Genomic DNA, 72,089 nt, shown 5'->3' on the forward strand with positions numbered 1-72,089 from the left:
TACATGGGTCAAGGAGAAAAGGATTCCATGCCAGATTGAAAGGTTCAGAGGGTCCCTGAAGACCCAACCATTAGGAAGTAAGTGAAAAAAAAAACGAAGAAAGTGGCAATAAGACAAGTGTTTCAGAGGAAACTGGAAAAGGAATAGTTGTGGGGGTTTTTTAATTTATCTGTCTTAAAATCCTTCCAGTTAAATGAATTTGGTAAGGATTGCCATGGAACAAGGGTAAATCTGTCCCACATCCACAGCCAACAATTAAAGCAAGTCAATTCATGGCACATGTCATATAAACTCAAATCTGTGAGTAAACAGTTTTCTGCTGAAGTGTCTCACTGTGATGGCGTAGCCTCAGACTTTCCGGTCCCTACAAAGAGAAACCTAACCATCCACAGATCACTCAGTCGCAAAATGCCACTGAGGAGAGTTGCCTGCAGGTAAAATCAATCCTGTGATAAACTGACAGTCAGGGAGGAGATATTATAGCAGTCTGGGGCTATTCAGGTGAGATTTTGCCAATAGTTGAGCAGCTGGACACTGGAAGAAGTGAACAGGAAGATGTTTAACATCTCCACAAACAGCATTACTGTAGTCAGTAGTCTGTCAGGGAAGAGACAGAGATCAAATACATCTGCATCCTTAGAAATGAGAGATGACCCTGGAAACGTTTTATGTAAGTATAAAATAAATTTAAATAATATTAACTCCTGAATACATGCTGAAATTTATATTCCCAGTACACAGCAAGAGCACTAATTATTTATCTTATAGTAGTACAGTGTAACTTGATATAGAAACAAGAACTTGGAGACACTCAGAATTTCCATTTCTTCTCTGCTTTTTAATGCTTTTATTTTGAATATTAGATTTTTTGTATATCTCAGTGCTGTCACACATCTGACCAGTTCCCAGTTGAATCAATATGAAGTGACTGAGAAATCAGAGTTTCGTCAGCCTATCAATGAATGTTCATCAAATGTTTGTGAATTGTCTTGTCCAGTGGCAACATGTAAATTGGAACTAGTGAATAGGCCAGAGGATGTGGAAAAGTCTCCTGCTGACATAAAATTACATCTGTTAGCTAGGTAAGAGCAGAGGTAATGCAATCAGAGTGCTGCCAGCATGGCACTTACATTCAGCTCAATCTAGTATGATATGATGATCAGTTATACCACTCGGAGGTGGTTCTAAAAGCTTTTTTCTACCCTGAAGATACATCTCCATAAAATTGGAGTTTCATATTTATTGTCTCTAAATGACTGCAGGTCAAAATTGCACATTATATGGGATTTCTCCTCCTTTCTGCCCATAGCTCCCCATGTTATGTATCAAACACTAGGATCTGAAAATGAAGTTGAGATTTTTTTCATTTATTTATTTTTTTAATAGCAGGTGACTACTATTTTTAGGTAAAAGAGCCTTGGAAGGCCTCATCTAAAAGATTTTAGCTCTGGTTGTTTCTTTTTTGAAATAGGTGTTTGTCATGTGTGTATATAATTCCTGGACAGTGAGTGGGAGAGTGGAAATGGATTGAGAAACAGTATAATCTGTGATTTTAAACAAAACAAAACAGCTAAACTAAACTAAACTAAAAGAAAACAAAACAAAAACCTTTTTCTGCATAGCACTGTTTATTGCTATGGTCATGTATCTAAAAGTTGACTTCAAAATTACATTTGTCATGTTAAAAAGAAAAAACAACACAAAAACCCCCCACAAAATGAAAAAAAAGCTCAACTCAGCAAAACAAAACACAAAGAGATCCCCCAAAAAACAAACAAACAAAAAAACCCCAACCCAAAACAAAACAAGAAACTAAAACACGCAGATGTGGTCTGAAATGAGATCTGAACACATGCTCTGTGTTGTGTTTTACGTCCCCTTTAGATTGTGATGAAAATAGTTGAAGACAGATTTTGGCCATGTGTTACTTGCCATTTCTTGTGTTCTTCAGCAGGTTGAAGAGGTTAGAGAGACAATGCACAAACAGCTAAAACCACACAGATAGAGGACGTGGTTACTTTTGGAAAAGGAGTGAGGAGGACACACCACCACCACGGAACACTCCTGGCTGGAGCAGAGGGGCTGGAAAGCTGGAAAAGGCCCTGGGGGTGGTGATGACAGCAGCTGGACATGAATCCAGGTGTGCCCAGGTGGGCAAGAGGCCAATGGTCCCTCCTGTGCTGTCCCAGCCATGGTGTGTCACAGGCCCAGGGCAGTGCCCGTCCCTGTGCTGGGCACTGCTGGGGCCACACCTCGAGTGATGGGGGCAGTTCTGGGCCTCTCAGACAAGAAACACATTGAGGGGTTGGAGCGTGTCCAGGGAAGAGAACAGAGCTGGGGAAGGGTCTGGAGCACCAGGAGCAGGTGAGGGATCTGGGGAAAATCAGCCTGGAGAAAAGGAGGCTCAGGGGGGACCTTCCCACTCTCTGTAACTCCTTGACAGGAGGGTGGAGCCAGGGAGAGGTTGGGCTCTGCTTCCCAGGAACAAGGGGCAGGACAAGGGGAAACGGTCTCAAGTTGTGCCAGGGGAGGGTCAGGTTGGACATCAGGAGGAATTTCTTGATGGAAAGGTGGTCAGGCATTGGAAGGGGCTGCTCAGAGAGGGGTTGGAGTCCCCATCCCTGGAGGTGTCCAATGAACAACTGGATATGGCTCTCAGTGCTCTGGGCTGGTTGACAAGGTGGGGATCAGGCACAGGGTGAACTCCATAACCTGGGAGGTCTTTTCCAGCCTCAATGATTCTGGGATTTTGTGAGTACAATTTAAGATACAAAAATGCCCATGGAGGGGTATGTGCAAACACACTCCTGTGCATGTGCTACTGACATTCACTTAGTCCTTTCTGAGGGCTGTAGCTGATATTTATCAAAATTCTTTGCATCAAGGAGGGTAGAATGGGTTGGCATACCACATCTCTGCTTTTCTATTTTAAAATTAGGAACACTGTGATATTTTGTGGGCAACAGTTCTTTTTGTGTTTCAGGACCACAGTGGGACTGAAAAAATTCCAGAAGACTTTATTCTGGCACCTGCAGAGGCTCCAAGGTCTTTATAACACTTACAGAGACATCCTACAGCACCAAAACATTTGCTTTCTTGTATTTAAGGAATTTTTGATTCTCCTTTTTTTCCATGTATTTTTTTCTGATAAAATACATTTTAAAGTCTAAATCTTTCACTCTCATCAGACAAATCTTTTACTCTAATGGCATTAAGACAAATGAAAAATTGTTTAGAAGACTAATTAGTTCAACAAATGTGCATAAAGTGTAATTGGCCTTCAGTGTCTTCAAATTGCAGGTAACTCACTAGTTTAACACTCAGACTATTTGCAGAGTCTCTGAGACTAGCAGTTAGTAGTCAGATCTATTCTTTTGTTAAAAGTGAAAATGAATTGCTAAGAGCAACAAATGAAAATATACAAGCCCCAGATGCTGTGTTTGCTGTCTCTTAATAGGTAAAAATGGGCTATAAAGCTGAGGCAGTTCAAACCTGACTGTAATGGAACAATAATTAGCAAAAATTTTCTTACCTTTCCAGAGAATAAAATTTGCTTTCGAGGAGCATTTCAACAAAAATATGAAGTGTATTAAATAATTTAATCTAAGCGACAACTGTGGAAAAACTAGATTTTAACCAATTCAGAATAGAGGTACTTCTTTATGTTTTTTCAACTTGTCTGATTTTAGCGTGCAGAGGACAATGGGTGATGTACTGGAGGGATGAGGGAAATTCTGTATTTAGAGAAAATAAATAGTTTTATGGAAGATCTTGGGTTGAATATTATATTTTGCTTAGAGAATTAAAATTTAAAATTGCTGTGGATTTTCTTTAAACTCATATATTTATGCTCGTTCTTCTATGTTGCTGCCTTTTGTTTCAAATGATGAAAAACTGAATTTTTTTGTCACTGCATCTGCTTAACTGATTCAATATTTCTAGCAGCAAAGCCATACTGTAGTCTTGGAAAACAAAGAAGCCAGTATTTCACCCTATTTTAATGTTCAATTAGATACAAATCAGGTTGTTATAACTACTGAAAGGAAACAGCCTTTAAGTATTAGGTATTAGAATCTCAGATATTTAACCTGATTTCATAACACAAAAGTTCCTGGAAAGACACGGCATTAAAAAAACTTATTAGCATATTTATATTTGCTTCTGCTATTATGAAATCAGCTGGGTAAAGGATAAGAGTTGACACTTCAGCATGATGTGCTTTTAATTTGAAGTTAGCATATTGATTATAAGTAAACTCTGTCCTCAGTAGTAGTAGGTATATCAAAAATACGGTTGACTGAGAAAAGGGAAACAAATTATGCCATCAACCAAAATTAGCATAAAACCATCTATCTATGTGAGCAACTGCTTCTGCATGCAAAATTATATACAAAAAATCTGAATTTATATACACGTTTGACAATATTTTCATACATTAAATATAGGTATAGTCTTAAGATGTAATTCAGATAATTAATGCAATTTGTTTTTTAATTGTTAGTATTCTAAAACACCAAAAAATAATATTCAGTTTTGGATATCACTTTCCAACCATGCCATTCAATTTCTTTGATATCCTTTTTGTTAAAGAGATCCCTTAAAAGACATAAAGACATTTGTTTACTGTTTAACAGAGCATAAAGATTTAATCATAGTCCAGCTAAGTGCAGAAAAGTAGTTATAGGTTCAGAAACCTCCTGCATTTTGTATTGAAGAAATAAGTTTTCAATATCAGCTTGTTAGGATAAGGATCAGGGACAGAGTCTCACAGAGAATTACGTATTCAAATAATTTCTAGAATTCAATGATTAAACTTGTGATATGATAGTTCAATTTCCTGTTCTCTGCCATAGTTATTTTATATGATATTACTCACATATTTCACAGAGTAAACCTGACTTTCAATTCATCATGTGCTGTTCAAGGGAGGAAGACGAAAATGTAATTTTTTTTTTTATGCCTTTATCTATTCTTCTCTTGAGGGCTTCCCTTCTGTTATTTTTTATGAGACCTAGGAGGCTGCAGGTGAATGTTCTGGGGCTGGAAATGTGGTATGCTTTGTCTGTTTTCATATAGCAAACTGGTAGCAATGTACTATTGTAGTAGGCGAGTGCTGTATTCCCAGTGCACTATCTATTAGCCCAAGCTTTGACCTGTAAAGAGTTGGTTAACTCCCGATTTCTTCAAGAGCAGCTGTGTGGAAAAGCAGTTTCTCCGTCCAAATTGATTCTGAGTTATGTGTGGATTGTTCTGGCTTTTGAAAGGGAGAGGATGTGCAACCTTTCTGAGTAAACCTGTGAAGCTCATTTGACTAGTTTTATGTTACTGGTTTTGAATTTCTTTGGAGTCATTTTTCCAGAAATTAATATCTGAAAGTGTTTTCCTTCTGCCAGCAGAAGTTGAACTTATCGTTTCAAAGACTGAAATTATTAGATTCCTCAGAAGTGAAAACTAAGAGAAATAGGACTTTCTCAGAAACACACAGCCATGATTTGGAAGGAGACTGTTGTAGAAAACTGCAGAATACACTTCCATTTTCTGAGTGCTCACCTCTGTTTTTGTGCATTGTGTCTAGAGTAGACTACCACCCTTGAAAGTTTACCCAGAAACACTGAGAAAGTTAAACTGAGTTCCTCTTTATAAAAACAACATAGTAAAGACACCAAATCTGATGAATACAGACCAAGAAAATCTGATGAAGATGGATCAAGACCCTACTTGTCAGTGTAAGGGTTTTTTCCTGCAATGCCTCCTCTCACACTCTATGCATCCATGCCCACAGTTTCTTGGGAAGGCTGACATTTAAGCACCCTCATAAACCATTTATAGGAATTGCAGACTGCTGCTCAAGGTAAGATTTATGAAGTTCAGACTGCAAAGTACAATAGCAAGCAGCCTAAAACCCAAAGGCTCAATTTAGGCAATGCCCTCTTCTTTGACGAAAATTTGGCATCAGAGATATGGTTAAGCTCTCTGACTCATTAGATGAATTCTCTGTAAAACTTGACTACGAAAAAACCCAAATACCTATGATTCAGTTTAATGTCCTTCACTTCAGTCCCACAGAACATTATACTGGTTATATGGAAACAACAAAACACACCAAACTGTAAATACAAATTCTGCTCATTTGACTTATAATCTTAGTTTAATCCTATGATGGGACTAACTCTTTCTTCACTTCAAGCACTTCTGTTTGAAATTCAGTCATGCCATGCCTTTATAACAATACACCTTCAATATGGTACAATGTTTTTATAGATGGAATTAAATAATATTTTTCCTATAGATTAAATAACTGTGATCATATTTTTTTAATATCTGCATTTTTTTATATATTTTTCCCCTCTTGACAGTTGCTATTCATACTTTATTCAGTCCATGTGAATCAGTGCAAAATACGAACTCCAACTATTTTATTGCAATACTTAATTTTCCCTAATTAGGAAGATGAGCATGACAATGCAGTTGCTTGAAATGTATGCTGAATTTTATTTATACATTTCTACCTATGACTTATGTGTATTTACTTTCCACATGTATTGCACTTTTTTCTACTTTTGGTATTTCACTCTAGAATTATTTTTTTTTTTGGAGTTCATACCCTTTTCTTCTCTAGGTTTTGCATCTGCTGTACTCTGGAAGTGCTACAGAATTATTATACTGGCTACTAACTGCAAAATAAAAAAAAATCATGAGATGTAGGTGTTTGAATTAAAAAAATTTAAACTGCCACAGTCATTTCTCAAGAACCAGAGTGTAATACAACCCCTCAGATTGCAGAGCCAAAGAATAGTCCATTACTGAGCATGTAAAGTATCACAATTTGGCTGAGAGACTCTGAACTGCATGTTCAAATGGATTTACCTTGGCCTCTAACTCTGGCAGATATCCAAGCAATTTGTGTTTTATTGTCATTTAGTCATAAGTCTTTAGAAAAGGGAAGTGATTTAGCCATTTCCATCTTTTTTTCTGCTGTCCTGGCTACTCCCTCACAGAGTGCAACTGTTGTTGCATTGATATTCTTCCTCTTTTGCTGGGGACAGCAATCACTTTAATGAAAAAAAAGGCACCCTGAAATTCACTAGAATTCCAGAAGTGTGCGTTTCTGTTTCTTACTTGTATATTGTTCTTGATTTCCATATGTCAGTGGCAATGGGACAGTAGTCACCTCTGCATAAATACAGGCCCACAGGAGCAGTCATGAAAATATTTGTTTAGTTATTTCTGTTTCAATCCCAGTGACTGACATTTTGAAGAAGCCTTGAGGGGGGAGAGAACGGGAGAAATAAGGAAAAGAACAACCTTAAACTCAAGAAAGTAATGTGAAGGAACTGACGTCAATGTTGGTAAACCCGAACAGTGACAAAGAACAAATTATAAGTATTTGTTATTAATGACTAATTATTAGCATTATTATTAATTATAAGTAATAAGATTATTATGAAAGATGATCTTCAGCTCTAGAGAAGGGAAACAATTTTCTGAAGACCTTCTCAATTTAACTTACAGACCACTGTATGACCTGCTTCAAATGTTGTGATTAACACCGATGAAAGCCAGGATTTTTTTTCCTTTTCTCATTTCTTTTAGCATTATTTGAGCAGCACTTTTTTGAGATTGAGGAGGAACAACAACTACTCACCAAAATGTTAATGACACAAGGACACATTCCCACCACATGGCCACAATGTAGTGACTCATATTACAAAAGTCTTTGTCATGGTCAAAGTATTTTCACAGTGAATTACAGATTAGTTTAATTAAAAAAATAAAAATAAATATAAGTAAACCTTCTCTTAGTAGAGGATGTTCATATTACTCAGAGATAAATCCCTAAATAAGACTGAAAGTTATACTACAAAATGATGCTGAGAACTCTGGTCCAGTCACTATAGAGGTATTTAAGATTTTATGTATGAGGTGTTACTATTCAAGACAGTGATAGCATTTCAGAGAAGTCTACCATCTGACTGCATCTGAATACCTAACTACATATTTGGGAGAAGTCTACAAATATTTCTCAACTTTTGTTGGGCCTGTAATTGTCTTTTTTTCATCTCCCATTTTTTCATCAGCCTGTGCTAACAAATTAAAAGCAAACTTTTGATTTTCAAATGGCACATTAGTAGGCTGAATACATTTAGAAGTTCCTCTGTGGTTGGTAATAACTGAAAAAGTAATAAAAATAAAATATTGAATAATAATTGAAAAATAAGTAAAAAGGGTACAGAAATTATATATTTCAATAAGGAGTATCTAACATCCTTGAATTCAGTGAAACTGTAGCTGTAGACAAAGGCTTGTGTGTCTGCACTATAACAATAAAATTCTAAAGCTGAGAACAATACAGTAGAAAAAAGTTCTTCTGTGGTATAAGATGTGATTGAAATTCTCTTGTGCTCTGCTCTCTAACTAGGAAACTTGACTGAAAGAAGAGATCAGTAGATCAGAAATAATCGTATCATAGTGTTGTGTTCACAAGACCTAACTTAGACTTATAAATTATTTCCTACATTGCAAAATAAATAAATGAAATTCTCTATAATCTAAAGGGTTGGATGGGTCTTGGAGCAACCTGGTCTAGAGGAAAGTGTCCTTGCCAATGGCAGGGGGTGGGAATGAAGTGAGCTTTAAGGTCCCTTCCAACCCAAAACTTTCTGGGATTCTGTGATTTTTTGGTCTTGTTTTCTCTTATGTAAGAGATATAATTCTCTGTTAGTACACCTGTACAAGGACACTTCTACTTCACTATGCTAAAATGATAATTTCTAAAGCATTTAGTTGTCTGTAATTATTAACACTTCTAGAGAATAAAAAAGAAAAGCTTTAAGGATTCTTGTTCAAACAAAATGTCATATTTCTCAGTTTAAATATAACTGGTCATTATTACTAATTGACTTGAAAAAAATACCACACTAAATTAAAGGTCAACCACTTAGAAATTATTCTTGAAAATGTTTTTAGAGGAATGTGCTATTTTTTTTTGTCAATTAAATTAATTTGAAAATGACAACTCCTCAAAGACTGAAAATAGTATGCAATCTACACCACTGACTTTTATTCTGTGAAGACTTTCTCACAGAAATTTGTTCTGAACCACTTTTTGATAAAATGCTTTGTGTCCTAGTCCTGACACTGTGTCATTGACAGTTACTCTGTGCTCAGATCATAATTATGTGACAAAGGGATTATGACCATACCACAAAACAACAGCATGCATACAACTTCATCAATCACATTTTGTTACCACTGAGAGTCTGTGATGACATTAAGACTAAAAGTACTTTGAAAATATACTGAATTAATGGTTTGGATTTTTGAAAATTATTTACTTTAAATTAATGACACCTGGGTGAATTACCAAGAGAAAGGAGTTTTAATAGCTAAGAGCCATAACACATTTTGAACTACAGAACCATTAAATTTTAGCCCCTAATACAGTAAAAATCAGAGAATTACAGAATGGAAGGGCTCTCTGAAAGTCATTTTGCCCATCTTGCTCAGGCAGTGTGACCTGTGGAAGGTTAGGTCCTGACCAGGACCACAACCCAACAGTTTTTGAATAACTCCAAGGATGAAGGATCCACAGTACTCTGGGCAACATATGCCGATGCTCAGAACATTAATGTTCTTTGTTGTCTGACCTCTCACTTCAGTGATGCAAGATATACTTCTGTTCTCTGATGAAAAATGAGTTTTAACAAAATTCTGATGGGAAAGTAATTTGAATAATAAAGGAATCTAAACAGAATGTTTCTGTCCTGTGTTTTCTTGTTCCTATACATGTAATTTCACCTCTTCTGAGCTGATGAGAGTTTTCCTGATTAACCTTAACTTCAGGAAAAATGAGGTTATATCTCATTTGCACTCTCAAAAATGTAACTGATCATCAAATCATGTACTGTTAGTCATATCTCAAAGTTCTGACTGACAGTAAGAAGAGGAATGGCAGAATCAAAATGCAAACAGGTGCTAAATCAGCATTCTAATCTGATAAATTTTCCAAAAAACCTTGTTGAAAGAAAGAGACAGAAGCATGGTTTTCATGATTCGTTATTTATATTGAACTGAAGTCTCCCTCAGCAGGTTTGTAGGTGACACCAAGCTGAGGGTGCAGTGACACACCTGAAGGACAGGGCCATCCAGAGGGACCTGGACAAGCTCCAGAAGCGGTCCTTGGGAGTCTTCTGAGGTTTAACAAGGCCAAGGGCTGGTGCTGCACCTGGGTCAGGGCAACCCCTGGGATCAATCCAGGCTGGGGATGAGCAGATGAAGCAGCTGTGGGGAGAAGGACTTGGAGGTGCTGGTGGGGGAGGGGCTGGACCTGGCCCAGCACAGAAATCCCCTGTGCCCTGGGCTGATCCCACAGCATGGGCAACAGGGCAGGGGGGAATTCTGCCCCTCTGTCCCCTCAGGTGAGACCCTACCTGCAGAGCTGCCTCCAGTCCTGGGGGCCCAGCACAGCAAGGACATGGAGCTGCTGGAGTGAATCCAGAGGAGGCACCAAGATGATGAGAGGGATGGAGCAACTCTGCTGTGAGGAAAGGCTGAGAGAGTGGGTAATATTCAATCTAGAGAGGAGATGCTTTAGGATGACCTGATTGTGGCCTTCCAGGACCTGAAGGGGCTACAGGAACGATGAAGAGAGTCTATTTGCAAGGGCCTGGAGTGAGAGGACAAGGGGGAATGGCTTCACACTGACAGAGAGTAGGTTTAGCTTGGATATTAGGAAGAAATTCTTGTCTGTGGGGGTGGTGAGGCCCTTAGGTTGCCCAGAGAAGCTGTGGCTGCCTCATTCCTGGAAGTGTCCAAGGCCAGGTTGGATGGGGCTTGCAGCAACCTGGGCTAGTGGAAGGTGTCCCTGTCCATGGCAGGGGGTGGAACTGGGTGGGCTTTAAGGTCGCTTCCAACCCAAACCATTCTGAAGTTCAATGATGTTTATTTGTTATTGCAATGTATGCATAAGTGCACTCTTTATTTATATAAGTACCTTTTTAATATTTGTATAAATCTAACTTATCCTTCCCAAGTATAAGGGGGACATATCTTATAATTTTGTGAATTATAATCATAATCTTACCCTTTTAATTTTTTTCCCCAAATCTTTTCTGTCTCTTTATGTTTTCCCTTTCTTTCAGAGGTATGGATTTTTTGCCAATGTGAGTGCCCCATAAACAAAATTTAATAGTTGAAGAAAAACACCAGTGCTTAGTTTATTATTGGCAATATCAGAACTTAACAAAAAGGGGGTGTCTGCTTAGAGGGGAATTCAGTTGCTTGCTGTTAATTTTATCTAATTCACCTGTCTGTCATTCATTGATATTGAACTTTATCTTTCATTTAAATAGTCTTCCCCTTCCCCTTTTCCATTTTCCTTTTGAATTTCAGAAGGATATTGCTGAAATATTCTTGCTGAATCCTGTCAGCACATTGTCTTTGGCTCAGATTAGTTTCTTCCTGCCATACCAATGTCAGGAATCTTACAGGAGTGCAGCATCTTCTGTGGTGTCTGACCTCCTAAGGAGCAAGATCTTACCACTGCACAGGGTACTAAAAAAGATACCCAAGAAGGTCTTTAATTGGCTTTGTAGTGAATGTTATAGTCACTTGTAGGCACTAAGGTGCTTCTCTTGTCCACAGATTTTTCAATCTTCACCTTGGTTAGTGCATATTATTTCAGCGTTATGAATTCTTGGAAGATTCTCTGTGGAGCTTCAGAACTTTCTGCCTGGTGCCTTCTGCCATTTACTGGATTTATTAAATTATTCCCTAAGAAATGTCCAGGGTCTCTCAATTCCTGTAACATCCTCTCTATGAGTTACCCTTGAGATTGGATTTGAGTTTTTATATTTGTCTTTTATTTCCCAGTATTTAGCTACTGAATCTCTAAACATCTTTTAAATACAGGGGGTTTTGTTTGACTGGGATCAGTCTAGACTAAGGTCAGTCTAAACTGTTGTTCCATCAAAAGAATCTATCAGAAAGAATAAATGCAGATTTATTTTTTTTTTAAAGCTAGAAATGCTGAATATTCCATTGCTGTTTAGCCTTAGAGAACTTTTTTCTTCTGTAATCATATGTTCGTCATCATTTCCAGTTGTTTTCTCGGGCAGTCAGAAGTTCATACATTTTCTACAAGAGCTTCAAAGCAATGTGTAAATGTTCTATTCCAGTTATAGCCTTCTTGAAAGAGGAGGTAAAAGGAGTTTTGCAATGAAGGTTGAAAAGGAAGATGAATGATGGAAGATGAGCCATTCAGGGACTAAATGAGTGGAGGAGATGGATAAAAGGAAAACTAAGATAAAAGGGACAAATAAGAGGAAAATAGAAAGGGTGAACTAGAGTGAAAGAGTATCTGTGCTATTGAAAGCCTTCACTTAGACCCTTAAAATATTTACCTGCCAGATATTTTTAATAGGTGGGACTTGCTCAGCTACAAAAACTTGGGTTTGAACTTAGAGACAAGTGTGTTCAAAAAAGACATGTGAGGCTGAAGTGCCTTGGTTGGGAATTTGGTGAGACTGAGGCACTAAACACAGGGGTGGGTTGAGCTTTAGGTCCATCCTTGTCCTTCAGTTTCTGTTTGTTCTGGGCTTATCCAAAACTCATCTGGGAAATCTGGGGTGTGTAACAAGAGGCATGATTTCTTCACTTATTAGAACCTTTTGAAAATGCATTCATTATCCGTTAGTAATTAATAAGTTGTTTTTGATATTTCTAATGTAGAAGCTCCCAAAGGTATTCATTAAGACTCTTGCATCAGTGCTAATTGCTGAACAGGTACCTCATAAAAGATACTGCTGTTTTTAGGAATATAACTTATTATCTACTTGCAACCTTTTACTTATTCAAAACTTATTTTTTCCAAATAGAGTTGTTACTTTGAAGCTTCTTCTACTAGGGAGGTATGAAGTTTGGCCTAATTTGCTGAGGTTATGTTAGTGAACAGTGAAGCTAAATAGAAATAATACTTTTGATGGTGTATAAGTCTATATTTTTTTACCCAATTAGAATATTTTTCTCTCTTTTACAGCCATAAGCCCAGGCTCTACTGTTCTATGTGCCCTCATTAACCACTCTGGAGAAAATTAATACATCACAGTGACATTAATTGGTAGGGGTTTTTTAAACCAAATAGCTACCAGTTTTGATAAATGTATTTTACTCAGGTCCAGTTCTATTGGCAAAATAACATTTTAAGTACTGCAAATGCAGTGGTCTTAGTAGTATTTTTTGAAGAGAGAAAAGGGTTGCAGTCCTGCAGCTGGATTTTCAGGAAATCCTGAGCAGTCATACACGTAAAGCAAGGCTTTTAAGAAGGCTTATCTCATCAGAGACATCCAGAATTTGAAACATCCTGCATAAATTCTGAATTGTGAACTATTTCCCATAAATCTTACTGTTAGTAAGTAACACTGTGTAATAAATATGTGCAGTATAAGAAGTCGGAACTGACACTTTTACGGCAAAACATCTTCAGTGTTTAAAAACTACATTTTCTCTTAGAGACAGATTTTTTGTGAATTTAACCCTTCTCTTTTTAACTTTTTCTTCTTCCTCCCCTTTTTTTCTTTTTTTACTTTTTGTTTGCTTTTCATTTTTCTTCTTTCTTTTTCTTTTTCTTTTTCTTTTTCTTTTTCTTTTTCTTTTTCTTTTTCTTTTTTTTTTCTTTTTCTTTTCCTTTTTCTTTTCCTTTCTTTCTTTTTCTCTTTTTCTTTTCATTTTTCTTCTTTCTTTTTCTTTTTATCTTTTTCTTTTTTTCTTTTCTTTTTCTTTTTCTTTTTCTTTTTCTTTTTCTTCTTTTTCTTTTTCTTTCTTTTTCTTTTTTTTCTTTTTCTTTTTTTTCTCCCCTCCTTCCTTCTCTCATTTTTTGCCTCTCCCTTTCCAGGGCTCCTTCTGCCTCCCAGACCCCTTCTATAGTGGAGCCAGGGTGGAGCCCTTTGTGACATCACAATTTTCTCAGCCACCATCACCAGCGAGGTCACAGTGGCCGCACTCGATGCATCACAAAGGCCTGCTCTAGGGGAAGGTGCCCCTGCCCATGGCAGGTGGTGCAACTGGATGTTCTTCAGGTCCTCCCAACCCAAAACATTCTGTGATTCTGTGCTATTCTCCAAAATATTAATTTTTGTTTATGAGTAAGGGATGGAGAACAGGTGCAAAAAGATCTCTGCCAGCAAAAGGACTGTAAATAAAACATTGCCTGTGGATGCACATAGATAAATATGCTTATAGATAAATATACATCCCCACATGCAGTCACCTGTTTCTTCCTTTAGCCCTTCTGTTACTTTTTGCTTTGTTTTCTTTGGGGTTTGGTTTGTTTGTTTGTTTGTTTTTTTCCCCAGAAGATGGTAATTTAGGGCTGTATAGACAGTTTTCCTGTGGTTTTGCTGAAAATTGAAGAATATGGTCTGATTTCCCCAGGTTATCAGGTTTATAAAATGAAGGTTTGCCATTCCTTCCAATATCCCAACCTGCAAGACAAGTATGTAATTTTCCTTGTTTATTAAATATGTTGAGTTTATTTATAGGAATTCAGAGGAAAATTGTATACTGGTTAATGTCAGCTAGATGTTGTTGAAGTATTTGAAAGCTGATCAGGAAGGTTTATTTTCTCAGGAAAATTCTGGCTATCAAAAGCATATTGGCTGCAAGGGTGGTGAGGCCCTGGTGCAGGTTTCCCAGAGAAGCTGTGGCTGCCCCATCCCTGGAAATGTCCAAGGCCAGGTTGGACAGGGCTTGGAGCAACTTGGGCTAGTGGAAGGTGTTGCTGGCCATGGCAGGGGTGGGACTGGATGATCCAAATGCCATGTATTTAGTGAGTTGAGGCTATTTATTTTTAGTAGTATTATTAGCATTAACATTATTAGCATTATTAGCATTATTTTTTACTTCATTTTTCCAACCAATTGAGGTTGAAATCTCACAAACTATTAAGAAATAATATATTTTGTAATAATTTTATTAAAATTGGCGATTTGTGAAGACAGATTATTTGTACTGCTGCTATCCTCACTAAAACTTCCCTTCATTGGAACTTGAAATACAAAAGCCAACAGGAAGGAGATCGTATGCTGATTTACCATGGAGAGGAGGATACTGAAAAGGAATTTTCTGCACAGGTTTCTGCTATCTTTCTAATTTAAGGGAGCAGGTATTAAAATACCCCACAGTATTTTAACCCCACAGTAAGCTAATTAATATGCTGCACTACACATGACTGTGGGCAGAAATGTCTACATGATCTTTCCTTGTCTCTACCAGGAGAAAGAATGCTACATCTGAGATTGTCATCTACTAATACTCTTGTGGTAGTTTGGTCTAGGCCTTCCTTGGTGACCAGTTTGTAACCAAGGAAGTGCCCAGATTTACCCAGTATTCCCTACGATTTTTACGTAAGCCAGGCTATAAGAAGAAAGGAGGAAAGGCCTTCAGGCCTCTTTCTTTCCAGTGGCTTTGGAGGTGTGGGTTTCCCTGCTGTTGAGTCTGTCATGTCTGGGGAGTGAGGCCTGGTAAGGCCTTGCCGGCCTTGGGAGATGGAGGCTGCTGGTGATCGTTCCAGAGTGACTTTCTGTTGTCCTAAGGAGAGTAGTAAGATACTCTTTTTCTAATTCTTTTAGTTGCTAGATCTTGGGCTACTGGTTGGGATATATATATATTTTATTTTGGTTTTGTGCTTTATTATCACCTACCTATAAACAAACTGAAGGAGGTACCCAGGGACAACCCTTTGTCCTGTCCACCGTTTCAGGATGTAACAGAGCAAAGCAAGTATATCCAGAACATGCTGAACCTGGGCAGTAGCCACAGGAGAACCAAAAACAGACAGACAGAACAAACAAAGCAAACATTCTGACCCCAGTACCCATCCAGGCGGGGGTGCCTTTTATTGGCCCCAGCCTGGTAGGGACCCCCATTATTCTAAAAGAACGCACTATCCACCCTGACCTTATCCTTCCCCCACTGTGTTTCCACATATCTTCAGGCACATTACTCACCTGCGACATTTCATACAGGATTGTGCCGCTCTCCCTCGATGAGATCCACACAGACAAACTACCCTGACAAAGACCTTCTGTCAGGTTAGCAAGTTAAATCAGCTTCATAAGAGGTACAGTGAGCACCAAAGACAATGTAAAGGTGATAGTGCTCACAGGTAGGTAGGATTAAAGAAGTGAAAGGAGGAGTGGGTGAACAGAAGCATTTTTACAGAAGCTGTATGTATGGCCAGTCTTCGCGAACGAAGATTTGGGAAGGGTCTTTACCCTTCGAGCCTGCGCAGTGGATTTTTTTTTAGGTGAGACACAGTGTGCGCTGAGCTGAGCCCACCCTTTAATCCTGAGGTTCATCTGCCGGGGCCGAGCAAGCTTGGATGGTGGCAGTGAGGTCCTCAGGACGTAGGTTTGTATAGAGTGACCTTCTCTTAGATGGATGGCCTTACAGGGCTAACGAGCTCCATCTACCCGGGGGACTTTTTCTCTGACCGGGAATCGAACCCGGGCCGCCGCGGTGAAAGCGCCGCATCCTAACCACTAGACCACCAGAGGGCCCCATTTACAGAAGCATTTGCCAGCTGAACTCAGCCACAGCATCAAACATAGCCTATAGTCAGTGGCATGACTGATCACTCTAAATTCAAACTGTGCTAGGCTACACTTCCCTAAGAGTTCATGAATGGACATAACAGAGAAAAAAACCAGTTCAGCTACTTGAATAAAATGCATATGGATGTATTCTTACCAGGCTTTCTAGTTAAAATAAGCCAGTAATTTCAGGAGTTTAGTAAAGCAAAAGCAAAGGCTGCACACAGAAGCAAAAGAAAACAAAAAGATTAATTCTCTACTTCCTATCAGCAGTTGATGCCCGGTTACATCCCAGGAAGCCTGCTGGTCGGCGGACCCCCACGGCCCAAGAAGAACAAGGACTGGTTTGACGAAAACAACCAAGAAATCCAAGACTTGTTGAGGAAGAAGAGAACCACCCACCAAGCACACCTTGCACTGCCATCCTGTCATGCAAGAAAAACAGCCTTTCGTCTCGCATGAAGCAAGCTCCAACAGAAACTCCGTGACATCCAGAACAAGTGGTGGATCGATCTAGCTGAAAAAACTCAATTATGCGCAGATACAGGTGATCACAAAGGTTTCTATGAGGCCTTGAAAACAGCATACGGGCCTACATACCAGGTACAAAGCCCTCTACTCAGCGCTGATGGTCAAACCCTTCTAACAGATAAAACCTCCATTCTGAATCGATGGTCTGAACACTTTCAGACTCTTTTCAGTACCAACCATGTAGTCCAAGATTCAGTAATTCAGTCCATCACACAACAACCAGTAAAGTATGAATTGGATACTGCCCCCACTTTAGGAGAAACCCTCAAGGCCATACTGCAGGTGAAAATCGGCAAGGTAGCTGGGGTTGATGGAATTCCACCTGAAGTCTGGAAACATGGGGGCCTTGCACTCCACACCAAATTTCACGAGTTTGTGGTGCGCTGCTGGGAGCTCGGTGAACTACCATCAGACCTTCATGATGCTGTCATCATCACTTTGTATAAGAAGAAAGGTATTAAATCAGATTGCTCAAACTATCGTGGTATTACTCTGCTCTCCATTGCTGGCAAAATCCTGGCAAGAATACTCTTGAACAGACTAATACCCACTATAGCAGAAGGAATTCTACCTGAAAGTTAGTGTGGTTTCAGAGCCAACAGAAGCACCACAGACATGGTATTTGTCCTCAGAAAACTGCAAGAGAAGTGTAGGGAACAGAACAAAGGTCTCTATGTAACCTTTGTCGACCTCACCAAGGCTTTTGATACTGTGAGCAGAAAAGGTCTCTGGCAGATTTTGGAACGTTTAGGTTGTCCACCCAAGTTCCTTAAAATGATCATCTCACTCCATGAGGATCAGCACGGACAAGTCAGATATGGCAACACACTTTCTGAGCCCTTTTTAATTAAGAATGGTGTGAAACAAGGCTGCGTTCTCGCTCCTACCCTATTCACCATCTTCTTTAGCATGATGCTCCAAAGGGCCACAGCAGACCTCGATGATCAGGACAGTATCTACATTCGATACCGTACTGATGGAAGTCTATTCAATCTAAGGCGACTGAAGGCCCACACCAAGACCTTAAACCATCTTGTCCGGGAGCTGCTTTATGCTGATGACGCTGCCCTTGTTGCCCACACAGAAGCAGCCCTGCAGCAATTAACATCCTGCTTTGCAGATGCTGCTGAGCTCTTTGGGCTGGAAGTCAGCTTAAAGAAGACAGAGGTCCTCCATCAACCTGCACCTCAGGAAGTCCCCCATCATCCCCACATCACCATTGGCCAATCAGAGTTCAAATCAGTCCAACAGTTTAATTACCTTGGTAGCCTCATCTCCTCAGATGGTAAGATCGACGGAGAGATAGACAACAGGTTAGCTAAGGCATATAGTGCTTTTGGAAAACTCCACAAAAGAGTATGGCGTAATAAACACTTGAAGAAAAGCACCAAGATCAGTGTTTACAAAGCCATAGTGTTGTCTACTCTCCTATACGGCTCCGAATCATGGGTCATCTACCGCCACCACCTGCGTCTCCTAGAACGCTTCCATCAACGCTGCCTCCGTACAATCCTTAACATCCGCTGGTCAGATTATGTGACCAATACATCTGTACTAGAGCAAGCAGCTGTCACAAGTATTGAGGCCATGTTACTGAGAACGCAGCTGTGATGGGCAGGGCACGTCTCAAGGATGAAGGACCACCGCCTCCCTAAGATCCTGCTCTATGGTGAACTTGCCACTGGCTGCCACATGAGAGGAGCCCCGAAGAAAAGATACAAGGACTCCCTGAAACAACATCTCAGCCTTGGTCATATTGATCACCATACCTGGTCTACTCTGGCCTCAAATCGGGAGGCCTGGAGACACACCATCTATAACGCAGCTGTCTCCTTTGAGAACTCACGCAGGATCACTCTCGAGGAAAAAAGACAACGCAGAAAGAACCGTGTCTTGCAGAATACACCATCTAAGGAGTCTTTCTGCTGTGCCTTTTGCAATCGGATATGTCTGTCACGTATTGGCCTCATAAGCCACCAGCGTGCCTGTAGCAAATGTGGATAGTGCCTTCCCAAATCTTCGTTCGCGAAGCTTAGCCATGAATAATTTTGGTTTTGTTCCTTTTTTTTCCCTTCCCTCTTCCCTTACCCTTTTCCTTGTGAAATTGTATATATATTTCAATTGTATGTAACTGTAATATAAGTGTAAATATATTTATATATATTGCTTTAGCTGTCTCTCTCTCGTTTCTGTTCTCTTGGTTTTTTTCTCTTCTCCCTTGGTTTTGGGGGGTGGGGGGGACTTCTTGTGGTGAGGTTTGGAGACTTGGCAGGGAGCCAGCTTCAAACCATATCAACTCTCCAAACCTGTAAACTCTTATTGTTCAAGTCTTTTTTTTTTTTTCCCTCTACACTTTGGACCTCCCTTCAATATAGCTATTAAAAAAATAACAATTTCAGATAAAAACCTCTTATCATATTCTTTAATGAAAATATGAAATTATGTGGGACTATAAGGAAACTCCTTCTAAAACTGAGAAAAGCCAACTTATTATTTTTTCTCATTCTTAGGAAGATTTATCAATACAAGAATTAATTTTAAACTGTTTTTAAAACAAAATATTTTTGAGGCTATATTATTTCAGCATTTGAACTTTTCTGAGCAAACTAAACGACATTGTCTATTGGTGGACAATTCAGATTCATTCCAACACCAGGTAATTTTTTCGGTGTCCCATGGAAAAAAAAATGGGTTCAAAAATATTCAACAATCCAGAATGCATTGCACTTTAGGTGGACTGTTAAAATGGTAGAAATTTGTGATAAAATGCATAAAATACACAATTTATTTCTAATCTATGTCCTGTTTCTTCAACTTCTTGCCATCAGGTATTTTTATACTCAGTGCTTCACAGTCTTATGTTTTCCTGTAGACTATTTATAAAAAACTGCTTAAAAAATGTACTATCCAATTCTTTTGAACCTTATTACAATCAACACAGGTTATTCATGGTAATTCCTCACATGAGGTTAAATTTTGAACCCTATCCTAGAAAAAGATTTATGTAAATTATACGTGATAAAAGACAGTTTTAGTCTTTCATATGTAATTGTGCCATCACACAAAACTTCATTACAAATCTTTAATTAGTTTGATAAAATGTTTTCACAAAAGATTTGTTTTCATTGGTATTTGCTCTAAAATCCAAAATCAGAAGTCTAATTGAATATCACTTCTCTTGATTGAAATTACCCTGATCACTGATCCAAATATTCCACAATGTTCAGCATCACAAAATGAAATATTTTACACTATGGACAGCAAAAAATCAAAGTATTGAAGGTTAATTAGCACAGTATGTTCTGGAAGGCCATGTTCTTTCTAATAACTCTTTGATAACACTTTTCATTTTCAAACAAAGAAAAAAAGGCTGTCTTGTTCTTTTAAGAAGAAATGGAATAGACTGTAAATTCTTTAAAGAAATTATTTTCTGGGATAATAGATTTAATTTTACGTGGTAAATAATCGTAGATCTGGTGAAGGGCAGTGGAAATTAGACTGTGGTAAAACATTTCCAGAATAGAATGCAATGTTGTATGAAGGATTTAATAGAACTCATTTTGTTTCCATAAACTGTTAATATTAGAAAACATCATTATAAGTAGCAAAAAGGCTGCATTTTTTTCTTCTCAGTAGCATAACAGATTAGACTTTGCTGCCATTTTTTCACTAAATGTACAGTCAGTTTATAGTATTTTGCTCAATTCTTGTCCCTAAAAATGCCAGCAAAACTGAGCAGATTCTGAACACTCAAGATTTCATGAAACTGACTTGAGAAATTACTGGATTTATTCAGGAATAGAAAGCAGCAACCCCAGCCGGTACCACCAATAGATCGTATGTGGTTCTGCAAGCTTTTCCTCCATAATATCTGAAGTTATTTGATTTTAAAATACCTAAAAGTATTGTGAAAGAGTCAAACAAAAAGAAACACTTTTTTAAAAAATGTAGTCCTTCAGAATAAAACTTGCAAAGAGCAAAGCTTTTGATTCATGTACTATTTAGTGTGAAGTTATCAGAGGATTATCAAAATATGTGTAAGCTTCTACACTTCGTTCTACAGTTTTTCTTTTCAAAATAATAACATACTTTAATTTTCCTGGATTTGTTGGCTTGAAATGATAAATTTATCAGATAATGGATTTACAGGATGTTTTGTACTTTGAAGTATGTTTCAAAAAGTAAAACATAAAAAAATTAAAATCTTAAAAATCAAAATTTGAAATGTAAGAAAAACTTATTTTTAAAAAGAGGTGAAACTAAAGGAACGACACTGATGGTGATTTTCAATCTTGTGTACTGAAATACCTGTTTTAAAAGTACATTTAGCTGTAACAAGATCACATTTTAATCTTAAATTAGCAAGGAAGTCATTAAAAAATGAGCTTGCTCTTAATTTATATTTTTCATTCTCTTTTTACCATTCAAAAGTAAATATTTTCTTACATGTAACTTCAGCTGTTCATAAGCTATTACCCGGTATTGATAATGGTAATAATGAAAAGACTTGACTTTAATACAACTTTTATAAAGAATTGGAAGATTTTCCCCAGTTCGTACTAGGCTTTTATTTGTATACTGAGGATTTAATGCATTTACTTCTGAATTCATGTTTTTTGTGCACGTGAAAACTGAATTTCATGCTGTTCTGCATACAGACACCTGGTTCCTTGTCCAGATCACATTTCTAAAATTTCATTTGTATGTAAATAATATTCTATTTGATGTCATCCATCCTTTCTAACTCACATCAAGAGCTTTGAGAGTGATTAATTCTTGTTCAAGGCTAAAAAAATATGAAGTTTCTTCTGACATCTCTACTCACAGCTTGGCAGCCCTGGTCACAGTTCAGGTTTACCTCAGAACTAGCTCTTGCAAAACACAGAATACCAAATATAGCAGCAAGTTTACTGCTTGTCCTCATTATGCTTCATTCATGTGGTATATGGAAATAGAAGATATGATCAACAGTAAGAGTGTATTCCTTAAATCCCCTTATTAATCCTATAGGTCTTGATCTGCACAAGCTTAAGGAGTTGTAGTCTGTGTGTGAAGTCCTTTACATTCCTGTAATGAGAAATAATCAGAGAGGTCCTGCAAAGATCCCATTTCACACACAAAGAAAAATAATGTAGGAAGCACTGCATATATTAAATTCTGATTAAAGATGTAAGCCTAATCCATTTTCTCCTAGAGGTAAGAAAGAGCCTTAATGAGTCTGTGTCTGCCTCTCCCAGAACAAGCAAGAAAAGCGATATGTGTTTATGTCTGCAAGAGGCATGAGATGGAGGAAAAACAAGGCATAATTTGTCACTAAATGCAGCCATTTTACTGCAGTATCAGCCTCTGTAATTAATGAAACCTACTCTAACTGTTCTTCCTGTAGTGTTTTGCAGCCTTATGGAAAAATACATTTTACAGCAAAGCTGGTCTTTTGCAGCACTTCTTTTAAGAAGAAATGGGATAGCACTTCTGAGAGAAAATGGGACTATTCAGATCTCAAAGCAAGAGCTACAGCTTCTGTAAATACAGTTTAATTAGTAAAATATTGCATTATCCCCTTTTTTTTAAACCATAATGTGTTTCTGTTCCATCATTCATTTCATTCTGGGAAAATACTGGAGCAAACAGCAACCTTCTTCTGAAGCTGTCGATGTGAAGGTGTCAGAGTGGAGTTTAAAATAAACAAACTTGTGTGTTATCTCAGATGTACACTTTACCCTGTGCTTAACCTCATCTGTGATGGTAGCTCTTCCACTTCATTTTTTGTTACCTACAGGTTCATTCTGGCCTACAGGACCTCACCAGATGGAAGTATCATTGAGCACATGCATGGAACACGCTGTGGTATTGATTTTAAAATCTCGTCTCAGGGCCAGGAATTTTACAACTGAAATCCTGAAAGACAACCTTCAAGAAAAAAACATTTGTAAGACTGTGCTTCTGAAGATCCATGTTTTTTCATGCCATAAGTGTGCCTGTGTGAACAAATAAAATCTACCAATGCACAAAAATTGTCCTTATATTTGCCCTACCTTCACAATCATTGAGCCTGTAGAAGTACTTAAATTAATACAGACCCTATGAAGCACTTAAAAAAGAAAGAAAAAAAATCATCTTTTCTTGGCAAAAATGTGATAGTATTCTAAAAGTCTTACCTAATAATGCTTAAAATAATGGCAGACTGTTATGACCACATGGAGAATATTAAAGAAAATATACACCTTGAATCTTTTTGACCTTTCTATAAACTCCGAAGGGAACATTGTCATATATATATATGTAATTCCTTTGAATTCACATCCTCAATTATTCCAGACTAACTGGCAAAACTGATTGAAAAGCAGTCTGAAAGCTACCTAAAATATCCTTATGCAGAGGATGGTTAGTTTAGCATTTCACTGAATTCACACAGATGGAATTTAAGAGTAGTGCTGATCTGTATTGTTGTTTTTAAATTATTCTTGTGGTTGCTTTTCAGAAATATTCAAGAAAGACTATATTGCTGTTAAAATGTCTTAAGGATCTTAAATTGAGATTGGAAGCATTTGGAAACTATATAACTTGCAAACACATACTAGTTGTTGTGAAAGAAGTTTATCAACATGGATTTCTGAGAGGTGACAAGCAGAGATAATTTTGTTATTATATTGTCAAAGGAACAATATATATCATATTCTCCCCTATTTTCCTATTTCTGCTTTTCCTATTTGGGTTGGTTTATTCACAATTATTAATCACTGTCTGCTTATCAGTATCTCCTCTTCAATAATAACTTTTGAGTCTTCACAGTTTTACAGATAATAGAGGTCTAACATGTTATTATATTTTTTTAATATTTACAGAAATAGGAAGGAGATGAGAGGAGATGGACTGCAAATGCCTGAGCTGTGAAGAAAGCTGAGCTCATGCACTGCTGGAAATGAGAGAAAAAGAAGCTTTATATTTGCACAACTCAAGAGTAAAACTTCAGCACCACTTTGCAACTGCTTAGACATGAAAACCAATCAGCTGCCCTTAGGAAGCAGGGTTCATTATACCCAGCTCTTAGAGAACATTAATTCTCTCTATGTGGGATTTACTGCCTCCACCTCTACTAATGGATAAAACAGGTCAAGTCTTTTTCTCTGTTCAAAATGGACAACCTGCACAGATCTCATTCATACAATTAAAATTTCTTCCCTCACAAGTTGTGCCTGAGCTCATATCATGTAATGGGACTACCTCGTGCTCAGGAACTTTTGGGAGTGTTGGATTTTTTGCATCAAAGTTGCATCAGGAACCATGTCAATGACTTAACAGAATATGGTAGCAGCTGTGCTGTGTCCTTGGCCTGCATACTGGTATTTAAATTATACCACTGTGTCATCCCAGCTTTAGTTATCTAAACATAATTCTCACCTATATCAGTTCTATCCCTTCTATATTAGAATGATATGTATCTGCAGTGTTACAGGAGGGCTAAGTGAACCTAACCCTGGTGACTCACACTTTTAAGATTCTTTAAATCAAAGTTAGTAGCATCTTCCATCCTTACTGTTTTCTGAGCACAGACAAAGCATTTCTGTTGCATCCTCTTCAGCTTTCTGTAAAATTTTCAATGTTGAAATCCTTTCTTCCAATACTTTTTTCCCCCATGAATTATAGAATTGCTCTGATTTCCCTCTTTCAAATGAAAACCGCATGACTTTATCTGAGTAAATTTAACTTCACCTTTTTCCTTTTTCCTCTTGTAGTTATAAAAGCCCCTTGTGACACTTCTTACTTCAAACCTACCAGGAGCCTGCAATCACTACCCTGGAAAATCAGCAATTTTCCCTGATTTGGTAGGGAATTAACACTTTAATTTTTTTAAGCTTGATTTGGAAAAAATAGGTTTTTTGTTTTTTGAATTCCACAGTGTTCAAGAAGCTGAACTCAAGTGTTTTCACCAGCCTTTAGGTACCACATTGCTCTACAACATTTCCATGTCTGTGCTCAGTTATTCAGGTTTAAAGGCTTGCAGTTTTGGGTAAGACCCCAAAAAGAGCCTCTAAGCTGGTCATAAATTATTTCTCGCTATATAACATGGCATCCAACAGCTTCATGACTGCACACTGATGAATTCCCCAAATTCCAGCAATTACTGTTGTGCCAATGTCCTGAAGTTTCCAAAGGTGAACTTGCTTCCACTGTATGTCCAAGTCTGAAATTCATCTGTTCCAGGTTTGGAAGCCAGTCTGTGAGGAATCCCCTCCCACTGAAAGCAGAGGGACTACTCTGGTGTTAAAAAGCTGTGATTTGAGTTGAATTAGATATAAAATATGTTGTGAAGTGCTTGCAAATCTTTCACTGAAGTACAGCAGTTCTTTCACTAAAAACAGTGAGATGAGTAAAAGCAAGTATTTGTAGGCTTATTTTCTTGCATCCCTCAAATCTTGTGAAAGAAGTACCCCACTTCGTGTCAGAGTGATATCAGCAAAGTTTCTGACACTTACAGTCTATTTCAAAGAGTAGACATATTTTGAAATGGGCCACAATATACATGTAATTTATGTATAGCTACAAATGATACAATGGGATTATATATATATGATTAGTTGTACAGCTGAATCTTTCTGCTCTGCCATGTTCAGATGATAAATTAAGAGGGATTCAGATTACTCAATTTTTCTTTTAAGCAACATCTTTTCTAAGCCACAAATACATGGTTCAGGAGTAATTGATTTTCTCTAGTAGGGTGCATGGATTACGTCCTAGCAGGAGAAAAGTAGTGTTAAACTGTCAGTTATGCTAAATATCAGTTTTCATTGTCACAGTGGTTTTGGTCTTCTTGCTAAGATTATCTTTATCAATAAAGCTGTAATTTTGCTTTGATCTATGTTTATTAACCTTCTTTTTCTTCAGCTTTATTTAACTTCCCATACGTCAGCAATCCAAATTCAACCCTGTTTATTTATTACCACACTTTATATAATGTTTTAGTGGTGCTTTTTTTTATATAGCAGATGATTTTCTAACTGTTGATTAATCATATCTCATACTATCAGCTCCCTCACAGCATTTCACACTTTGTGCTCAATAGATAAAGTATATCACAAACTACATTATCAGTGCTCAGATAAACATGTCTATCTTTTGCTATCTATATTATTAACATTCCCATCTGCATTTCTGCACTTATAGCTGCAATTATGAATATATTTCCTGCTTTCACAATAGTATCTTCCTTGTTGATTTGATAGTAGTTTACTTCAACATGTTCAGATTACCCCAGAAGTTAGTTGTTTATGGCCTTTATCTAATTACTGTAAATTGTTAATATAGCATGCTATTTGTAAGCATACAGCTTCAGTGATCTCTAAACATTAGCACATAGTATGGTCTTTTTGTGCTTTAATATTTGTGGGGTTTTAATAATTTTCCTTTTACTTCAGTTTTTAATGTTAACAGATTTAATAGTTTAGTTTTACTGTTTTTTCTTTCAAAGTATCTAGGTGTGCCAAAGAATCATCTCATGCCCAAGCCAACATCTGATAGTTAAGGAGGGGGTCTTAATTTTTATTTTGTCTAGTAAATAATTAGAATTTTTTTTGCTTAATTCTTGACAGAAATTCTAGTGATCTTGAGATACTCAATGCAAAATACACTGGGGAATCTGTGGTTTTGCTATTGCTTGTCCTATCTGCTGTTTTAAGTTGGGAAAAGCATGAGAAGTATCATTCCTGCATTCAGAAGAGGAGAGAAGGTACCTGTTTCTCTTTGTTTCATGGTTTTTGTAAAAAAGCATCAATTTGCAAGCTGGAGTATTATTACTACTATTACTGGAGTAGTAATGTGTCATTTTTCGTTGGGGTACATGTTGTTGATTGTTGAGCTTTTGCTCCCTCACTTTATGTGATAGTATGAAACAAAATCTAATGGTTGTCAAGGGGAAATAGCCTTTGGAATGCAAAGGTCTCAAATTCAGGCTTCTAAGTGTATGTATTAATTGCTAAATTTGCTATAAATTTCTTCCCTCAGATATTCCACTTACAGAAACCTTCCTCACACCACCAGCACTTCAAATGCAAGTTTTCCACTGTTGCTTAAAAAGCTAAAGGTCTGTCTTTCCTTTAGAAAGGGCATAGAGCTGCTGGAGTGAATCCAGAGGAGGCACCAAGGTAAACAGAGGGATAGAGCAGCTCTGCTGTGAGGAAAGGCTGAGAGAATTGGTATTTTTTAGCCTGGAGAAGAGAAGGCTCTGGGGTGACCTAATTGTGGTCTTCCAAAACCTGAAGGGGCTACAGGAACAATGGAGAGAGATCATTTACAACGGCCTGGAGCGACGGAACAAGGGGGAATGGCTTCACACTGACAGAGAGTGGGGTTAGATGGGATATTGGGAAAGAATTCTTGTCTGTGAGGGTGGTGAGGCCCTGGCACATGTTGCCCAGAGAAGCTGTGGCTGCCCCATCCCTGGAAGTGTACAAGACCAGGCTGGACGGGGCTTGGAGCAACCTGGGATAGTGGAAAGTGTCCCTGACTGTAGCAGGGGTCGGAACAAGTTCAGCTTTAAGGTCCCTTACAACCCAAACCCTGCTGTAATTCTGTGATTCTATATCCCAGTGTTTGTTTCCAGGACTTATTTTCTAGATGTCATATTGTGAATTCTACATCTTTCTTAAAGGAACTTGCATTTAAAATTCTCTTTCATGTTTGCAGTTTACATCTCTGAGCCACAATGTTCTTGGTTTTCTTTTCACCTACATGCAGGTTTTAAACACACATCAATGTTTCTGAACTAACATAGTCATTGTCATATGGTTCCCTCCCTTCTGAGTGAGTTATTAATTTCCTACTTGAAGAAAATGGTTATTTTTAAATGCAGGAATGTCTTACAAGGTAGTTGGGTTAGTTAAGAGTCACATCAAAAGAACATCAATCATCTTAATTTCTTATCAAGTCCTAGGAATATTTCATCCTTTAACTGACAGAATTTTAAGTCTACTTAAAATTGGGGTTTTTTAGATATTGGCACTATATTGTTATTCCAGTTATCAGTTTCCGTTTGGTAAAGCATGAGTATGTACAGAGGTAAAAGTACGAAACAAATGGAATTTCCTGCAAAGTAGGAGTCTTAAACTTTACTGGTGATATTCATGGCTTACAGGCACCTGTGTTTCCTATCTGCTCTCCCCACCTGTTTGAGAACAGGTTGGTTTCTCTTGTTCATGTAGAAACTACAACAGTTTCTGGCTCACCAGTGCCATTCTCATGCTCTTAGGCTGTTCCCCTGGAGCCAGGTTGAATTTCATCAGCAGAACTGTTCTGCTTCAAATCTCCTAATACTGTTAAAGAAAGGAATGCATAAGGCTCTCTATTTATTCTCTAGGAAATATAGAGTCTCACTGTAGGGGGAAAAGGGTGGTAAACATCACAAAAAGTACATTTTAATGTTGGTTTTTTTCTCGGCACACCTTCATAAGTGTAACACTTCCTTTCCTCTTAAGTGATGTGCATAAAAAACAGGTTGAAAAATAATTGCTGTGCTTGTCGTCATATATACATCTGTGTGTATATATATATATATATATATATATATATATATAAAAAATACTTTCCAGGGCTGTTCCTTGTCAGGTAAAAATAATTCCTGAAAGAAGTAACACAGTGAAATGAAAGGAAAGAAAATAAAATAACTTGTTAAATCAAAAGTAAAATTATTTAAGTTTGTTGAACTGAAATTATGTTCGTGCAGCCTGACATATTTGCTATTTTGACTAACTTAAGGAAGTAATTAGAAAAAAAAGCTTAAGACATATATCAGTGGCAATGAGTTAACTATGAGTAGTTAGCATCATTTTGTAACTAGAAATAAAGCTGCATTTGGCAAAGCAATATTTTGTTATCTTGCTGTGGGTACTATCTTGGTATTTTAGAAAAACATGGTAAATAAGATCTTTAAAAAATTCATGTGAATCTCTCCTAGAAATGAAAGTGTCATTTGAAAACTCAAACAATTTAATCTGTATAAATTATACTTTACATTTTCATCCCTCACAAAACCTTATTCAATCAATTCAGTTATATCATTCCATCATCATTAATGGTCCATTACCTTTACTGGGTTTTCAAATCACTGGTTTTAGGCAGCCCAACTTCACTACTGCAAAAAATCTTATTTAATCATCCTCATCATCCAGTTCAACACATTTCAATTTGACACATTAACACATCAGGAAGCTTTATTGCCTTATTATCCAACTAAGAGAAAAGAAAATGTAATTCACACATCCATAGTATGAATTAAGTCCAATAGTGTGAACTCCCTGCTAGAAAAACCTCTCAAGGTATTTAGCTCCCTTCTGCTATAATCTTTCACATGCTCAGTAGTCATTTATATTAGTGATTAAACATTTCCCTCATCAAAATCTCTTCTCAAAGTCATCAAAATATCTTATATTCTTGCTTATCTTTATTTTATATAAACCGGAAGAAGGTCCCTTTTTTTGAAGAGGACAATGTGGAGTGACTGACCTGAGCAGTTCTACCATGCAGAGTAAGAAGACAGAATTTCCCAGACTGAGCTGATGTGATGGCAAGACTCGTTGGGTGAGTGTTTTGAAGGAAGTACTGAAAATGCTTCAGGATCTAGTCCTGCAATCAAAAAAAAGAGGGCAGGATTTTTGATTGTTTACTTTGACTGAAGCTACCATGAATTAAGGAAAAAATTTTTGAAGTTGATAATTTTATGTTATAGTTAAAGTTAATTCAGTAGCATTCATCTTAGGTTTTATTGTGTAACTTCTTTCAGATGGGGAAAGAACAGTTACCTGATGGACTGCCACCCTCACTGGGCACCTGTGTTTTTATATCCTTCTGGTGAACTTCTTCTACATTCTTCCTATGTTTTCACCTTTCAGTCACATATATTGGAGCAGTTGCTGTTTGACTTTTCCTTGATGTCTACTTCCTTCCCTACGCTGTATTTTCTCTTTCATCCATTTTCCACAATTTACTCTTTCAAGCAATCTATCTTCATCTCCCATGTCAGTTCCCCAGCTGGGGAAGTGTCCTTTTAAACCTCTGTACCACCAGATGCTCTGTGTATTAAGAATTATAATCAAATGGAACTTGCCTCAACTCTGTTGCTAAAATACCAGAAATTTCCTGTTTAGACAACTAAGGTGGAAAGCAGAAGGAACATCTCTCTTTAGGTACTCTTTGTTTGTTTGTTTGTTTGTTTTTTAAATCTTGTTTCTTATATTGCTCGTGACTAATGTTATCAGTATTGTGTAAAAATTACACAGGCTCTGAAAAAGAAGTGCACATCAGTTCACTCCTGATATATGCACAAATTAAAGAAGTGGTAAGTTTTGTAGCTGTGGTAAAATATTTTATTGAATATTTTTCCTTTGTTTTTTCTTCTTTTTGTATTTTTCATCCTGTCCTGTGCTATTTGCTACTTTATAAACTTCATGTTTTGTATATGTACAGGTCATGGAAAAGGCATCACTCCAGACCCGTAACCTGAGATCTATTAAAAAAATAAAATAAGTGTCTCCTTTCTTGAATTTGTCGCTTTTCATGTCACTTTTGCTGACTATGTTACAAGTTTCAATCTTTAAAACCTCACAACTGCTGCTTGTGAGGAATCCAGCTAACAAAAAGTGGTTTGGCTATTGCCCACATTGATGGTGCTTGGAGCTTACCCAAATTTCTGCAAAGCTTTCTTGCTCCATTACCTCTAGTGGAACTAATGCTCAAATGCTGCCTTAAGAAATGGTATCATAGGTTTACTTGTTCTACAAACCCAAGTAGAAATTTTCCTTTCCCCTGTCCTGCTGTAAAAGAAGGTGTTGAACAAACAAGGGGGAGCTATACAAAAGAACTAGCTAAAGACCTGCATTCCAGGCTGCATTCCAGACCTGCATTCCTTCTCTAAGGCTGGGAGGGGGAGGGGTGTGTTGGACTGAGGAGTTTTTCTCCCCTCCTGTCTTTGGAAAGAGGCAGTGTGGCAGGAAGAATGTAACAAGGAACCATGGGAGTTGTAGTCTTCTGGGTTCTCACGCATGCTCAGACAATACTTGATTGCCATTGGTTGGAAGGTCATTGTGGTGGTTTCACTCTAGGCCTTCCTGGAGACCAACTTGTAGCCAGGAAGGAACTAGAAAAGTGATCACGGAAGTATTCCATGCTATTCCTTTACGTAACTTGAGGTATAAATAAAGCCAGCGGGAGGGATCTCGCTCTCTTCCTCTCCGGCGAGGTTCGAGAACGGTGGGTCCCTGTTTCGGTCGGGCTTATCTGGAGCCGAGGCCTATAGTGACTGCCGTTATCTGCCACGCGTGAGGGGAGAGCCGAGGACCGTGTCTGGCCATCCTGCCTGTTCGAAGGGAAGTGGTGAGATTTTTGCTAGTTTGCCTTCGGCTGGCCGTTTGACTTGTTCGGTCCTTGCCCCTTTTTGTCCTTCTCCCTTTTCCCCCCTTTCCCCCCCTTTCCCCCCCCCCCCCCGGTGTGTGGTATTTTTTCCTTTTGTGTATCTGTCTCATATGTAAAGTATATATATATATATATATTTTTGCTATAGCTTTGGCTGCTTGGTTGTTTTTTTTTCCCTTTTTCCCTCTCTGGGAGGTGGGTCCTTGTTGTCGAGTTTCGGGGGACTTGGCGGGAAGCCAGCTCGAAACTTGTACAGTCATGTGACATGTTTAAGCGTTGTATTTAAACCTAAGCGGTTTGAAATAAATGGCAATTCTGCTCTGGCACTCGTTCGTGTCTGAGTGGGGTTCGTGCCCTGATCAACACCTCAAATGGTCGTCTGATAAGGGACTACAGCAGGTTACCTGCAACCAGGAGCAGCAGATCTGGGGAACCTGTCTGGGGGTGCCCATATCGCCAAAACCAAAAGGAAGAAAAGGAAGAATTCAGCGTGCTGGGTTACCTCTGCAAAAAGGAACAAAAAAGGAAGAAAAAAGGACCGGAAGAAAAGACAACAGAGCTTCAGCACAGAGGTGACCAAAAATTGGTGAATATGGGAGGGTGGTTTACCCGTCAGGAGGGAATTACTCCAAAAGTCAAACAAACAGCTGAAGCTATCTCTCAATTTTTACAAGAACAGAGCATAAACGTAGAAGAAAGTAAGTTGTGGGACTTGTTATATTGGATTTCTTTGCATGAACCTGCATTACCTCTAACTGGACCTTATCAAATATAGTCTTGGAGGAAAATAGGGAACAAGATCATTGAAAAAGCCAGTGAAGGAAAAACGGATGCCCTCAAGAATTTAGCTAAATGGAAGGACATTACGATAGCTTTAAATATGCACGGAAAGGCAAATGCACCCGGGAGAGTGGACTCTCCCCCCCCTCACTCCTTTGCCCTCAACTTCCCCCTTCAACCCCAGCCCCCCCATTGACTGAGTGGGGGAGGAATGCACGTTGGCCAGGGGGGATGGGAGGGAGGGGGAGCCCTTGGGGGGAAGAGTGCAGTGGCAGTGTGTGGTGTGGAGGGGTATGGCGCTGGGTTTGCGGCACAGCCCTGTGCACGTTCGCCCCCCCCAAGCCTGTGGGAAGGGGGTTTCCCACCGCGGCAGGCCCGGCTGCGGCGGTGGCGGGGCCGCTGCTGACCGGAACTGCCACGGAGCCGTGCGCTGAGTGTCGCGGGGCTGCTGTGATGGCTTCGGCGGCTGTGCAGCCGGTCACGCCGGGGTTTGCCGGGACTGCCGCTCTGACCCGGTTTGCAGTGGAGCCGCTTACAGTGGCGCCGCCCCACCTGGGCTTGGGGGTTGGCAGCATGAGCATGGTAGCAGGGGGGGATGCTGGCTTTATGCCAGCGCCCATGGCTGCAGCTGAGACTGTGCCATACAGAGCAGTAAGTGGTGCTGCTGGAGCTGGGGACCATTACAGAGCAGTGCCGACCCCGGGACCGTTATGGGGCGACCGTTACGCGACGGTTGCACAGTCAACGTGTGGAAGGAGAGTGGCAGTGGAGGCACCGCCATGTTGCCCCTGCTGCCCGGCGGAAGTGAAGCCACCACCCCCAGGTTCAGGCATTTCTCAGGGAAGGGGGGAGGATGACTATGACGGACAAATGGACGGCGAGTCTATAGAGGACACAGAAGGGGAAACAGCTTCAGGATTGGGCAGGGGTCCCTCCAAAGGTTTGTGGGATAAATGCAGGGAGGAAGCATCTCGTGCAGGTGACTGGAAAGTAGTAAATGCATACCCTGTTATACATTGACCCTGGCAAGGCCCCCAATACCAAGCTTTATCATATGATGTGATTAAAGATTTAAGGCAGATAACTAAAGAGAGTGGTGTCTCCTCACCCCACATGTTTTCCTAGAAACCCTAAGTAGCACACATGTTTGCACCCCATGACTGGAAGGCACTACTAAAAATGGTACTAACCACTACGCAATTTAGTATATGGCTCACAAACTTTAGAGAAAGCTGTAAGGCTTATATTAATGACCAAACTAATGCTCAAACGAGAATGACTTATGCTCAATTAGTGGGGGAGGGGCACATTCAAAGCCCGAGTCCCAAATAGACTACCCCCGAGAGATATACAAAATAATCGCAAAACTTGTATTGAGAACAGTGAGAAAGCTTCCATGCATAGACAAAGACTCTAACCTATCCTTTTCCAAAGTCTTCCAAGGGTCCACTGAACCTTACCCCAAGTTTCTGGATCGACTGTAGGCTTCCTTAGAGAGACAAATAGAGAGAGATGCTCTTCAAGCAGCTTGCCTACGAAAATGCCAACTCTGACTGTCGAAGGGCCCTGCAGTCAATCCCCAAACGCGACCAGTGCACATTAGCTGAATTGGTTGGAGCTTGCCAGGATATCGGGTCAGTCAATCACCATATAGACTTGCTAGCCACAGCATTAGCAGCCAAAATGTGTGTACCTGAAGGGGAAAAGGAAAAAGGCAGTTGCTTCCGATGCGGAGCAACTGATCACATTAAAAGACACTACCCTAAAAAAACCCCAGGGTACTGCCCTCGATGTGGCAAGGGAAAACACTGGGCTAACGAATGCAAGTTCCGGGGTGGTGTAAAAGGCGGGACTAAACCGCAGGGAAATGGGAGACAGGGCGCAAAGCCGCGTGCCCTGACCAACCAGACAAATACAGCTTCAAACAACACGCCAGTGATTTGCTCGCCGTCACCTCAGGCAGCACTGGGCTGGACCTGGTCTCCAGATAACCAATAGTTTTAACATCTACTGCAGTGGTTTTGATACCCACTGGAGTCTGGGGACCTCTGAAGGCAGGAATGCATGCCTTACTAATTGGGCGCTCACCAACTAACACGATGGGTATATTCATTTTACCCAGAGTAATTGATCCAGATTCTCATAATGAAATCCAAATCATGGTCTGGACACCTGTGCTGCCTTGTTATATACCAAAAGGGCAGCACTTAGCCCAATTAATTCCTTTCTATAGCACTTCCTCCACACAAAAGGTTAATAAGAGTACTGAGGCATTTGCAGGCACAAATCCCCAACAGATCTTCTGGGCCAAGTCGATCTCTGCCTCCCAACCCATGATGACATGTCACATTGATGGGTGTAAATTTAAGGGTTTAGTGGATACAGGCGCAGATGTGTCTATAATTAAAGACACTGAGTGGTCATTAGACTGGCCCACTGTGTTCCCCGCCTCGACCATCTTGGGGGTGGGGAGTATGCAAAGACCTAGACAGAGTAAGCATCTGCATATGGTATTGGGACCTGAGGGACAGACTGCTAGGATTGCACCCTTCATAGCTCCCATTCCATGTACCTTGTGGGGAAGGGATGTCCTCAGTCAACTTGGTACCACTGTACAGATAGCAACAGCAAACAATCAGGTTTTTCAGTAAGGGTCATTGGTCAGCCGTTCCGTGAACTTATCAAACCAAAACGGAAGACAGACAACCCGTTATGGGTGGACCAATGGCCCCTGAAGAGGGAACGGCTAGATCACCTGCGAGACCTCGTATAGGAACAACTAAACGCTGGACATATAGTACCAACTTCTAGCCCATGGAACACTCCGGTGTTTTGCATATCCAAGAAGAGCAGCAAATGGCGTTTACTACAAGACCTCAGAGCAATTAATGCAGCCATCGAGCCAATGGGAACACCACAACCAGGACTTCCTTCCCCTGCCATGCTACCTGCGGGATGGCCACTAGCAGTAATAGACTTGAAAGACTGTTTTTTTACAATCTTTTTACATCCAGAAGATGTGCCTCGCTTCGCCTTTTCAGTTCCAGCCTACAATCATGCGGAACCCATGCAAAGATACCACTGGACAGTACTGCCTCAGGGCATGAAAAACAGCCCAATGATTTGTCAAACAATGGTAGCCAACATCATACACCCTGTTCAAAAGCTCCACCCTTCAGCCATCATCTATCATTATACAGATGACATCCTGATAGCAGCAAAACACGAGACCGAACTGCAATCCACCTTGACTGCCTTAAGTGATGCTATCCACAAAAACAGGTCTGCAGCTTGCCCCAGAAAAAATTCAATGCACCCAACCTTGGACCTACCTCAGATGGAGGATCACTCAACAGGAAATCATGCCACAACCACTCACTTTCAAAGGAGCTGACACTATGACCCTGAATGATTTGCAACGGCTTTTAGGAGTCATTAGCTGGCTGAGGTCTGTCTTGGGGATCACAACAGAGGAATTGCACCCCCTCTTCGAGCTACTTAAAGGTGACCCAACTCTCACATCTATTCGATCCCTAACTCCAGAAGCAAAACAAGCTCTGGAAGTATGCTCCCAGGCCGTCGAAAACAGGCAAATCAGACGACAACACCCTGACCTGCACATTCGCCTCGCCATCATATCCAGCAAGTTCCAACCTTTTACTGTCCTTTTCCAATGGGATCAGGCAGAATCCAACCATTTGAGAATTCTAGAATGGTTATTTCTTCCCCACTCTCCACCTAAGACTGTCTGGATCATTAATGACAGGCTTGCTAAGCTTGTCATGAAAGGTAGAGGAGGTCTGCAGGAGATGGACGGAAGGGATCCTGAGACGATCTACATTCCAGCCATGAAAGACAACTTAGACTGGCTTCTTGCAGAGGTTGCTGGGTTTCAGACTGTATTAGCGGACTTCCACGGTAATATTTCCATTCACTTCCTGAAACATAAACTCTGGGCGAAAATAGGAAATCTACCCCTGATGGCCACGCGTCGCTGCAAACTATGGCCAGTAAATGGAGTCACAGTCTTCACAGACGCATCTGGACGATCGAGAAAAGCCGCCGTGACATGGAAGAACCCTGCCACGGGACAATGGGACAATAAGGTACAAACCTAGGACCAAGGTTCTGTGCAGGTTTTAGAACTAGCGGCTATCCGCATGGCATTTGAATTGTTCCATGATCAACCTATGAATGTTGTCACAGATTCTCATTATGCAGCAGGGTTGGTCTTACATCTCGAAGCCTCCTTCCTTCGAGATGTCACTAATCCTCACTTATTCACAGAAATTCGTACCATATGGTTTCTTATCAACCACAGAAAATTTGATTTTTACATAATGCACACTCAGTCACACATAGAACTTCCAGGACCCATAGCAGAGGGCAATCAAAAAGCTGATGCAACTGCTATGGTAACTACAGTTCCCAAAATTCTAGAACAGGTTAAACTCTCACACCAGTTCTTCTACCAAAATGCACGTTCATTAAAGAGACAATTCCAAATTACAATAAACCAGGTCAGAGACATAATTATGTCATGCTCTGACTGCCAGCGAATTGCCCCAATGCCAGCTAAGGAAGGGGTTAATCCCAGGGGCATAACAGCCAATGAAATCTGGCAGACAGACGTTACACATATAGCTGAATTCGGTAAACTAAAATATGTCCATGTTACAGTAGACAAGCATTCCGAATACATTAATGCAACAGCACACATGGGAGAAAAAATCAAAGACGTTTTCAGACACTGGCTCAGTTGTTTCGCAACCCTAGGAATTCCAAAAACCATAAAAACCAACAATGACCCTTCTTATTGTTCTGAAAAAATCAAAACATTTCTCACAGATTGGGGGGTACTCCATTCCACAGGTATACCGCATTCACCCACAGGACAAGCGATTGTAGAAAGAGCTCACCATACACTAAAAGAAATGCTTCAAAGGCAAAAAAGATGGGAGTCGGTATATAGCCCCCAGGAACACTTATGGAAAGCATCATATGTTCTAAATTTCTTAAACTGTGATGATACAGACCATAGCAGGTATGAATGCCAACATAAAACTCAAATACTTTCATCTTCCAAACCACCAGTTATGATCAAAGATCTAATATCTGGGCAATGGTCAGGACCAGTAGATCTCATAAGATGGGGAAGGGGATATGCCTGTGTATCCAAGGGTACCAAATAACAATGGGACCCTTCTAGATGTGTCAGGCCTTATATTAGTCCTCCCCTACAACAGGAACAATCACTAGAAGAAATAAGTGAAGGATTTGGATTAGAAGAAACATGACCAACAATAGCAAAAGGAACACACCACACAGTGAAAAACATGGTATAAAACACAAAAAAAAGGCGGGAAAGAGATATGAGTCTGTTCCCTATGTGTGTAAATCTACATTAACATTTCTTTAAAACAGGGATAATCACAAAGAAGCAATAAATGATACAACAGAACCAAAAGAAACACATAAACAGTAACCAATACAAAACCAAAACTCCATGAGTCAAACACAATAAAGGGTTTAAGAATGCATGTGTAAAGAGAGAATGAAACGGTGGCCACTGGAGTATGAATAAGTTGAGTGGACGCATGTATGTGTGCGTGAACTCAAGTACACTTTATAGCAAGACATCTTAAACACTACTTCAAACAACACCACCTCAAACACAACATATACAACCCAACACATTTCCCTTTTAAATAAAGATGATGCGATTATACAAAGTCACCCTCAGATAAAAGGTTATCCACACCTACAAACCCTGGGTAATTTGAGGGTGCTTGAATATTGCACGAACCAATAAAGTTGTAAACAGTTCAATAAAAGCCTTGTGACGATAGGCCCTGTTTTTTATAATTAGTTGAAATAAGATTGGTTATAATAAGAATGTTAAAAATGTATTGTTTCTCAACTTGTTAATAAAAAGAGGAGGGAGATATGGCAGGAAGAATGTAACAGGGAACCATGGGAGTTGTAGTCTTCTGGGTTCTCACGCATGCTCAGACAATACTTGATTGTCATTGGTTGGAAGGTCATGTGACATGTTTAAGCATTGTATTTAAACCTAAGCAGTTTGAAATAAATGGTAATTCTGCTCTGGCACTCGTTCGTGTCTGAGTGGGGTTCGTGCCCTGATCAACACCTCACTTTTTGCCTTAACAGGGGCAAAGTGTGTGTTGGAAAAGCTCTGAGACCGTTTTGCTCTCGACCTGGTCATCTGTCTGTTCTCTGGCCTCAGCTTGCCTGCGATCTGCTCTGTCGCCAGCTGGACCTGCTCAGATTTCATCGGAGAGGTTTGGCCCATCCTGCAGAGGAACCTTTTGGGAAAGGGGTCGTTTTTTTTTCTTTTTCCCTCCTCCGATCCTGTGTTTTGGCAGCAGTTTGTGCTTGTCGAGGAGGGAAGGAGTCCCAACCACAGCCAGCCACACACAGCATGAGTTTTGTGGGAAAGAAACTGCCCTTCTTTCTCTCTTTCCCCGTTTCCCTCCTCAGTGGGGGGGAAGATGTCTATTTCGGATTCTCCAGGGCCCCCACACAGTGGCTGCCAGAGCCCAACAGTGCCCCCTGCTGGTCAACACCGAGCACTGCAGGCTCTGCACCTTCAGTGATCCAACAGCGCCCCCTGCCCACTGTGATTAGAATTGCTCTAGAGGACAGAGAAGTATCAAACTGTTTTGAAGGGGGCTTTCGGGTACAGGATTATCGTTTAGTTGTTTTTATGTTCTGTTTCTGGTTTTGCCAATATATATATATATCTTTTAATAAAGGGTTATTTTTTTTCCATACTTCCTCGATTGGAGCCTCTTAATTTCAGCTTTACAACTGCTGAGAGAGAGGAGTTTCGGTCTACCTCAAAACTCATCCTCCTTAGCAAAACACTTCTGTCTCCTTAAACTGAGACAAACAGGTATCTCCAGTTGCCGCAAAGCTCCTTTCTTCCATTTCATCCACTCATACAGAACAATATGGGAATCACTGGCAAGTGTTAGAGCTTGCTGCAGAAGTTCCAACTTTAACACAGTAAAAAAACCCAAATACAAACCAGAAATAAATAGCAATACCATTGTAAAATTTATGACCATGAATATATGTTGCACTTTGGACATTAAAATTTATTTTCAATAATATTTGTTTTCTTGTTTTCTCCAGTCCTACCTCTCTTAATCAAAAGCATACAAGATCATCTGAGGACCTAAGTTAGTATGGCTTATGTAACAGTGTTTTCACAGAAATAATGTAATTTTTTTTAAGCAGTTGACCTTTCACTGTTGAAAGCACAAGACTTTCAAACAGTTTTTAAATTTTTCTTTCTGTTCAGGAAGTTTTCATGAATATAATTAAAGAAATAATTGCCTAACCTATGTGTCAGAGTTCTGTTGAATAGAAACATGAAAATGGGATGATTGAAGGGAGAGGAGGAGTACAGGGAAAGAGATGGAGAAAGACAGTCCATGTTGTGTGGAAGATGAGCTAATGACACCAGATTTCTGCATTTTCACAGCATTTCAGGAACCATAACTATGCTTTGGGACCTGCTCTGTTTCTGGCTCCCCAGGAAAAGACTGCATTTCCTGCATTCAAAAACATTCTCTGCACATATCATCTCAACTTTAAGACCTGAATAAAGCAATAGCTTCTGGGCTGAGAAAGGCAGAAAGTCAGAATGAAACATAGAGATACTGATTTATTTATTTTTTTTAAAACTAAAGTAATGTACATCAGTGATATGAAGACAGAAACAAAAACCTCATCCTGCAGGACCTTCCAAAAGTTTAATTAATTGTTTAAATTGGTAAATATCACCTACTGGCTAATCCATTTTCCCACCAGATTTTCTCAAAGCCCTAATGCTCAGCTCTCCATAGGGTGGAACCCTTTCTTCATCCCTACAACCTCTTTCCCACATGTTCGCATGAACTCCGACTGTTTTAAACCCAAGGCAAGATGTATCAGTAGAATTGCATACTGAACTTATTTACTGACTTGGACTTGCTGAATGATGTACCAAGTGAGTTTGAGCAAGCACCTGGAATTTGTATCCCCACAAACAAAACTTGCAGAACTTCAAATTTCTTCTCTCAACAAGGTTTTACTAATGCATGATGGAACTTTGCAAAAGGAATTAGGGTTTTTTTCCGTAATATTACTGCTGTTCTTGTAGGTTTCTATAAAATGTAGCTCCTTTTTAAAATCCTCTTTAAAAGTTGCACTTGCAGCTGAGTACAAACAGTCGTTATACAGGACATGTCTGAAAACGAAGCCATATGATTGATGTTCCCAGGTTTCTTCTGTTGAATGACAAATACCTGGACTAGAAGCTGCGCTTTTTTGTTTTTCACAGCATGGCCAACAGCCCAGCAATGCAAAACTTCTAAGCTTTTACTTTTAGCAAGAGGAGGAAAAGAATGTCTTTACCATGCCTGACATCCTTGGTCAAAATGAAAGCTGTAAACACCTAATTCTATGAGAGAAACAGCAAAAGGTGCAACTCTGGTCTTCCTCCAGGTGCAAGGTAAAACAAAAGTAGCTGCAATGTCCAATGTGTACTTCAAGCTTTTCAGCTGGGAATTTAGACATGAACAAGCTCATAGCTTGGAGCTTTGGGGAGAAAATTGGTTTGTCTCAGTGAATACTAAAGATGCGAAAATCTTTGCCACAGGTGAAGAGTGTTCACTGAAACACATGGTCAACAAGAAAGGATCGTGTTGATATTTGTTTCTTTTCCATCAGGGATTTTTGTCGGATGTAGAAGTGCCTGAAAAATTTGTTATTTTTTATTAAAGAACTGCAGTGTGGGGACTGAATTTGTAAGCAGAACAGAAGTTCTGGAGGCATGTTAAATCTTGAATTTTTTTCTCTCTTATGTAAGAATCCTATTATTTAATATCCCTGAGCATCAAGGCTAGAGATTTTGCTTCTTATCTGCTTCAGTTTTATAAAATTAAAATAAAAATCCTGTAAAAGGTATAAAGCATATACAATAATACATCTGTAACTTAAATTTTCTTGTTTCATCTTATGTTTCAGCAGCAGCAGCAAACCAGAAACTTGACTGCAGTTTTAAAGAAAGATAATTTATTAAGTATAAGAGATAATGGTACATATAGTGCCTAGAGGTAAGAAACCAGACACACAAAAATACAGGCATGGACTGGAGGGTTTCTAACCAGAGTTCTTATGGGAGTAACAATGCTCTAGAGCTGGTTTATTCTTTAAGGAACAGCCACTGTACTTATAGACCTTTAAAAAAAAAAAAAAAAAGCAACAGGCGGAGCAGTGTTTCTACATCAAAATGTTTCACTTGGAGTATGGAACATAAGAGCCCACCCAGAATGATATCAACCTGAGCATGGAGGTTAAATCAGCCACTAAATAAAACTGGGGCCACGCCATGATGATGATGAAGTAAAACTGATTTTGTGACCGACTGAAACTTTGTGCAACAGTAAAAAACTGAGTCAGGGTTGCAAACCAATGCAAATTAACAAATGAAATTTTCAGTATATACTAAACTGCAAGACATCTGTGGTCCTTTAACTCTTTTCAAATTTGGGTTGCTTGGTTGGGAGTGTGTGTTTTTGTACCTTTGTGTATACAAAGGGAGACGTACTTGAAGGAAGAAATTACCAGAAAACAGCTAAATGAGTTACTGTGTTATGTTATGGAACACTGCAGAAATAGAAAGGGGCCTTTAAGGTCCCTGCCAAGCCAAACCATTTTTCGATTCTATGAGACAGACAAAATCAGACACAAAGAAAGACAATTTACAAGGAATACAACAAAAGACATAGATAAAGGCATTTCCTCACCCTCGTCAGCTTCATTTCCCATGGAACTTTTTATTCTTTGTTTGTTTCCCAGTATGGAGCTAGATCTTTGTCATAAAAAACATATGTCCTTGCAGTTGTCATGAAAGGAATATCTGAAAGGTTAATGTCTGCTTTCATGTGATCAGGGCAAATGAACATTCAGAGGTTTATAAGCTCAAAAAAAAAATCAAAACGAAAAAACTGATGCCAGTTCCTGCTACTCTTTTTCCAGCTTCTAGGGAGGATTTTCAAAGCAACAATTTTACTTTATTTATCCTGCCTTTCATTCCAGGGAGATCATAGTCTCAAATTTCTGAGTCAGTTTTTCTCCACAGCACACCAACAGCATGAGGACTCCTCAGTTTTCTGCCTACAGGTGAGTGAGGCTGCCCCTAATTTGAGACCTGATCCTGAATGGATCCAGCACTTACAACTCTCATTAATATCAAATGGCATAGAAAGAACGCAGAGCTTTGAAACCCCACCATTGCCATTTGGCAGTGGACTCTTAAAAGGCCAGTCACATTCTGTCCCCTCTGCTCTAATCATTAGGAATTTTCTTCTATCGGTGATCATCCTGTTTACTTTGCTCACGCACCAGGATATTCATGGGGAAAAAACCCCCAAAAAACCCCTAACCTAAACTAGCTAATCTGTTTCATTCTTTTGCAAAGGAAAATGTCTGAAATTTCTGTGTTCTTACCTTTCCTTATTTCTGGATTTCAGCTTATCACAGTCTGAGATGATGCAAACTCTGCAGATGCTTATCACTTTCTGGTTTTAGTAGGTTAGGATTTATTGAGAGGAAAGTGACTGGGAGAGATGCACCAACAGATGTACTTTCTGCTGAATTTGAAGTGCTATATATATCTTCTCTGACCTTCAGAATATGAGATTGCTTAATGCTGCATAACCAGATTATCTATATTTTTCAAGATATTATGAGGAGAAGGAAGGATTCTTGGCATCTTTTAAAACATGTTTTTCATTAAAGAAAATTCTACAAAACCTATTAAGAAAGAAGGCTAAAATTAGTTTTAAAAAAGATAATAGTCCTCTATAAAGTTATCATAAGAATGAAGAAAACTGAGAGTTTCTTCTTCAGAGAGTCAGAAATAATTAAGAAATGAGAAGGAAATAGCATTTCTTTGTTTGCAATCCCAGTAAAATTTTTGGGAGGATCTCTTAATTTTCCATATTTAATTAAATAGGAACAATATGCCATCCTTTGTCCTTATTTTCCTTCCACTATTCAAGGAAATGGTTGATTAATGTATAGTTCTGCTCTGTTTGAGGAAAAAAACATGCTAAAGCTGTAAATTTGCACCTGTAAAAAAATACTAGAGGACATTGACAGTAGAAGCATCCAATTTGTTTTATAAAGAAATTACACCTATATGCAGTAAAATGAATGTGTTACATGATTTTAATATGAAGAAATATACATTAGAATTGTTCACATATGAAAGTTAAACACATATGTGCATTAACCAGCATTTTCAAGGATGTTTTGCAATACAATTTTAATAGGCAAAGGAAAGATAAACTCAAAAGGGCTACAATTTCCTTCTGGGAGAAAGCCAGAGCCAGGACTAGGAATCCAGGGTTTCTAATCCTAAAACCACAGCTTGATTCATCAGACTCTGTCATCTCAAAACATTACCCAATATAAAATAATTAAAGCCAATATTATGTTCTGCACTTCAGAGGTGATAGAAGGACAAGCACTTTTAGATTAAAATATTTATACTCTGTTCATTTGCATATAGTTCAATTTTATTTCCATGATGATTAAAAATTAATGTCTAAGATGCCTAAAAGTGTTTCCCACCAAAAGATGAACTGGTGTGCATTTCAGTATATATTGTTCTGAAATCTGTTATGTGGTTCTAATTTATATTTTTTTTGCAGTGGGGTGAGGAATAATTTCACACAGTTTCTCTCAGTTTGTTTATGGACTATTGCAAATAAACACCTTCAGAGAAATGTTTTTCAAAAGTATTTTGGAAGTGAACAATCCATAACTGTATAAATATAACAGGACAACATACAGGTGTAAGTAAACACTTTTATAAAACTGTAAAACATCTCCTAAATTATGCTGCATAGAAGTGAAGCCTATTAATGAAGGTCTCTGATAGAATAAAAATTAATGTAAGGCTGAAGTCTAAAATAAATCATATCTTGATTGCATTAGTCGTGTTGGCTCCCTGGAGTTTTTAGGTGTTTGAACTGAAGAGCATGGTTTGCTGTTGCTCTGTAAGTAAAAAAATAAACAAATATTCTATCAGGACAACCTCTACATATGAGCTTACAGATTCTCCATAACCCTGAATTTCTCGATGTTTCCACAACAGTAATCATTTACTGAAATAACTGTTAGAGCTGGATATTCTGTCCTTGTTATGGCTGCAGCACTAATGTCCTCCTGAGACATAAGAGAGAAAACACCATCCCCTTTGGCTGTGGGTCACAACATCTTTCTGAGTTTCCCTACCAAGTCCTCAAGAGCCCTTACAGGATAGTCCATAGTTTGCTTTAATCCCTCAAACTGATCACAGAAAAAGAACAAAACCAAAACCACTTCCAGGAACATCTCTTTTCTTTCTCTAATTATACTTTATTGTTATTAAACATCATTTGCTAACCAACAAAGAATTGCTAATCAAAAGCTTATCAGGATATCGTTATCAACTTTTCAGTGGTGCCCAGTGACAAGATGAGGAGCAATGGCCATAAACTAAAACACAGGAAGTTCCCCCTCAACATGAGGCAGAGCTTCTTTCTGTGGAAGTGGTAGAGCCTGAAACACCTGCCCAGGGAGGGTGCGGAGTCTGCCTGTCAGGAGATATTCCAAACCCACCTGTGTCACCTGCTCCAGGTGACCCTGCCTGGGCAGGGTGTTGGGCTGGGTGATCTCCAGAGGCTTCTGCCAACCCAAAATATTCTGTGACTCTGTGAACTAGAATTCCAGATCTACTCTCCATCAAATGGCATCAGTAAGATGTTTTATCCTTAACTAGTCAAAAAAACCTGTACTAAAAACTCTATTTAAGAGACAGAAATAATTTTATTAATGTGAGCATGATGTAACTAAGGGTGGTTTGTTTGGTGGGGTTTTAATCTATGGAAGGGGTTTTTTGATGTGGTTTTTTAGTTTTGAGGCATTGTCGGTATGTTTGTATTGCAATTTCTGCTTACATTCAAGTTATCTATTTCTTGTTACTATCACAGAATCACAGAAAATGCTGAGTTGGGAGAAACCTCCAAGGACCATCAAGACCAACTCCTGGCCCTGTACAGAGGGCCTAACAATCCTACCCTGTGCCTGAAAGCATTACCCTAATGCTCCTTGAGCTCTGGAAGTCTTGGGGCCATGACCACTGCCCTGGGGAGCTGATTCAGTTCCAAACCACCCTCTGGGGAAAGAACCTTTTCCTAAACCTCCCCTGACACAGCTCTAGCCATTCCCTTGGGTCCTGTTCCTGCCCACACAGAGTAGAGATTGGAAGTTGTAAAGTGCGATAGATTCTCCCCTCATTGTCATTCCTTAGCTTGGCAGCACTGAATTATTGTACAACAGTTCAGTTGTGTGTCAATACAACTTCTGTGATACTCTGAAGTACCTCAGACAGAAGAATAAAATAATTCCTGGAAACGTGTAATTAGCCCAAAAATATTATCCACACCAATGTTTAAAAAGAATTTGTAGAGTGAAACATTTTGTTCATTATAGTATATTGCTGAAAACTCTTCTGCATCAAATAACTCTAGATTAAAGCTCGTTAACTTAAAATGTACAAAAATAGCAAGTGAATAAAGATAATACAATTTTTTGATTTTTTAAATATTCTAAGTCTTCAGCAACATCTCCTCCTGTACCCTGCATTCTGACTTATCTAGCTCAAAATAACCTTTCTGTTTATATAACACCGATTCTTTTAATTAAGAAAGAATAAATATCCTGCAAAATAAATGCTTACAAATCTCTAAAATCCTTGATGATCTAAAAATATTAATAGTAAACATCATAAATCTATAACATTTTTGAAAAGGAAAATTCGTTTGTTACTCTTCAAGTTCTTGTAGCAAGCACCTTTACAGCAAGAATTATTTTTTAAGAAATGCTGAACAATGAAATAAAAGCAAGAAAATAGGTTAATTTGACCTTTAAAGTGCAGGGGCTGCCCCATTTTGTTTCAAACACTAGCACTTCAGACTGAATTTCCAGAATTTTGTGGCTGTCTTCAGACTTCAGTACATTAACAACTATAAAGTATCAACACATTGGCTGAAACTGATCAAGTTTCAGGTAATTAGAAAACCCAAAATAGGACAGTGATTTCAACACTGTCAAATTATTATTGTTCCCAGATTTGCAGCACGTAAAAACTCATCCTGCATCTATGTAACATTAGATCAATTTCTTGATATTACTAAATTATACAACCTGTCCTCTGAGCTATGAAGATAAATGCTAAGTATAAGGGAAGAAAATAAAGTGACATGTCAGCCTCTCATGGTAATACATATTGGTATGTTCCAGACTGAATGATTAAGCTGTTACTAAAAAAAAAAATCTTTCAAAATTGTAGAAATCAGCAAACCAGCTCCTTCCTGCCTCTTGGGTAGGATGGATTTCAGTGATAAAACTGGTCTGTTAGTTATTTGGGTTAACATCTACATGTCCAGGATCTCCCAGACAGATATCTGCTTTCATCTGTTATAAAATCATTGGGTCTGATCAACTGTTTTTCACTCTACAGCTGAGTAGAAGCCCTAAAGAAGAACATTAGATGGAGATAATCAATTCACAGGCTGTGCACATGCTTGAAAAATACACTCTTCACCACAACAACTCAGCTAGAACATTTATGAAATTGCAAATGCTGTTACCATGCTTGCATAGATATCCTTCTAATACTCAGTAATCCCTAATTCACACTTGGATTGTCAAACCCAGGAAGCTAAAAGCATATTGAGGTCTTGAAGAATATCCTCCCTGTGTCTCAGCTGTTTAGGTTTCCTGTGTTGTGGTGCTCAGATTCAGTGAAACTACACATGACTTCTTTGGCTTTCTGTGACATTTGGGTAATCACTTTTTTTTTGTTTGCATCCATGGGTCCAAACAGAGCCACTCTGCTTTTCAGAGGTAGTTTATTTATGCCTGTTATTTCCAACAGGCATGTGAGGCATTCTGGTTCCCTTGCATAAAGCAGCGCTCTCTTTCTGGACCTGCTGCTGTCTCTATCATATGAAAACTGCCATCATTGCTCACTCACTTGAACAGCTTCCTCTACTATTTGCTCCAGTGACCTTTTCCTTGCAGCTCCCTCTTAGTTCAGTCTCTGTAAGAATCACCAAAAAGTTGCTTGCCTTTCTTGCTCCTAAAGCTGTAAAACAAGCAAGTGAATCTCACACATCTGTCATTCAGATCATGAAAATGTGGATCAGGATTGGGGAAAAAAAGAAAAAAAAAGAAATAGTAAGAGCTTGCCCTTAGAGTTGGAGGGTCTTGGGCTGAATATAATATTTTTCATCTCTTTCAGACCTGACATTTATTTGACATGCCAAAAAAAAAAAAAGATCTTTAATGTCTCTGTGTAGTTCTTCTGGTATGCAAAGACAGTTTCACTTAAATGATGCTGTAATTCTCAGTTCCCACAGAAACATCTGAAGATCTGAGTTTTTCCTTGTCAAAAACATGACTGTAACAGAGATGCTTTAGAGCTCTGTTTAACAGGGAATTAAGACAAAGGTGGGGGAATCCAATAATAAAATTTCAGCAAGTGACTCAGGCAAATGGAGGTAGCTGAACAGAAGCCTAAATAAGTTGCATGTGGGTGTGAGAGTATTCAGATCATGATAGATACCCACTGTTACTGTGACATTGAGGGAGAGAGAATACTTTTGCTGAGCATGGTGGCAGATCTGAAAGTATTATTGCTCATAATAATGTATTTTCTAGAGAAACCCCTTGAACACGACAGGATTTGTCATGAGGAGACTAGTCCTGTCTCTCATTTTCCCATTGAATTAATACAGGTCAAAACCTGCAGTTACAAGCCAGGGTTGGGAACACAGAGAGGGAGCTGCATCCTATTGTAGGAACAGAGTGAAGAAGTCCTGGGGTTACAACCAGACTTTTTGAGCGTTGTGGTCAAGGAAATGGGACATCAAGACTTAAGAATAATCTTAAAATACCTTAAGAATTTATCAGGAGCTAATCACTGAATTGAATCCTGAGAGTTCAATTTTTTCTTCCCAGAAGAGCAGGGATATGTAAATTCCTCTTATGTGTTCATCCTCTCATCGTTGCTCTTCTCGTGAAACACAGCTAGTTGCAGCACTTGAGCAGATAAAATACTGTATTAAAGAAACTACTGTCTCTTTTAATGAGCAACTTTTGCTCATTTAATCGTCACCCACTGAAGAGAATTTACCTAATATGAGTCCCAGATGCTAGAGAGGTGCACATCGTGGGGCCTGAGACAAGACTGAGCTCCTGCTACCTGCAGCACAAAGGGTTTAATTTAAGCCTGTCTGCTTGCCTTCTAGTGAGTAAGCAAAGATTTAGTCTTTGTGATAGGTAGAAGAGCTATGGCTCAAGCATTACTGAAACTCAGAGGGTGTCTGACATAGCATAGGTGGAGCACAGCTTTTTGAGATGACTGTGTGGAAACTTACTCTCATTCAGTTCGTGTGAATCTTTTAGTAGGGGTTGGATATTAACCTTCTCAATCTAAAAGAGGTATTCAGATATTTCATATCTGCACAACATATTTGAAACTGGATATCACAGAATCACAGCAGGGTTTGGATTGGAATGGACCTTAAATCCCATCCAGTTTCACGTCCTGCCATGGGGGTGGAATCAATTCTACCTTCCACTATCCTAGGTTGCTCCAAGCCCTGTCCAACCTGGCCTTGGACACTTCCAGGGATGGGGCAGCCACAGCTTCTCTGGGCAACCTGTGCTAGGTCCTCACCACCCTCATACAAAAGACTTTCTTTCTACATGGATATGGGACCCACCATTTCCCAATCGGACGTGGATCCATGTTTGTGGATCTCATAAGTGTGAATTTGTGATTTCTGATAAGTCAGTTAATTGACTTATACCTGGACAGCAGCAGAACATATGGCATCTCCCATCTCCTTCAGTATTTCTCTTAGAGGAGAAACCTATGATGCACCTGCAGGTTTGTTGGGGTTTTTTTCAGTCTATAAACCAAACATAAACAAAAACATTCTATTTCCTTGAGCAGAATTTTTTATAAAAGGAAGAAGGAGTCTTTTACAAGTAAACCTAAGTAAGATCTCATCTCTTATCATCACAGAGTCATTCAGGTTGGAAAAGACCCCTAAGATCATCAAGTCCAACCTTAATTTTGGTTGGACTCAATACCTTTAAGATCTTTTCCAGCATAAATTACTCGAGGATTCTACGATTCTGTGAATTCAGTCTGTGCATGTGCCTTGTACTCAATTTAAAATGTTCCAGATTTTCCCTCCCAAAATGTTAGGTAAGGCAATTTAAAACATTAGAATGATCTAGCCAGATGGGACTTTATATTTGAAGGCTCTTCTTGGCTTATTTTCTTACAAAATCACTAGGCACAGTCAGAGGCAGTGGGTTGCACTGACATTTCCTCTTCCAAGCAATGCATCTCTAGAGCAAAGCTTAAACTCACTAGAACACACTTTTAAAAGCTGGCAAGTTGCTTTCATTGTCTCTAAATACCATGGAAAACTTGTTTTAGCAGTAGCTAACCCAAATGTCTTTTTGTCTAATCAGGCTTTGCAAGAGAAACAGAAAAGTAGTCTGGGAATACAACACATTACTTAGCATTATGAAATCCACAGCGATATCCTCACAAAACCTGTGATTAGCTCGTTCTTTATATTTCTCATTGTACAGGCAGATACACTGCAGTTTACGGGTGCTTTTAGCAGTGGTGTTAAATCAGAGCAAAAGACTAAAATGTTGGAACTATAGGAAATGTAAAGCATAAATAACTAACACCTGTTTTTCAATACTGTATTAAATTACAAAACCTCAGGTAGGTAAAAAATTCCAATGAAGAACAGAAGGGAACCAGGTATCCCTGGCTCTCTGCACTGCTAAATATCAATGAAAAAAAAATGTTTTCATCTTTAATTTTCAGAACTCATCAAAAATTTTGAAAACAATTATGGGCTAAACCCACAATCTGTGTCAAATGATGTGTCTTCAGCATATGTGAAAAGAAATTTGACTTGGCTTTTGTGCCTGCATAGAAGCTTACCGTGAGTTCAAGCTCTCAGACTGTGAAATTGTAGTCCAAAATCTGTATAGATTTTGTGGCACTGTAAATTCAGCTTGGACCTTCATGTGCAATGTTACAGACACCCATATCTGCTATACTGTCTTGAGCAAATGCAAAAAATTTTCTGACAGATTTGCAAAGAAATCTTGGTGCAGTATTCCTTCAAGATTCTTACTAAAATGAAAGCATATTATGGCAATTTTTACTTCTGATTCATGGCTTAAATATGTATGTGAACAGTTTATGACAATGATTAATTTTAATTGATATGTAATATTGAACTTTGAGCAAGTAAACCAGCTGGTATTGGCTTTACTGCCCTAAAGCTAATTTATTAATCAGGTTTTCTATTTTTTACAAACTACTAAAAATTAAACTTGATACTAATGTGGAATATGGTATTGGAAAACCCTCTTTCAATACAAAAGTGTTTGTTAGGTTTATGGCAGACTGCAAACACACACTGACAAATACACTCTTCTCAAACTCTGCATGAATTTTGCTGCATATGTATGCCACTTCCCTCTATAATATTGTATAAGCATTTTTCTTCATTTAGTGCTAATCTTATTAAAGGATTATTGTGAGAATATTTCTCTCATTTCTTTCTCCAATTAATGGTACCTCTCTGCGCGTAAGGGATAACCTAATATTGAAGAGAACAGAAATATTCTAAGGAAAAAATAAACAGGAAATTTGGAAGGGTAGTTTGCACTTTAACCTTGTGAAAACACCCTGACTTAACTGGAGAGACCATTAGTAAAATCAAACTGTGACATATATGAAACTGCTAAATGAAATTATATTTTATATATTGTCAAAAAAAAGAAGAGTATTCAGAGAAATCCAAGCTCGGATCAGACATTCACATGCAAAACAATTTACACAGAACTTAAATGCATTGTTGTACTTCAAGAAAACAGGCAATAATTAAGAACACCTACAACAATGTGCCAACTGCAGGTAAGCCTTTTTTCTTATACTATTTATGAAGGGTTTTGGGACTTCCATATACACTTCCGTTATCAACCCAGTTTGAAGAGATGGTAAACTGGAAGACAGAGTTTGTGCTGTGTATAGATCTCTCATTTCAACCTTTCAGGTGGCTTCAAAGCCACTTTGACTCTGTCTCCTTGGATAGATTGATCAACTGTCAGACCAGAAAAAGTTTCTTGAAACAGCTTGAACAGCTTGTACCTAAAAATACAGGTCTGTATCTTAGTAGCACCTTGAATCTAACATTTGAGATCTTTACTTCCATTTATATATTTATACTTGTTGCTTTTGCACAGGTATGTGAAAGTAGTTGGCAATGTCACAGTTTCACACCAAGGGAATTCATGTCCTGCAAAAAACATATCAGATCTTTTTTTAAGGCTCGTTATTTAAAAAAAAAATAATTGCCATATTTGTATGTTTTATTCCTTCTGCTTTTAAGGTGTTATCAGGAAAACAGAAGAACTTATCAGCAGTCTGCTCTGAGGACAGGTGAGGGAAGAAGTCTGCTTGTGACAGTATGTGTAGTAGTCATATCATGTCATGGCTAGGCTTTGCGAACGAAGATTTGGGAAGGCACTATCCACATTTGCTACAGGCACGCTGGTGGCTTATGAGGCCAATACGTGACAGGCATATCCGATTGCAAAAGGCACAGCAGAAAGACTCCTTAGATGGTGTGTTCTGCAAGACACGGTTCTTTCTGTGTTGCCTTTTTTCCTCGAGAGTGATCCTGCGTGAGTTCTCAAAGGAGACAGCTGCGTTATAGATGGTGTGTCTCCAGGCCTCCCGATTTGAGGCCAGAGTAGACCAGGTATGGTGATCAATATGGCCAAGGCTGAGATGTTGTTTCAGGGAGTCCTTGTATCTTTTCTTCGGGGCTCCTCTCATGCGGCAGCCAGTGGCAAGTTCACCATAGAGCAGGATCTTAGGGAGGCGGTGGTCCTTCATCCTTGAGACGTGCCCTGCCCATCGCAGCTGTGTTCTCAGTAACATGGCCTCAATACTTGTGACAGCTGCTTGCTCTAGTACAGATGTATTGGTCACATAATCTGACCAGCGAATGTTAAGGATTGTACGGAGGCAGCGTTGATGGAAGCGTTCTAGGAGACGCAGGTGGTGGCGGTAGATGACCCATGATTCGGAGCCGTATAGGAGAGTAGACGTCCCCGGTGGCCGAGGGTCCCGGCCACGAGGCAGCGGGGAAGCTCCCCCAGCGGGGGGTCACTCTGTAGTAGAGATACTATATAAATGTGTGTACCAAAGGAGCTTGAGTTCAGTCTCTTACATGCATGTTTTAACTGTTTTAAAGTTAAAACATTAAAATGTTTTGGGAAAAATTATGGTATATTACACCTTTAAACTTCTAAATTTTTCCCACATGTTAAAAACTACAATAGGAGAGATTAATATTTTTGATTTTGACATCTATATAGTTACACTGAATCCGAAAAATCCGGTATGAAGAACTGCTCAGAGATTTTTGTATCTTTAAGCAGCAAGGTAATTGTTTATTCAACACTGGGAGCGAGCCAGCTTGCGCTGGACAAACTTGCTCGACTTGAAAGTGTAAAAGCAAGCGATTTTATACACTTTAGATACACGGTTACATCATTTATTATACATATTAATAAGTGGGCTAGTCTCTGGGTGGAGTCTTTAAAGACATGCACAGTCTTCTACTGTGGGGGTCTTCTCCTCAAGCCTTCATCCCTCTGGTGGTCACTATGGACATCTTCCTCAATTTGACCTCTTCAATTAGGTGACTTCAAGCTTGCAAATTCTTCAAGCTTGCAAAATCCTGGCTCTGGGCCTTCTATATCTTATTAAAATGTCTAGTTTACCTAATTTATTACTGTGTGTGTACTACTCCTATTCTTTCTGTAACAAGGCCTTTGGTCCAGTGAGCAGAACAGAACATGATATTAACCAGTGCTCTCAAAATGTTCTTCTAGCAAAACAGGTGTTGGGGTTTCTTAGAAGGCCAAGATATCTCAGTTAACTCTTTTAGGCCTGGCTCCTGTTTCAACATGCCTACCCCTTGCCATATATACCCAATTAACATTTAAAGCTGCAATTTCCCCTGAGAGGTATTACATTTAGAAACTACAGAAGTAAAGGATGGTCAGCATCTCACTAGCAGAAGAGCTGCAGGAAAAAAGCTTTATAGTTTAATATCTTTCACACAGAAGAAAAAGGTAATGTTTTCACACCTTTAAAATAAAAAGAACTATTCTGAGACAAAAAATGGAATAGAGACTGCTCTACATGGCAAATTTGGGCTGAATATGGTGTTATGTGTGGGCCAGATTGAAATGGGCCAAACAAATAAATAAATCCAGCAAGGTTGATGAGACACCATTACTAAAAGTATTTAGACTTTTCAGCTGAAAAACAATGGAGAGAAGGTAAATTTTGTCATTGCAAGTATCTAACAATAAATAAAAAATCAAATCTCAGAATGTATTGAGGAATATTGACTTTGAGGGAGGGAAACAAAGCCTTTTAGAGGTATTCTTGGGGCAGTACTTAAGGAAAGTTGCTGAGCAGTTCTTATAACTTATCACTGGAGTCATCAGGATTCATAAGGAAAGCTGTCTGCCCCAAACAAAAAGCCAGCTGCCCTCTCTCATTCCCTGATTTTTCATAATAATCTTGGGTAGAAAACCCAAAGGAACAGGGTGTGCTTCCTTGTTGCACGTTCATTAAATTAGCATATAGTCATGCTAAATTGCCATGTTGTGCATAGTAAAATTTTATATATAACTTTATAAGACAGAAGGAGTCAGTTCACTCTTTCACCATGTATGTATCAATGTTTCTCTGTCACGAGCTTCTTTCCCATGCAGTTTCCTTTTTGAAAGCAGACATAGAAAAAATTGAAGAAAATATGTAGTGATGATACTGAAATTATCGAAGTCTAATATCAAAGGGAGGCAAGTTTATATAAGGAAAACAGAACAAAACAAAACAAAAACAAACAAAACAAAACAAAAACAAACAAAACAAAACAAAAAAATGAGCCTTTCTGCATTTGTCCTTATAAGCTAGACATGACTGGGACATATTCTGATAACCCTCTTTCATACTAATCTGTTTCATGTCATTATTTAGATAGTTTGATTACAAATATGTAGTTTGTTATGTGGAAAGAGGATGAGAAGTCCTAGATAGTGTCTGCATCTAGGTTTTGGGAGGAAGGAAGAACCTTACTCCATCCCCTAAATTGCACCTGGATAACAGATACTGTGCTCTGGCAGTGGCTAATGAAAAGCACACGAGTGATGGATAAGATGCAGGAAAAGCCAACCATACAAAGCTGCTGCAACCACCCACCAGTAGAAAAACACATATAAACACATTATTTATAGGAGACTTCACACTGGGAGACACTAAAACACCCATCTTCCATCCAGATAATTTTCTCTTGGGTAGTTTTCTGCCTAGTAGGAGTTGGATGATTCCTACAGATCTGCTCCTAATACTCCACATAGTGTCCAACAATACTGCAACAAGACAATTTAGAACCATCAAAAGAGGTTGTATGTCCCTTTGAGTAATATTGGAACGATGTGGAGCTCTGGTGGTGTTCTCTATTGTTCAAGTCAGAGTTAGGGTTAGGAAGAGGTGAATGTGTGGTTAGTGCCATACTCAAGGTTTTGCCTCCTATGATCATGGATCTGCATTTGAGAATCTGTTGGGAGCTGATGGGATTCACCTGACCAAGCACGGAAAGAGGAGCTTCAGTGACCAGCTGGCTGGACTTACACAGAGATCTTTAAACAAGGTTTAGTGGGAAAGGAGTGGACTTTCAGCAACAGAGAAGAGTCAGAGGCTGATGATGTGCTAGGAACTAACAGGGAAATATCTATGAAACACATCAAGGCATTAGATGTTCCTTTAAAAAGGCTACATGGTCAACAGCAGAGCTGAAGTACCTCTATGCCAATGCGCACAGCACAGGTAACAAGTAAGTGCAACTGGAAGCTGTTGTGAGAATGAAAAGCTACAATCTAATTGCTGTCACAGGAACATGGAGTGAATTGCCTGACTGGAAAAAAATGGAATCAATGTCTATAAACTGTTCAGAAAGGACAGGCAAGGAAGGAGGATTTGCCCTTTATGTTGTTGCCTAAAAGCCCCTGGAGAAAAAGAACTCCAGGATAATTTAGTGTATGAGATAAGGTAAAGAGACCTGATCCATAATCTCAGGCCTAAAGCCCAGGGAATACATACCACGTGAGCTCACCCAGACAGTGGTTCTATGATTTTATAATAAGGTTCATCCAATCCCAGATCTGTCCAGCCTCAGTTATGCCCAGTTCTACCCTGTGACACACCCCTTCCGGAACTGGGTCTCAGGGCATTTGGGACCCCTTCTTCCTCATCATTTTTTTCAAAGCGCATACAGTCCTTGGAGTTCCTGAAAAGTTCTGGGCTTGAAGGTTGCTGTGTCTGTGTGATATCTTCTAGTCCAGGCCTTAAGGTGTTTTTCTACAATTCTACTTTGAAAAAAGTGGCAGTTTGAGCCACATTAGAAATCTAAAATCCAATTTTTAGGCTTCTCCCCACCCCTTCCCACAATGTATCCTAACACCGGAGAGAAACTTTCAGACCAGAGGCTTCTGTAGGGGAATGTATATACATTTATTTACACAAATAAATACTATACAAACTAAAGGCAACTATATACTATCAGTCAGTCCTTTCAAGCCCCTCCTTTAACTTTAGTCCAGGAGCAGACTTCAAGGCTGTAACACAGTCTTTTGCTGGGGGAGTGTTCTGGGCTCCTGAACACTCCCCCCTCACCAAGTTGTTTGTTGTAGTCTCTCCTCCTCATGAAGTCCAAGAAGATAGCTTTGAGTCCTTGCTCTTCTGCTGCTGGTGATTTCTCCCTCTCGGTGTCTCACCTTGGTTCGTAGGCTGCTGTAGTGTAGCTTATCAAGCGTCCACATCCTGGAATCTTCATTCCTCCACATCAGTTCTCAGTTGCCCCCGGTCAGCTTCAGCAGGCAACTCTCGAGCTCTTGGCTCGTCTCCAGTTTCGCCTGGGACTCTTCTCCCAAGTACTGGGCCTACTTCCACAGCCCAGTCTCTTGGCTCAGCTTCATGGCTAAGCCTCTCCTCCACTTACAGTGGAGGGAAAGAAAAAAAGCCGCCCTCTACAGCTTCACTGCAGAAAAGGAGGGGGAAGAGGGCTTGGCTACAAAGCCTGCCTCTCTCCTCTTACCTCAGGTGCTGTGAATCTCTTCCTTCACAGCACACACTCCAAATGCTGACTCTAACTCTAGCCAAAGGTTGAGTTGGGGGGTTGCAGGGCTCCCCTCTCCCCCCCAGAGGGGAAGAGAGGGAGCCCAGTCACCCCCTGGTCTTGTCCACCTACCTGCAGCAGACACCAACAGCAAAACAACCAAGACAGAACTGCCAACAGGTTCCGGTGCTGTGATATATGATTTTGAGCAGAAGCGAACAACATGAGTGGTGATTGGCTCTCCAGGGAACACTGTCCTGGCACCCAATCACCTCTGAGCCCCCCAGCCTCTCAGGGGGGGCCAATCTCAACCTATGACACAACACTAACAGAACCTTAGAGGAATTGATATGAAATGGGGTAGTAGGGTTAGGTATGTGTAAATATTATGTTACAGGGTAAGAGATATAATACAGTTACATTAAAATCTACATTCACTACATGTCTACTTCTAAAATCTATAAAAATTTAAAAATCCAAAAAAAGCTCTGAGGCATTATGTTCTCAGGCTCTGATCCTGCTGGGGATCAGACACTCTGAGACCTGCAGGAAAAGTGCAACAGCAAGATATAAATTCAGGGATTATTGAAGAGTGTCAAGGATAATCTCTTAATCCAGGTATTAGACAGTCTGACCAGAGGACAAGCATTGCTGGACCTTGTTCCTCACCAACACAGAAGAACTAGTTAGGGATGTAAGTGTTAGAGGTGGGCTGGTGTAATTCAGAATCTTGAGGGATTTGGGCCAGGTGGAGAGTAGAATCAGGATACTGAATTTTATAAGAATGAATATGTTTTTATTGAAGTAACTAGCCAATGGGATTCCCTGGGAAACTACTCTCAGCAAAAAAGGAGGTAAACAATGCCAGCACCTTTCAAGAACATTTTTCTTAAGTGAAAAGCTCCAAATTTCAACATGTAAAAGCCTGCGTAACAGAGGCAGGAGACCAGCATGTCTCAGTCAGGACCTCCTGATCAAACTAAGAAGGAAATATCCAGGCAATGGACCCAGGCATGCTATAGTGGGAAGAATATAAGGACACTACCTGGATATGTAGGAATGAGGTTAGGAAAGGTAAGGAACAGTTGGAGCTAAATTTGGCAAGGAATGTGAAAAATAATAAAAGCTTTCACATGTTGGCAAGAAAATGAATATTTAAGAAAAGGTACCCCCTGATTTGGTAAATAAGACAGAAAAGCTGGTGACAACCAACATGGAGAACCTCATCTTTCAATATTAAACTACCTTTCAACATTGCTCAAATCCCTGAAAATCAAGTGTCAGAGGCTGAAATGGTTAATGATTTATGCATTCTAGGAGACTCTTGCAGGATTTTGACCTTTGTATTATACCTGTGATGGGCAGTTGGGCCCGTCCCTCCCTCCAGTGAAGAGCCAAGTTTGCAGGCTTTTAACTGTTGCATTACACCTCTGATGGGCAATTGAAGGTGTCAAGCCCTGAAAAGGTAGGACCTCTGATGGCCCATAAAAGCCCATCCCCCCCTCTGCCAATCTAAAAAGGCGGGAACCAGGCCAGACACAAAAAACTCTTGCACAGGGCCCAGGGAGAGTTTGGAGGCTCGAGGCATGGTCCGTGACACTAACCATGGATATAATAACTCATAACTTCTTGGCATGTGGGGGCTTCCCTCCTTCACCCCCAGCAGATCAAGGCCACCACTTCAACTGACAGACATGGAAGCTGCAACTACCAAGTGTCATCGCTGGACCCCATGGGCGGTGACTATATACGTTTTGTCCACTCTCAGCTTTTCTTTTTCCTTACTCTCCCTTACTCTTATCCTGTCTTTCTCTCCCCTATGCATTTTCTCCCCCCACAAAGGTTATCTCTATACCATGTTGTTATATGACAACACCCAAACTGCTAGCATACCTGTTGATACAAAATTGTTAAAATAAACCTTACCAATATATGTTTTCAGACACCAATTATTCAGTGTCGTTTCACTCTAATCCACCCCAAGAGAATTATTGATAAGAACCTGGGTTACCCTCCTTCTCTTTTTCTGGGGTGGGTTGTAACATCAAGACAGGGACTGCAGGATTAAAGTCACAGGAAAAAATGAGACAACCTGAAGAACTTGAAAATACACAAACCCATGGGATCTGGCAGGATGCATCCTAGAATCCCAAGGTGCAGCTGCCAAGCCACTCTCCAGGACATTTGACAAGTCATGACAACCAGGAGACATCCTTGGTGACCGGAGAAAGGGAAACCATGTATCCATTCTTAAAAACAGGAAAAAGGAGAACCCTGGCAACCCTGGGAATCGTCTGACACACATTTACGCATCTTTTAAATACCTTCAGGGATGGTGGCTCAGCCACTTTCCTGGGCAGCCAGTTCCATCTTGGAATATGGCCTGGGCTTACACCAGGATATCCTTTCCTCCTTTGAGAAAGGTATACCAGATGTTATGTTATTGTCCTCTTCTTCTCCTTCTTGGGAACATGAATTCTTTAGACACCTACATAATTTAGGACTCTTCAAAAGTGATTAGGAAATGTATTGGAAGTGTTTTTTCCTAAAGAAATCTGGAGACCAGACTTGTCTTTATTTCAAAATACCTCCTTCAAACCACAGTCAGTGGGTGTAGGAGTTGTCACTGGCCTGTCTACCCATGAAATTCTCTTATATCAGGAGAATCCTTTGTTGCCTTCTACAGTACCTTCTCAGTAGCTTTGAATTGCTGCGTTGACTCTGCTTGGTGGGTAGGGGGTTTATTTGTTTGATATTTATTTATTTATTCACTGAGCCTTCTCCCTGCCCTGTTTATTATTGCAGTGAATGCCTACAAAGCCTGAAATAATTACCTTCCTCTTTCAATAGGTACAATGCTCTGGTAAAATGTCAACATTTTTTGAATAGCCTACATGAACATCTGTAATTAATCACATTTTTTGATAGATCCCATAGTTCTGAGAACTCTGTGATTATGTGTTTAACAAAAGGGCTGAGGCTTACTACCTGTATAGAGTTACTAATGTGAGACATTTCCCAGATATTTCATTTTACAGCTGATGTAGCTGATTTGAAAATAAATATTCTTATTCTTTACCCTTTCCACCTTTAAAATAGCTAAAAGACAGATTTGAATAGCATCCCTGCTGTGTGAATACTTTCATAGCTATGTGATTTCAAAGAAACTATCAGTATTTCCATTCTTATGAAGTACAGAGTATAGAAAATAGAAAAGTAAAATAAAACAGGCTTCAACTTTCTTTTCTATTTCTCTCCTCTCTGGATGATTCTTCCAAAAAAACCTGTAGGAAATACAAAAATTTCTTCCTGCAAAGTTGTAAGGGTGTGAATTAAGATGTAATCACCCATTATGGATGGGAATAGGATAAAGTTAATAATACCTGAGAATGTTATTTTTCTCCACAAACTGTATAGTATCTTTTTCACCATGAAGAGTGAGTGAAAAAATTATTCTTGGGTGGAAAGCAGATATTTCCAAGAGTGTCCTGTAGTCATGGAATGTTTTAATTATCAGTGTTATTTAGGATAGAGCTTCATGCTTTTCATGCTATTTTACGGTAAATTGTAATTCCCGTACTCTTGACTACTACTGTCATTATTTTCATGTCAGTGGTTCCAAGATGGACCCAGTGCTGGCCAAGGCTGAGCCCATCAGCGACAGTGGTAGTGGCCCTGGGATAATGTACTTAAAAAGGGGACAAAAAGCCTTTGGGGTAAAACAGCAGGAGAGATAACAGTGAGACCGTGTGAGGGAAAAACTCTGCAAACACCCATGCCAGTGGAGAAGGAGGGGCAGGAGGTGCTCCAGGCACTGGAGCTGAGGTTCCCCAGCAGCCTGTGGTGCAGCCCATGGTGAGGCAGCTGTGCCTCTGCAACACATGGAGAACAGGGGAACAGAGATCCACCTACAGCCTGGTGAGGAGCTGTGCCAGAATATGGATGCATGAAAGGGGGATGTGACCCTGCCTGGACATTACCCTGCATAACCTGTTTTAGGTTGAGCAGTGAGGATTGACAAGATGATCTCCAGAGGCCCCTTGCAACCTCAGACATTCTGTGATTCTGGAACTGAACTATCATCCCATGTTTAAATAAAACCAACAAACCAAAACCAACACAATAAAGAGTGATCACCTTATGTTGAAATATTAAATATTAAAATCAAAGTAAATTGCCATTAATATTTTTTTATTATACTTGGATCATGATCCTTCTTTAATCACTGGGATTTCATGGCACATAGACTTCTCATGAAACCTATATTTTCAAAAGTTGACAATCTCCTCTCTTTTTTTTCTCCTGTTTGAGCTGATCTCAAAGATATCCCCAAATGTTTTAAAAAGGCTGGTGTAAGGCTAAAGAAGATTCTGCTTTCTGCTAAGCCCTTCCTGTGATTTACTGGCTTCAGGAGGGTACCATTTCTCTCTTCCATGTTTGCAAAAAGGAGCAAAATATGACACAATGCTTCTTGATCAGGATTCATAGATCTCGTACAGGGAAAGTTGGAAATCTTTGCTTTGTGCCCTTTTTTGCAGATTTTTATTGACCTGTAGTAAAGAGAAGTCTGTTGCTTAGTTTGCATTATGGGTCTGATCCACTAAAAAATTGTTTTCCATTGGCTCTCACATACTTCGAGTTGTGTTCCCATCATATACACAGAGCTCTCACATTAATCAACTTCTAAATATTTTTTTTTTGGCATTCAAAGGTTGTATATACATATTTCAGATAAGGATCTCATGCTTACAGAAATGGATTAGAAGAATTTTGCAATGAGATGCCAAATAAATACTCTGTTATTATTCTGTGGTTTTATTTTGTGTTTAGTACTAAGAAAAAGAGGATATTATAACAGAAAAATCTAATCATCTACATGATCTCCTTTCCAAATAACAAATACTGTTCTGAAAATAATTTATTTAGGAAGTAGTGGTAAAGCTAGAACCCGTGTTTTAATTTCTTCCCAGGAAGAAATATTTGTCTAAGTGATTGTAAGGTACCTTTCTTTCCCATTCAGAGATGCTTATAAAATTTTATATAGCCCCTTATCTTGCAGATTTTTACATGCATAAAATAACATGCTGCACAAGACAACAAAGAGTGGAAAGCATTTGAGGTGTTATTTGCTTAGTCTGGATCAGGTGGAGTAGGAAGCGGAGACTGTTAAATATTACATTTTTATCTGTCGTGGTTTAAAGTGTTTTGTAAAATAACATTTATGTTTCTAGCCATAAAGAAGTACATTCTGTAGAATGATGCTTTCAGAAGAAATGAAGATCAGTTTCCAATTAAGACTAAGTACCACCACAGATCTCTCCAGAATTGCTCTCTTTGTCTTATTGATGCACTGCAGATGTTCTGCTCCAGCTGAGGAAAGGGTGGAAAATGTAGATAATGTCCAATATTGTTGTTATATTTTTTTTTTTAATTATTGCTAAAGGCTAACATTGCTTTCCTCTAACCTGAATTTCCAGTGGAGAAACAGTAAACACTTTGAGTGTCTTCTATTGAGAAAGAAGAGAATAGGAAGACAAAATTAAATTTATCATAAGCAAATAGGTTTTGTTCCAAAAGGACTTTTATATGTTAAAAGTGACTGGTATTGCTGTTGAAGTGGATAAATGTAGCACTGCATTTCAAATTCCATGGTTCATATTATCTCAAAATCTTGGCAAAGTGCAAAAATTCAATATGAAAGGTCAATGGAGAACCTCTGGGAACAGAATATTTACATTTATGAAATGGGTATTAGGAGTGTGCTCTGCAGTGGACACCAAATTATTTCTGCAATATCTCCCAAAACAATTCTCTTTCAAAAGGACTGCAGGTGCTTCAGCCTCACTCTAAAAGCAGCTGTTCTCCGCACTAAGCTACTCAAAATACTGTGTTTTCTGAGGGACCTCATCAGAAATCCAGTGTGATCATAAATTGGCTTGAAAATTACTTTCTTCATTTGAGGTCCTTGGTGATACATCGTATACGACAAAACCCTTGGCTTCAGAAATGCAAACTTTCATCTAGATCAACCGCACTGTCAAACAAACAAGATAATATCTATTGGTATTTGCTAGTTATCCAAACCCAGTGTTTGGCCAGTGATTTTATGGGACAAAACAAAGACTTAGCTGTCCATGTCTCTATACTGTAACATTGATATATTCAAGCTATTCCAAATAGTCATTATTTTAGTCCAGCTGGTTTTCTGAACCCAAACATTTTATACGGTGCCTGTAAAGACAATTCTGATACTTGCAGATTAGATTTTTGTTTTTTACTTCATATGTTTTCATTCTGTGCATTAATTTTTCACTTTTTAATATAAGGTCTCTTCTCTGGTAACTCTGTCAACAAGTGCTATTGAATTATTCTTTTCTCCAAAGTCAGTCACAGGCAGTACTAAAGGTAAAGGATGTCCCAGTACCTCAGCAATGCCATAATTATGATGTGTCTGGGTTTGGCTTTTGTCAACAGCATGGATATTGATTTCTGGCCATAGCCTACAAACACTCCCTGCCCTCACAGCAATTCCCCTCAGCCAGTGCCAGGCAGGCAGGTCAGCTCTGAGCTGGAAAAGCAGCATGTAGAGAGATCCAAAGCCATCATTGGGCGTCAGAGCTCACCAAAACAAACCCAGAAATTTCTACACAAGGAAACATAGGTTTACCAATTCTACTGTCTCTAATGGTAGCCTACCATTGCTGGACACATGACTGTCCAGATGGAGATGCTGGAGCATGGACTTCTTATAAATTAACTGTATGGTATATGTGCAATAAGACCAAGTGAAATGGAGCAGAGATGTGAGGTGAATGAATTCCTCCTACTCTTGGTAATTCCAGAAATTACGTCCTGCTTTTTTTTTATTATATGCAGGAAAATAAAATTTTACTTTTCAGAAATTGGGGAAAAATACAATGAAGGATATAACTACCTATTCTTCATAAATATTAAGATATTAAGGAGAGAAGAAGGAAGCTCTTTAAGGAAAAAAATAATCTCCTCCTGAAAAAGTAATTCAGCTGCTTTAATTTACTGTGATTTCAGTCCAGAAGGCTGGTATGAAATGGCATTTTATCTAATACTGCTTTTGCAGTGTCAAATTAAAACACAGATAATTTTTTCTTTTATTCTAAATTTTTTGATCTTATTTTCTTAGAATTTCATCTGTTCTTTGAATTCTAAAAATCCATGTATGAACCCAAAAGCTTTCTACAAAATCTGGGAAAAACAGAAGGCAGATGGTACTTAGCAAAGTAAGACCACATTCAGCTGAAAAGTGTTCTCTGACTGGAAATTAAATATTCATGAGTAATGACTAGTATTGGATTATTAGCTCAGGTAAATATATATATAAGAAGTTTTAAACCAATATTTTGCCCTGATTTTACTTTTATAATGAAACAGAAATTAAGAAAAAGGTGTTATTTTTAAAACAAAGAAAAATTTCTTTCTGAGTATATTTCAATCTCTTTTTAAAATTTATTCCACATTTTTAAATAAATTTTTAAATAAATTTTTCCAGTTCGTTGACTAAATCAGATGAGTAAAATACAATAAAACTATTTTCCATGAATTCCAAGAACACTTCACTTTGGTTGAGGTAGAAACTCCTCAGGACTTACTGCCTAAAAATGTCTAGTCTCCTTTCTTGCAGCTGCAAGATGGAAGTTGCACATAGTTTGGTCTGTGTTGGTGATCTTGAGAAAACAGACTGATTTAGCAGGAGGAAAATAGAGCAAACAGGAGCACTGTCAGGGGCTGACTGCCAAACACAAACTGCTTCACAGCTTATCCCAAACACGTTGCCAGAATATCTCTGCCAAGACACATAAACTGTGTGTCCAGGCTCAGTTGATGAATTTTGTGTTGGACTAGGCCAGCTGCTTTACTGAAATCATCTTTCTGTAAGGAGTGAGTGCTCATTTAGGGACTGCTGAGAGATGCCAGGATGAGGAGAAGGCACAGGTCAGGTGTTAAATCATGTAGGTACTAGTTGGATTTTTCTCACAGAAGTAAATCTAGTCACTTTTTCAATCCATGCCCACTTCTATCATCCACAATGTATTGTTTCAAGGTGATGAATTGTGTACAACTTTAAATATCTCCTTATTGTGTTCATTTAAAAATGTCTACTCTTGGTTCCATTTGGTAACAATTTCCTAATTAACTAACAAATTAAATTGCAGTTTGCTGCAAAAAAAAAAAAAAAGCCTGGATTTATTAGTTTTCACTTAATGATTTTGTAGAAATAAATTTTGAGTTCACACTTGGTCTGTTATACTCTCTACTAGAACCCTAAGAGTTAGACCTAAAGCTATGGACTTTTGAATCACCACAGTCTTTTTCAGTTGTATTGTTGGGATGAGTTTTTTACTTTTATATATGATAAATTCTTCAAACCCATGCTTAAATTATTGCAGTAATTAATTCATAACATGTTTTGTTGCTGCTCATTGCCATGGTTTAACCCCAACCTGCAGACAAGCACTCTGCACTTCTGTAGAATTCCCTGAGAATTCTGTTCTTAGATTTTATTGTCCTTAGACTGTATGTGAATAAGGTAATACAAAGAGAAATTTCCCTGCTCACTCTGATATCTACAAATGATGCTTAATACATCACACAAAATAGAAACACCCAACATCCCAACCCAGCAAAACCATCTTCAGCTACAAAAAGAAGAAAGAAAATAACTATGAAGCCATTTGAGGGGATTGCTGGAGTATAGAGATTGTATGTGAACAATTCATATTGCATTTCTGTGAGCCTTTCCTTGGCATAACTAGTTGTGAACAGTAAAAAGCAACCACGTGGCTAACATGGCTTCAGGTTCTGAAGTTAGAACAAAGGAGGCTTTTTGCCAAGGTCAAGGAGGAGTTTTTGGCAGATGAACAAGTTTTCTCATCTCCTACGGACACCTGTTGTGATCCAATTAGCAGTGGACAACAAAGTGTGTTTTCCTTATGTATCCAATGTTGTGTGAAGAAGAATCACACGTCTGAGTGTCATAAGCAGTATATAAGGTGTCTTTCTTCTAAAAAAGCGGACATTTTGCTGACGATACCAGTTTGTGAGCAGTTTATTCGTGCCCCTCCATCAGTAGTGGATGATGAATATTTGTGTCTCCCTTTTACCATTTGATAAACACTGTGTATGATCTTAGGATCACTGAGTCACAGATTTATCAAGGCTGGAAAAGATTTTCAAGACTGAGTCCAACCTGTGCCTGATCCCCACCTTGTCAACCAGCCCAGAGCACTGAGCGTCATGTCCAATCATTCCTTGGACACCTCCAGTGATAGAGACTCCACTACCTCCCTGGGCAGCCCCTTCCTATGCCTGACCACCCTTTTTAGGAAAAAATTCCTCCTGATGTCCAACCTGAACCTCTTCTGGTACAACCTGAGGCCCTTTCCTCTTGTCCTGTCCCTTGTTCCCTGGGAGCAGAGCCCAACTTCTTCCTGGCTCCAGCCTTCTGTCAGGGAGTTGTAGAAAATTATGAATCTGGTAAATGACAAATGTGGAATATGATGAATCTGTCATTAAAAACTGCCCACTGTGATTCAGAGGAAGCCACACTGATAGTGAAAACTGACTTGCAGAAACATTTAGGGCCCAGACGAAAGAAAAGTCTTGAAGGAGTGAGGCCACATGTTCATGAGTGAAATGTACTACATGCTCTTCATGAAATAGAATATCTTCTTCTCACTCCCTCTTCCTTACAAAATCAACAGATGCATTGCATATAAAGTACCATGCAGCAATATTTTAATATCTCTTTTTTATTACCCACTATACTGCCTGCACTGTAAAGCTGTGAATTGTCATTATAATATCAAATTATTTTTAAAGGGTTAAAACTACGTACATTCTTCTTGTGCTTCATCTTCCATGATTCCTGTAAATATGTACAATTAATTATTAGATTTCTTTTTTCTGGAGAAAATAAAACAAACCACAAAACACAATCCATATTCTGTGATGGAACCACGCCAGCTATGTGCACAGTGTTCCTTTCAGTTCCTTGAAACAGCATTAGTTAGAATCATACCTTTCAGTTTGCTAAATGCTACTAGAGATGATAAGCTATGCACATAAAATACCCTAAGTAAATTTCTTTAATCAGTTTTCAGATTAACGTTCCTCATCTGAATTAAACTTTGATTATTGTAAATAATAGTTCCCCTGGCTTTCCTGGGGAAAGCAGAGTATTTAAAATCTGATTCAGAGTGAAAACAGCTATGGATGCAAAACCCGTTGTTTAGAGGAGTTAAAACCACCATAGATCCTCAGAGAAGATCATCAATAAAATGATGGTGCTGTTTTGTCAAGCTTTCTTTGACCAATCTGATAACAAACTATTATAAACTGGCAGCTGTATTTGTTATAAGAGGCAAAGTGTTTATTCACACCATAATCTCATTTTAAATATGTTTATTTTTGCTTTGGTTTGATTTGGTTTTGGTTGCCATTTTTATACTTTATTATGTTCCATGCCCATTTTTTAATTGGTTTAGTAAAAGAAATACTAAGAACTGCACCTTGTAATTTCTCTAGCAGAGATTCTGAGTTAGTGGTTTAAGGTCAATGAACTATATCAAATATTGGTGGGTTATACATAATTTTGTCCTGCTCTCAGTGACAAGTGGATTACCTACGGAAGCAGAAACTGCCTGTGTTCCCTCAGGCCACTGTGATTTAAGTACAGAGATGCTCTAAATGCTAATAACACAGTTGGAAGCTGACTTTAGCAGCTATTGGAAAGTACAACAAAAGGGAAGATACAGTAGGATCCCCACATTCTGTTTGGAAAGACCCTCAACAGGACCGTAAGGCTAGACCATAAACAGAAATAAATAAGAACAAAATTAAGCCATGCACCTTACAGTAGGGTTTTTTCCAAAACTTGGTTAAATTTTCTCAATATTCCATCATCAGCTTCAGAAAGTTTCTTTTTTAAATGGATCATTTGAAAAAAGTGCAGATTTACATGCAAATAAATTACAAGCCTAAGACTATAGCTGTAGAAGTGTCACATTTTAATTTTAAAAGGTTGAATTTAGGGTTGTGGAGACATTTATGTCAAAGTAGATATATGCTATCATCTTCAAGAAGGAAATGAAACACTTAGCTGTGTGTGTACATGCACATAATAAGCACATCTAAAGGCTAAAAGATTAATTAAATGCCTCTTACTTTTAGCATGAAGCAAAATGTTGCAGGAAAATTTAAACTGCCTTACACAGAAATAAGCAAATTTAACCTATGTTGCAACAAACTTTTATTAGATTCATGAAAATTTTGATGAAAAAAATTATCCTAAAATAATAACAATTTAACATCAGGCTACCCTCTCTTGATTGCTTTTCATATTAATATTGCTGGTACTGGTATATTATTAAAAGGGTCTTGCTTCAGTTTAGGCTAAAAATGTAATGCTCTCTTTCTTTCTTAAAGGTTAATATTCACACCTCTTCTTGATTGTTTTGTTTTAAAAGTTCACTTCAATAAAACCTGTGAAGTGTAGCATGGCCCTTTTCTTCCTTGTTTTACTTTTTCCCTGAAGGAAAGGAAAATATTTTAATCCTATACTAAACTGTATTGGAAGTGGACATATCAGATACATCAATCAAAGAAATGTCAAGAAATGTTCCTCTGTTCATAAATTCAGTGAAACACATTCGGGGACAGACACTTCACAGTGACCAACCCTTTGCAGGGCCAGTTCTTACACTGCAGGAATGTTCCTCTGTGGAGAAGCACCTGGGGGTCCTGGTGGGTGACAAGCTGACCATCAGCCGGCAGTGCCCTGGGGGCCAGGAGGGACAACGGGATCCTGGAGTGCATCAGGAAGAACGTGGCCAGCAGGTCAGGGAGGGGATCCTGCCCCTCTGCTCAGCCCTGGTGGGGCCACATCTGGAATGCTGTGTCCCATTCTGGGCTCCACAGTTCAAGAAAGAGCAGGAGGCCAGACAAGTGATGAGGGTCTGGAGTCATCTCTCTGGTGAACACAGACTGTGGGAGCTGAGCCTGGTTGATCTGGAGAGGAGAAGATTGATAGAGCATCCCATCAATTCACACAAATATCCCCAAGGGGTGTAACAGGATGGTGCCAGACTCTGTTCAGTGGTGCCCAGCGACAGGACGAGGAGCAATGCCCATAAGCTGAAACACAAGTTCCCCCTCAACATGAGGAAGAACTTCTTTCCATGGAGATGGCAAAGCCCTGGAATAGTTGCCCAGGGAGGGTGTGGAGTGTCCGTGCCTGGAGACATCCCAAACCCACTTATACATGTCCCCATGTCACCTGCTCCAGGTGAACCTGCCTGTGCAGGGAGTTGGACTGGGTGATCTCCAGAGGTCCCTTCCAACCCCAACTGTTCTACGATTCCTTGAGGTTGATACGTGTGATTCTTGCCTGTGCCTGAAGATAGGAGATTCTTAAGTAAGGCTTTATTGACCGTATAAGCTTTATCACTGTTTACTCAGGCCTAAGTTGAATCTGGATTTGTGTCCTGTATATGACAAGTCATATTATCGAGTTGCTTCACAGTGCCTTAACTGATGTTGGGACACAGTTGTAGTTTCAGCCTCAGGTGGGTTGTACTTTAAATTATTACTTTAAGTGCTAATAGGTTTTTTTGTTGGTTTTTTTTTAAGCCTGGAATTTAAAGTCTGTTAGACATGACCCTATATGTTCAGTATTATTTCTCAACATACCACAAGCAAGAAAATACCAAAGCCCCGAGTTATGTATTAAATAAATTCTGTATTTTCCAGTTGCATCTTGTGCATGTATACATGACTCGGACAACTCTCTGTGGCTTTAGAGGAGACAGGTTGCTCCAGCAGCACATCAGTTGACTGATCTGGGAAGAATTGCTTTGCTAAATTACCTGCAGAACATGTACAGACTTTGCAAGCTGAACTTAGCCTTTGGGTACACCTTAGACATCCAGATGTCACAGAAGAATCCCCACTGAAATCTCATTTTTGATAACACAGATCAGGAATAAATGGGTATAGCAGTGTAGGTATGAACACTTTTTTCCCTATATAGTTTCTCCATCAGCAAAATAAATAAAAATATTTGGTGCAATATCATCAGAAACATGGACTTTCTTTTTTTTCCCCTCTCTAATTAAGTATTTTCAAAGTATTTGTTATCTATGTTCTTACATGAATAACAGAAAAAATTTAAAATTAAAATAAAAGTATGCATTGATGGAGCAAATCTTCCCATCATTAACTTTGTTTACGTTCCCTTTCATTATTGAAGAAATACAAAAGCTGATACGTAGTTTACCAAATGGGAAACAGCAAAGTTCTGAGGGATGGCATCTGTTCTGGGTAGTTAAAAAAAGATATTTTGGGGGCTGACAGTGCCTAGGGAAAATTACAGATATGGACAAAATACTGAAATTCCTGAGGGGATTTAGGTGTGCTCCTTATATTCCTACTGTGATGCTCTTTATATTCCTATGATCACGTTTACACTAATTGGATCCTCTCATCTCATGGTGATGTATTTTCTATTCACCATATATCAAATTGTCATGACAGTATTTGAGCACCTCTCTATATTCAATACATTAGCAATGACAAAATGACAGCTCTTGGGCTCTGCTTTATTTTCAGATCATTGAGAGCACTGCAGAAATCTTTTTGGTAGAAGGTAGAGGAGAGAGAAGCAGAGAACAAAAAAGGAGATAGATAAACAAAGAGGTCATTTATGCTTCCCAGTGAAATATGTCTATGAAAGTAAAATCCACATCACCTTTTGTGATATAGTATTACAATCATCCCTTCTTCTGCTCAGACAAGTTCAGCTTAGACAAAGCTACACTATGCTGATTCTTTGTCTTAACTTTAAGGATAAAACAAAATCTGTCACAATCATTCCACTTTGAAGGTAGACCACAGAAAAGAAGTTTCTAGGAGTGGTGGAATTAAGCTGTCTCCCTCCTAAAGAAGCTTTTGAACTTAAGGAAATATTAAAGCTCAGTGTATAAATGTGTACACATTTGTTCTTCAGGTATTCATGAATATCACAATTTCTTAACTGATGATTAAGATAGGGGCGTTTGTTTTATTTTTGTCTGTCCAGGCAGCTTTGTCTCTGTCTTTTAATTTACATGCAAAACGAGTAGTTGTAAATTATGGATTGCATGCTGAAACTAATGGAAATGGTGCTCAGAGGAAGCTCATGTCCCAGTTAAGAAACAGCTGTGATTTATTCTTGCAAATTCGTCAATATTTAGGGTGGCACTAAATCACTGTTACATCACTGGGGCAAAAGCAGTAGCAACAGAGTGACAGAAGGTTTGTTTTCAGACTCCAGTAGTCACCAGAATCGCTGCAGGACAGCTTTATAATTTCTTTGAATCATTTCCAGTCCCAAGACATGTGGCTGAGAATACACAAAAGTGCTGCAGAATTAATGTTTCATCCAGGACAACAAGTGTGAGGTCCCGTAATTCCTATGTGATAGACTGAATCCACCAGGAAAGATATACTGAACAGTGTCATTGACTTCATCTTTGAAAATATGATGGATTCCACTAAGGTGTACCAGATTAACTAGAGACATAATAAATAGGAAATTGCCTCAATAAATTATCTTCTTCCTCCAGAAACTTCATGCAGCTTGGGTTTCTCTGTGAACAACTGCAGTAAATCTTGGCTCTTTATTAAGGGAAACGTGTCTCTTTCTTAAAATTTAATGAAGAAAGGGGACTAAAAGGATTTCTGAGAATTAATTTGGACCATGGAAATTACATCATATAAAGGATTTTGCTGAAGCAGGAGAAGACAATTAATTAAAATGTAAGTGTGGGAAAACATTGAAAAGGTAACAAATCAGTTGTGTTTTAGAAAACAAAGCAAAACAAAGGCAAAAAACAAACAAAAAACCCATTAACAACAACAAAAAAACCAACCAACCAAAACCAAAACAAAAGTTCACTGATAACTGAGTTTATCCAGTATGGAGAGAAATGGAAGATTATCTTTAGACCACAGTCACTATTGCTGCTTTCATGAAGTCACCTAGTGCTGTTCAAAAGTTTTTGGAGCCCAGGACCTTCATTTCTTGGTATGACGTATGTAAAGGTATGTGAAACGTCTTGAGAAAGGAATCAAATGTCAGAGAAACTAAAAGTTGGGGAATTACATAGGTAGAAGTATACAAGATACGGAGTTGAAACTACCTTATATATTAAAAAACCCTCAGATCCAAATGCAAAGCAATCAAAAAACAAAACAAAACACAAAAACCAAACTTACAAACAAAACCAAACAAAAATACAAAACAAAATCAAGTAAAAAAGAAAACAAGCAAAAAAACCACCCCAGCCCTGATAACTCTCTCTATATATACCTCTATATATAGCAAATAGTGCTTATACTC

At 39.0% G+C, this 72,089-nt stretch overlaps 1 long non-coding RNA gene across 2 annotated transcripts; it reads left to right on the forward strand.

Annotated features, from left to right (window-relative positions):
* Nucleotides 1–15,505: 15,505 nt before the first annotated feature.
* LOC116781219 lies at nt 15,506–24,552 on the forward strand. Of its 2 annotated transcripts, none has more exons than XR_004354815.1 (3): nt 15,506–15,597; nt 22,900–23,049; nt 23,966–24,552. It is a non-coding gene; the product is annotated as an uncharacterized LOC116781219 (long non-coding RNA). The 2 variants fall into 2 exon arrangements; XR_004354816.1 differs by lacking the exon at nt 15,506–15,597 and adding an exon at nt 22,263–22,316.
* Nucleotides 24,553–72,089: the final 47,537 nt, after the last annotated feature.

This window comes from Chiroxiphia lanceolata, chromosome Z (assembly GCF_009829145.1).
Source record: "Chiroxiphia lanceolata isolate bChiLan1 chromosome Z, bChiLan1.pri, whole genome shotgun sequence".
Taxonomy (NCBI): domain Eukaryota; kingdom Metazoa; phylum Chordata; class Aves; order Passeriformes; family Pipridae; genus Chiroxiphia; species Chiroxiphia lanceolata.